This window comes from Bufo gargarizans, chromosome 9 (assembly GCF_014858855.1).
Source record: "Bufo gargarizans isolate SCDJY-AF-19 chromosome 9, ASM1485885v1, whole genome shotgun sequence".
NCBI classification, from domain to species: Eukaryota; Metazoa; Chordata; class Amphibia; order Anura; family Bufonidae; genus Bufo; species Bufo gargarizans.
Genome location: NC_058088.1, coordinates 15706040 through 15778128, shown reverse-complemented (window position 1 = coordinate 15778128; position 72089 = coordinate 15706040). Strand labels below are relative to the sequence as shown.

The window sequence follows — 72089 nt, the reverse complement described above, 5'->3', positions numbered from 1 at the left end:
CTGTTAATATCTGCGTGTTTAATGAGCAGGGAGATGGTTTGAATGGGATATAGGAGCTTTGGGATAGATATCATCTTTAAGAGTTGGCATCTTCCTCCCAGCGACAGGGGGAGATTCATTCATCTATCTATTTCCGACTGTATTTTCTTAAAAGTGGGGGGTAGTTTAACAAATAGAGAGATTCGGGATGTTTACCTATGTAAATACCCAGGTATTTTATGGATACATGTGTAATTTGGATAGGGACCACTAGATGTGGAATACCATTCCTAGCAGTGTTTCTGTTGAGGAACAATATCTCCGATTTAGTTTAATTAATCTTGAAACCCAACACCTTACCAAACTCCTCTAGGAGATCAAAGCTAGGTTTTAGGTCTCTTTGCGCAAAATCATCCGCAAAGAGAGCATGTTTGATTTGGGAGTTGCCTACTTTTATACCTTTAACTGCTTCATACGAGGCCAATTTGCGAGACAGGGGCTCTATAGCTAGATTAAATAGGAGTAGGGATAGAGGGCAACCCTACCTTGTCCCTTTTTGTAATTCAAAAGGAGCAGAGATATAGCCCGGTGTATTTATTCTAGCCTGCAGACATGTATACAATGCCTTGAGGTATTCCCTGAAGGAACCTGTCAATCGAACATTGTCTAAGACAGACTCCATCCATCCCCAGTCAACATTATCAAATGCTTTTTCAGCGTCAATGGTTTTTATGGCTGGGGATGGATGGATCGCAGGGCGCATCTTTACCTCATCCAGAACCGCCAGTACCTTACGAATATTTGTGACAGCCGTTCTTACCTGTACGAACCCTACCTGTGCTGGGGAGATCAATTTTGCTAGAATGCCTGCTAGCCTATTAGCCAGGATTTTTGAAGCGATTTTAAGGTCTATGTTAATAAGAGATATTGGCCGGTGCGAGAATGCGAAAATGAGGTCTCTATTTGTTTTTGGCAGCACTTTAATGTATGCAGTGTTGGTTTGTTGTGGTATACCCTGTCCCTGCATATAGCCATTATAAATCTGGGAAAGTGTTGGGGCTATGTCTTTCGTTAGCTTTCTAAAGATTTCTCCTGTAAACCCATCTGGGCCAGGGGCTTTTCCCAAGGGCATATTTTTTATGACATTATTTAGAAACCTCCTCTGGTGTAATTGGTGCATTTAGACGTTCCCTATCCATTTCTGTTAATTTTGGCATTGTATTATCACCCAATCATACTTGTCTCCCCGTAGAGGTGCATCTCGGATTTTCATACAATTTAGTGTAAAAGTCCATCAATATCTTATTGATGTCTTTTGGGTGAGTTTTTATATTTTCCGAGTTGTCTTTGAGGGCTGCTATCCTGGTTGCGGGTCGCTGCCTTCGCGCCAATCTAGCCAGCAGCTTTCCCGCCTTGTTTCCGAGGCGGTATAATTGAGCTTCCCATTTGGATTCTGATAGCTTTTCCCATGTTGAGAGACAATTTTTGTATGTTGCTTTAGCATTTTGCCATTGTTTTTGTAGGAGGGGTGAAGGAGCTGCTCGGAAAGCGATATAAGCCGCCCGCAGTGAGTCACTAATCTGGGCGAGTTTCTTTTTGGTCACCTGCTTTGCGGTATACATACGCGCTATGATTTTACCCCTGAGAACAGTTTTTGCCGCGTCCCACAAGAGTTGGGGGCCTACTGAATTTTCATTGTCTTGCTTATATTCTAGCCACCAGCCTCGCAGCAGGTCTCTAAAGGGAAGCACCAAAGAAAGTAATTTCCTTTTGGGATGTTGTACTGCAGTAATATTGAGATTGGTGCATGGTCGGAAATCACCATGTCTTCAATCAGGGGGTCTCTTAAACGACCCATACTATCTCTGTTGGCCAGGATATAATCAATCTGTGACCAAGAGTGGTGCGTGGGAGAAAAGTACATGAATTCTTTGCCTTCGGGATTGGCCACCCTCCATGTATCCATGAGATCTGTGTCTTTCATGAATAGTGATAATCTAGTATCTCTAGAACCTAGTTTATTGCGAATCAATCCTTCCTTTCTCCTATCTTCCTCCTGGTTAACTACCTCATTCAAGTCACTCCCTATGATTTTCAATTCGATGGGATCACGTATGATGCGTTGGCCTAGTGATGTGAAAAAATTTGCTTCGGGTTCATTCGGCCCATATACATTATACAAACTGATATCTCCTCCTTGGTGATGTTAGATGCAAGTGTGAGATACGCCCAAAATCATCCGCAGTATGAGCAACTACTGAGTACGGGAATCCCCTTTTGATCAGAGTAATGAGACCTGTTTTTTTCCCTATAGCCGATGATCCGTAAACCTCTCCCATCCATAGACGTTTCATGCGTGTAAAATCCTCTTGAGTTAGATAGGTTTCCTGTAGTAAAGCTACGTTAGCCCTCAACTGTCTCAGGTGTTTCAGCACTATCATGCGTTTGTTTGGGGATCGCAGCCCTTTTATATTCCAGAAAATAATTTTCGAGGAGTCAGCCATTAGTTCCTGGTCGATTTGTGTTCACATGCCATTTGGTGTTAACGAGGATAGCACTTGAACCCCCCCCTCCATAACCATTAACTGAACCTTAAACTGTAGCCTTGTTAATAAACAGCTGGGGGCAAACTTTTCCCCCATAACTGCCCGCCCCAAGGCAGAACTTACTAAGCTTTCTTTTTGGACTCCACTTTTTTCCATCAATCGGCTCATATACTGGTATACACCCAACAAGCAGCAAGCATAACATAAGTTAGAGAACATCTTAAGAGAAACACAACTTGATGGTGACCTGGAGCAACATGTACAATACATATAACCCAGAATATTCCTCCCACACTAGGGGCTTTGTCAAGGGTCACTGAGTCACAGCTCTAGCTTGACAGTCTTGATTCGTTACCAAAGTTGCCCCATGGGCAAAATATCAGCTCCCCGTTCCCTCCCATTGTGATGTGGTGAACGCCATTTTGTCCGCATGGCAATTAACTGGAGAGCGGTATAGAGAATTTGCAAAATCTGGATGGACACCCGAGTCTCCAAGTCATAAGTTCTAATAAAGGGGTACGTGTAAAGAAAAAGAAAAGAACTTAACAGTATGGGCTCATCGCACAAATTTACCCGGGTGTCCGGGGGTGGTGTATCATAATCGTTAGCCCGTCTGCAGAACTTTGCTGTCCGCCATCTTAGCCCCGCACCAGGCGGCCCGGAGGCAAGAAAGGACTCTTGCCAAGTTGTGATAAACACCCAGGACTCCAAGATAGCAAGACAGCAAAAGAACATGTGCAGATTAATGTTACTTATCTGTCCTGTGACATTTCGTCTTCTGCGTTCAGCCTGCTTTTTGGGCATCAGATGGTCTGGGCGATGAAGTGGCCTCAGGGAATGTTAGCGCTGGAAGTTGTTTATTTCGGCGCTCAGGATTCCGTAGGGCATGTTCGGCCTCCACCGGATCTGTGAACCATGTCATCATACAATCCGGGTAGAAGATTCTTAAGATGGCCGGGAACAGCAGCGAGAATCGAACTTGCTCTTTGAAGAGTGCAGTGCAGATGGGGGCAAACACTCTACTCCATCTGGTCACTTCTGCGGAGAAGTCTCCGAAGATTAGGATTCGGTGATTGGGCACTGACAGCTGGCTTCCCCCCTGCTTGTATGCCTTCAGTATGGAGGCCTTGTCTGAAAAGTCCAGGTACTTTACAATGACCTGCCTCGGCCTATTGCTCCGCGATGGGTTTTTATCTACATTTCCACTTCTGAGAGATGCTGTCAGTTATAAGTTTTGACCCACCCTGTGGGCTTGTTCCACTTTGCAGTAGGAGGTGATCCCCAGTGCCTCTGGGATTTCATGCTCAAAGATCTTGATCAGATCCTACAAGCTTTAAATACTGCAATTATATACTGGGTTAAAAAAAAAACACCCATTTTTGGCAAGACCCTACATCTGGGGCCTTTGCTGCATTTCTGACAAATAAATAAAAGCTTTAAATACTGCAATTATACACTGGGTTTAAAAAAACACCCATTTTGGGCAAAATAATACATTTGCGGCCTTTGTTGCATTTGTGACAGTCAAATACAAACTTTAAATACTGCTGTTATATTCTGGGTTTAAAAAAACACCAACTTTTTGCAAGACCCTACATCTGGGGCCTTTGCTGCATTTCTGACAGTCCAATGCAAGCATTAGATACTGCTGTTATATTCTGGTTTTAAAAAAACACCCATTTTGGACAAGATAATACATTTGCGGCCTTTGTTGCATTTGTGACAGTCAAATACAAACTTGAAATACTGCTGTTATATTCTGGGTTTAAAAAAAACACAAATTTTTGGCAAGACCGTACATCTGGCGCCTTTGCTGAATTTGTCACAGTCAAATACTAGCGTTAGATACTGCTGTTATATTCTGTTATTTTTTTTAAAACACCCATTTTGGGCAAGATAATACATTTGCGGCCTTTGTTGCATTTGTGACAGTCACATACAAACTTTAAATACTGCTGTTATATTCTGGGTTTAAAAAAACACAAATTTTTTTGAAAGACCCTACATTTGGGGCCTTTGCTGCATTTGTCACAGTCAAATACAACCAGTCAATACTGCAGTTACATTGTTGGTTGACAAATGAAAAATATTTGGGACCGTGAAGTAATTGTATAAAATTTGCCTGTCACACTGTTGTGTGACCTCAAGAAATTTTTCCTCTTTATGACACCGGCACTCCTATACTCTCAGTGAACTTAATTGTTGACTATTGGCGGTTACATTGTCTCCTGACATATACCATCTGTGGCCCCGGTCATGGTGCTGCTGGTGGAGCTCCTGTTGCAGGGAGAGGACGTGGTCGATCTGTGCCAGCTACACGCACAAGTGAAACACCTTCCTCAGGTGCGAGTAGGCGACAGAACCTTCAGTGTAATTTGGTAGGGTTGAATGCGGCTCTACGAATGGTGAGGCCAGAACAAGTACAAGCAATGGTAGATTGGGTGGCTGACAGTGCCTCCAGTTCCTTCACATTGTCTCCAATCCAGTCTCCTTCTGAAAGATCAGAGTTGGCACCTGCAGACGATGTCCATCAGCAAAACAAACCATGCATTATACATTATACAATGTATAATGCATGGTTTGTTTTGCTCCTTTTTTATTTTTATTTAATTCATTTGTTACTATTGATGTCACTTCCAGGACCGGAAGTGACACTGACGATCTTTTTGGCGCCAAAAACGCCCTCTGTTTTGAATTTTATTCGCTATATTTAGATGTGTGTTTGATATAACACTTTGTATAAGCCTAATACCTTCTCTGCTCCTGAGGAAGGGGTTTGTTAATCCCCGAAACCCGTTGAGCCCACCTTACTTACTTATTTATTAAAGGAATATACCAGAAGTTCTTAGTAGTCGACTGCCGTATCTTCCAGCCATTCTACAAGCGAGCCAGGCAAGGGAGGTGGTTGTTTTGGGTGTCTTGAGTTTTATCCCATTGGTAGGTGACATTAACCTATTTTTGCCGATGAATAACCCCTGCTCTGCATAGGTGACGGGGACTTCTGTCATCTGGATTTTAGTGATAGAGCTTTTAACATCATCACATCAGTCTGCTCATTTTGTATTAAAATATACTAGTATTGCTACCCTAAGTGTTGTCCTTAGTCTAGAAAATTGCTTTTATTACTATGGTAATTACCTGAGTAAGGAGCCCAAGGGGCTGTCCCTCCGGCCGTTGGAGCCCAGACGCGCCCCTTCTCCTGGAGCCCAGCACCGCCCCACTGCTAATTTATTCACTCCTCATTGCCGGCTGGCGCATGTGCAGTGCGTCCTGTGAGGCCGATTCCAGGCGCTGACATGTGTATCCATGGAATGCGTTCGCTGAGCCATAAGCTTGCAAAATCTTGCCCTAGCAAGATTGAAATGTTTGAAGAAAATGATGCGAAGAGATCCCAACCTCAAGAATTATTATTTTAAATTCATGGAAGGCATCCTTGAAGAAGGACATGCAGAGAAAGTTAATAAGCAACCTAGTGGTATTTGATTGCTTATCAAAGTACGATGGTGTTGCATTGAACAATCATCTATTAAAAGGACGAGATCTTACAAACACTCTGCCTGGAGTACTGTGTAGATTCAGAAAGTATCCCGTAGCAGTCATATGTGACATTAAAAGATGTTTTACCGGTTTCATGAGAAGAATAAAGATGGAGACTTCCTGAGGTTCCTATGGTGGGAGGACGGAAATACAGAAACAGAGCCAGCAGAATACAGAATGAAAGTACACTTGTTTGGAGCAGCATCTTCCCCAGGTTGCGGCAATTATGATATGAAGTACCTGGCTAATCAGAATGAAAACTTATTGCCCGTCAGCAGCAAATTTTCTAAATAAAAACTATTATGTAGACGATGGTCTTATAAGTCTAGAGTCCACAGAATCTGCAATCAAACTAGTGAAAGAAAGCCAAGAGTTATGAGCAAGAGGAAACCTGCGCCTTCATAAATTCATCTCAAACAACAGAGAGGTACTGTAATCTATCAGTGACTCCGATCGTGCATCAACAATGAAGAATGTAAATCTTAATTATGATCATATTGGGCAGACTAGAATGGCCAAATGGTTCTTATCTGCCGACACATTCTATGTTTCTATGTTTCTATCATCTTCCAGTTCAGAATGTACTTGGATTGGGATGGAATGTAGATTATGACGAGTTCTTCTTTGAAGTATCTATTGAAGAGAAAGTTGCAACTAGACGTACCATTCTTTCCGCAGTGGCTTCTATATATGATCCATTGGGATTCTTGGCCCCAGTAATCCTTAGAGCAAGAGAAATACTAGAAAAATAAGAATTGTGCAGACAGAAGTTAGGATGGGATGACCCCATATCTGAAAATTTGAGGCCAAGGTGGGAGAGTTGGAAAAGAGACCTGCAAAACTTGAGAGAGGTATGCAGATGTTTTGTACCTCATGATTTCGGAAAAACAAGAAAATAGAACTTCATCCCTTTTCAGATGCCAGTAGTCATGGTTATGGTCAGTACTCCTACATCAGAGTGATAGGAGAAGAAAAGATGCACTGTGCCCCGGTTATGGGAAAGGCCAGAGTTGCTCCTACCAGTATTCAGACAATACCAAGACTTGAACTCGTAGTTTCAGCATTAGTAAGCAAGTTTCTGAGAGAATTGGAATTGAAAATAGATGAAGAATATTTTGGACAGACTCACAAGTTGTCGTTGGATACATAAACAATGAAGCTCGAAGATTCCATATCTTTATCTCCAACAGAGTTCTGAAAATTCAGGAAATGACAAATCCAGAAAGTTGGCATCACATTGACACAAAGCATAACCCAGCAAATCATGCTTCAAAAGGCCTGAACAGAATTGAAAAATTCAAACTGGTTCACCGGTCCAGAGTTCCTTTGGGAAAAGGAAATCACGCCCAGTAAAGGTTACACAGAATTGTCTATCGGTGATCCAGAAGTAAAAGTTGTACAAACATTGAGCACTGCTGCCAAGTGTCAAGATGACATACTTGAAAGACTAGCCAGATGTTCAAAATGGAATATGGTCATAAACGTAGTAGCTCGAATTAAACGTTTGGCAAAGGGAATCAGAAAGAAGGAATTGTTGAATGTAGAAGAAAGAGTGAAAGCTGTAGAAACAGTCATAAGACTCATTCAACAGAGATTCTACAGTAAAGAGTTGAAGAGACTAAGAGTCAAGAACCTAAAAGGCTTCCCAAAACCCACCCATTGTACAAGCTTAATCTTGTTCTACAGGATGGTATGCTGAAGGTGGGAGGGAGACTGGAAAATGCATTGTTACCTAGTTGTCACGGAAGGTGTACAGGAAACAAGACAACACAAAATGAATATACGACTCACTGGATCCAAAACTAAGGAACAAAAAGGGAGACCCCTGCATCAGACCTGGCACTCTCCCTGACTGCTCAGCCTATGCGAAAATTCCAATGGTAGATGATCGCATATCCTCGTACCTCGACTGTATAACACCTGAACACCCTATAATAGTGAGGGGACACGACCACCGGCTCCCTACACTAGATACGGAGGGAGTCAGGGTCACCTGGGATCCAGCAAACAGAAAAACACAAATTAATGCACAACACTTATCTTGTAGAAGACTGGGAAGTAGGATCAGCATGCACACACACTCCAGGAAGTAATATAAACCGCACACTGATGCACTATGGGGAGGAATTTAAAGGGATGCAATCAGTACAACTACATGACAGCTAAGAGAGGCTAACTAGATAAGGAACTGAAAGCAAAACAAAGGAAGCTCAAGGAGGAGGTTCTGAAAGGCATCTGTCAGAGCTTCTCAGATGCCTGGTGGTGACAGTACCCCTCCTTCTACGAGTGGACTCCGGACACTCAGAGCCCACCTTCTAAGGATGGGACCTATGGAAAGCCCTGATGAGACGAGTGGCCTTAATGTCCGTCACTGGGACCCACATCCTCTCCTCAGGACCATAACCCTCCCAATGAACGAGGTACTGGAGAGAACCGCGGACAACACGAGAATCCACAATCCTAGAGACCTGAAATTCAAGATTACCATCAACCATAATCGGAGGAGGAGGCAAAGATGAGGGTACAATGGGTTGGACATAAGGTTTTAATAAGGACTTATGAAAAACATTATGGATCTTCCAAGTCTGAGGAAGATCAAGACGGTAGGCAACAGGATTGATGACAGACAAGATTTTGTAAGGCCCAATAAACTTAGGACCCAACTTCCAGGAGGGAACCTTCAATTTGATATTCTTAGTAGACAACCACACCAGATCACCAACATTCAGGTCCGGACCAGGCACACGTCTCTTATCCGCCACACGCTTATATCTCTCAGTCATGCTCTTTAGATTATCCTGAATCTTTTGCCAAATAGATGACAAAGACGAGGAGAATCTGTCCTCATCAGGTAAACCAGAAGACCCCTCTCCCGAGAATGTCCCAAACTGCGGATGAAACCCATATGCACCAAAAAATGGTGACTTATCAGAGGACTCCTGACGACGGTTATTTAAAGCAAACTCAGCAAGGGACAAAAAAGAACACCAATCCTCCTGATTCTCCGCCACAAAACAGCGCAGATATGTCTCCAGATTCTGATTGACGCGCTCTGTCTGGCCATTCGACTGCGGGTGGAAAGCAGAAGAGAATGACAACCGAACCCCCAAGCGACAACAGAAAGCCTTTCAGAATCTGGAAACAAACTGCGTGCCCCTATCAGAGACTATGTCTGAAGGAATACCATGCAATTTGACAATGTGATCAATAAATGCCTGCGCCAGCGTCTTAGCATTGGGCAAGCCAGGAAAAGGGATGAAATGCACCATTTTGCTAAAACGGTCCACCACCACCAGAATCACAGTCTTCCCCGAGGAACGAGGCAGGTCCGTTATGAAGTCCATGGACAGATGTGTCCAAGGTCGGGAAGGAATGGGTAAGGGAAGGAGAGGACCTGATGGCCGTGAATGAGGGACTTTGGCACGAGCGCAGGTCTCGCAGGCTGCCACAAAACCCTCAACCGACTTACGAAGCGCCGGCCACCAGAATCTCCGAGCGATGAGATCCACTGTGGCTCTTGCCCCCGGGTGCCCAGCAAGGACCGTATCGTGGTGTTCCTTAAAAATCTTGTGTCTTAAAGCGAGAGGCACAAACAACCTCCCAGGAGGACAAAGATCAGGAGCCTCTGACTGGGCTACCTGCACCTCTGCCTCCAATTCAGGATAAAGAGCAGAGACTACCACACCTTCAGCCAAAATGGGAACCGGGTCTTCAAAATTCCCACCTCCCGGAAAACAACGTGACAGGGCATCTGCCTTCACATTCTTAACCCCAGGGCGGAACGTGACAACAAAATTAAACCTTGAAAAGAACAAAGACCATCTGGCCTGTCTCGGGTTCAGACGCTTGGCTGACTCCAAGTAGGCTAGATTTTTATGGTCAGTAAATACGGTAATAGGGTGTCTGGCTCCCTCTAGCCAATGGCGCCATTCCTCAAAAGCCAACTTAATGGCCAACAACTCCCTATCTCCCACATCGTAATTTCTCTCTGCGGAGGAGAGTTTCTTCGAGAAAAAGGCACACGGTCGCCATTTGGCAGGAGAGGAACCCTGAGACAAGACCGCACCCACACCCACCTCAGAAGCATCACCCTCAACTATGAAGGGTAGAAAAATATCAGGTTGTACCAAGATGGGAGCGGAAGCAAAACTCTCCTTGATATTAGAAAAGGCCTTACGCGCCTCTACCGACCAGGAAGAAAAATCTACCCCCTTTCTGGTCATATCAGTGAGTGGTTTAACAACAGAGGAATAATTCAAAATAAACTTCCTGTAATAATTGGCAAAGCCCAAAAAACGCATCAGCGCCTTCTGATTCTCAGGAAGCTCCCACTCAAGCACAGCGCGGACCTTCTCGGGGTCCATGCAAAAACCAGAAGCGGAGAGAAGAAACCCCAGAAACTGAATTTCTGGAACCGCAAACACACATTTTTCCAGTTTCGCGTATAATTTATTCTCCCGCAGGATGAGCAAGACCTGACGTAAGTGTTCCTTATAAGTTTTGAAATCAGGAGAAAAATATCTAAATGTCATCCAAATACACTAATACAAATTTCCCCATTAAATGATAAAAAATGCTGTTCACAAAATGCTGAAAAACGGCTGGAGCATTCATTAAACCAAAAGGCATAACCAAATTCTCAAAATGGCCCTCAGGGGTATTGAAGGCCGTCTTCCATTCGTCTCCTTCTCTGACCCTGACCAGGTTGTATGCCCCTCTTAGATCTAATTTGGAAAAAACTTTAGCCCCAACAATCTGGTTAAACAGGTCCGGGATCAGAGGAAGCGGATAAGGGTCACGAATTGTGATACTGTTCAGCTCCCTGAAATCCAGACAAGGTCTTAAAGAACCATCTTTTTTCTTAACAAAGAAAAAACCAGCGGCAACAGGTGACTTCGAGGGTCGTATGTGTCCTTTTCTCAGACTCTCAGAGATATAAGCACGCATAGCGACCCTTTCAGGTTGGGAGAGATTGTATAAACGAGATTTAGGCAGCTTGGCGCCTGGGATGAGATTAATAGGGCAATCGTACTCCCTGTGCGGGGGCAAATCCTGAACTCCTCTCTCAGAGAAGACATCCGAAAATTCAGAGAGAAAAGATGGTACAGTCTTAGTAGAAACCTCAGAAACAGATGTCGTGAGGCAATTCTCTCTGCAAAAGTCACTCCAACCATTTATTTGCCTCGCTTGCCAATCAATGGTGGGGTTATGTTTAGTGAGCCAGGGTAGCTCCAACACTAGAGGAGTAGGCAATCCGCTAAGGACGAAACATGACACATCCTCAACATGAGCATCACTCACAATTAAACGGATATTGTGAACTATGCCCTTTAATGATTTCTGAGAAAGTGGAGCGGAATCAATAGCAAAAACAGGAATATCCTTTCCCAAAGTGCATACCTGGAAACCATGAGTTATCGCAAATTGATTATCAATGAGATTGACAGCTGCTCCACTATCTACAAAAATCTCACAAAAAATGTTATTGCTCTCTAGCGCCACCCTGCCAGGCAGGACAAAACGGGAACTACAAGCAAACGGAAAACCTTCAATTTCCGCCTCAACACTGCCAATGTTAACAGATGGAACATTTTTAAAGGATTTTTTCCTTTTTGTTTCTTTATTACTCCCAAAAAACTGCCTGAATCTCCTAGAGGGACAAACATTTGCCAAATGATTTATACCTCCACAACAAAAACAAACCTTCCCATGCAGATTAAATCTTCTATTGTCAGAGGCAATCAACCCCAGCTGCATGGGCTCCTGCTCAGAAGGGGTTGACAGCGACTGAGACCCCTGCGCACAGAATGAGACCGCTGCACTGTCCTTGGACTGAGTATGACAGGAAGGAGTGATCTCTCCTCTCTCTCTAAGACGCCTGTCAATACGAACGGCCCGAGACATGGCAGAGTCCAAGGAGGTAGGCCTCTAATGAAAGGCAAATGCATCTTTCAATCCCTCTGAAAGACCATGGCAAAATTGACTTCGGAGTGCAGCATCATTCCAGCCAGTATCAGCTGCCCATCTCCGAAATTCTGAACAGTATATCTCTGCGGATTGTTTACCCTGACATAAAAGACGTAGTCTAGACTCAGCCAAAGCAATACGATCCGGATCATCATATATCTGACCCAGGGCTAAAAAGAATTCATCCACTGAACGGAGGGGCCGTGCCCCCACCGGCAGCGAAAAGGCCCACGACTGAGCGTTACCCCTGAGCAGCGATATAATGATCCCCACCCTCCGCTCCTCATCACCAGAGGAATAGGGAAGTAGACGAAAATGGAGTTTGCAAGCCTCTCTAAAACGCACAAAATTCTCACTACCCCCGGAGAACGTATCCGGGAGCGAGATCTTAGGCTCAGAACAAACTCCATGAACGCAAGCTGAACCGGTCACTTGAAACTGAGAAAGAGTCTTACGGAGATCTGCTACCTCCAATGAAAGACCCTGAAAGTGTTCAGTCAAAAGTGAAACTGGATCCATGCTTGAGACGGTTTTGGTGGTTTATAATGTCACGGAAGGTGTACAGGAAACAAGACAACACAAAATGAATATACGACTCACTGGATCCAAAACTAAGGAACAAAAAGGGAGACCCCTGCATCAGACCTGGCACTCTCCCTGACTGCTCAGCCTATGCGAAAATCCCAATGGTAGATGATCGCATATCCTCGTACCTCGACTGTATAACACCTGAACACCCTATAATAGTGAGGGGACGCGACCACCAGCTCCCTACACTAGATACGGAGGGAGTCAGGGTCACCTGGGATCCAGCAAATAGAAAAACACAAATGAATGCACAACACTTATCTTGTAGAAGACTGGGAAGTAGGATCAGCATGCACACACACTCCAGAAAGTAATATAAACCGCACACTGATGCACTATGGGGAGGAATTTAAAGGGATGCAATCAGTACAACTACATGACAGCTGAGAGAGGCTAACGAGATGAGGAACTGAAAGCAAAACAAAGGAAGCTCAAGGAGGAGGTTCTGAAAGGCATCTGTCAGAGCTTCTCAGATGCCTGGTGGTGACACTAGTAGAGTGAAGCATCCAGCAATTTTACCCCAAAACTCTACCTTCACAAGATTGATTATTGTTCACTACCACAACAAATCCTTGCACCAGGGAAGAAGCTTTACCCAAAGCTGTTTGAGAGAAAGTGGTTACTGGATAGTAAAAGGAAGCAAAGTTATAGCAAAGTATATAAGTAAATGTGTAGTCTGCGGAAAGCCCACGTAGACCTACCGAAGAACAAAGAATAGCAGATTTACCAGCAGATCGTGTAAACCCATCACCACCATTTCTTTATAGTGGAATGGATTGTTGTGGCCCATTTATCACCAAGCAAAACCGCAAGGAGTACAAGAGATATGGACTAATATTTACATGTCTAAGCTCCAGAGAAATTCACCTGGAAATGTTAGAAGAACTGACGCATTCATCAATGCCTTGAGATGTTTCATAGCCATTAGAGGTACTGTCAGAGAGCTTAGATCTGACCAAAGATCTAATTTTGTCGGAGCAAAGAATTAATTGAAGTAAGCTCTAAATGAGATCAATAAAGAAAAAGTAACAGAAAATTTGTTAGAGAAACAGTGTGATTTTCACATCAATGCTCCACATGCAAGCCATACAGAAGGAGTTTGGGAAAGACAAATCAGAACTATAAGAAATGTGCTAAGTTCAGTGTTGAAAAAGAATGCTGGAAGAATAGATGATGCTTCACTTAGGACCCTGTTCTATGAAGTAATGTCTATTGTTAACAGTTGTTTACTTACAGTTGATAGCATCAACGATCCAACAAGTTTGGACCCTTTAACTCCCAACCATCTACTTCACCTTAAGTCTGATTACATACAGCCACCACCTGGCAAGTTCACCAAAGAGGATCTACCATATTCTTTGCTTTATAAGACGCACCCCAGAATTTAGAGTAGGAAAATAAGAATTTTTTTTTTTCATCAGACCTCATATCAGCCCACTCATAGCCTTATAAGACCTCAGATTAGCCCATCAGACCCTTATCAGACCTTAGATTAGCCCATCAGACCCCCATCAGGCCTCAGATTAGCCCATCAGACCCCCATCAGACCCCAGATAAACCCATCAGTACCCCCAATCAGACCTTAGATTAGCCCATCAGTACCCCCAGACCTCAGATTAGCCCATCAGTACCCCCGATCTCAGATTAGCCCATCAGTACCCCCAGACTGCAGATTAGCCCATCAGTACCCCCAGATCTCAGAATAGCCCATCAGAACCCCCAGACCTCAGATTAGCCCATCAGTACCCCAGACCTCAAATCAGCCCATCAGTACCCCCAGACCTCAGAATAGCTCATCAGGACCCCCAGACCTCAGAATAGCCCATCAGACCTCAGATCAGACTAAAATAAAAAATTATCTTACTTGTCCTGCACCGCGGCTCCTCTTCAGCTGTCGCGCTCCCATCTTCCTGGCCTGCGCTGCACTGTCACGTGACTGCTTGCAGCATCAGGTCACATAGTGTGTGCTGTACGGGGTCAGGACAGTGCAGCGCAGGCCGGAAAGATGGGAGTGCGACCGCTGAAGAGGAGCTGCGGCACAGACCAGGGAGGGTAACTATTACCTGCGCTTGCGACGCTTCGCTTGCCACTCCTAATACATACTAGTGAGCGCTTCCATAATGGAAGCGCTCACTAGTATTCGCTTTATAAGACGCACAGACATTTCCCCCCCACTTTTGGGGGTGAAAAGTGCATCTTATAAAGCGAAAAATACGGTATAAGCCAAAAGAAGATGGCGAAGAGTTCAATATCTATCAGAACAGTTTAGGAATATATGGAGGAAAGAGTACTTAGCCAATATTATGCTAAGAAGTAAATGGCAAACACCCAGAAGAAATGTCCAAGTTGGTCACATAGCGTTAGTAAAAGAAGAAAATTTACCTAGAAGTCAATGGAAATTGGCCAAAGTTCCAGAAGTTCAAAAGGATGAAGACAAACTAGTGAGAAGAGTGTTGTTACAAATGGGAAACTCAAAACTTGACAAAAAGGGAAAACGTCTCACTACTCCACTCAAGTTGGAACGTCCTATACAGAAGTTAGTTGTTCCACTTGAGAGTGATAAAAGACACTTGGAAGTTGAGAACCTGATGGAAAATTCCTCAAATTCATGTTTAAGTCCTACCACTGAGAACATAGAATTATAGGTAATTTTGGTGGGAGTGTAGCTGGCCAGCTAACACCTGTCCTAGGTTGCTAATATGGCTTATATGTGTATACAGCTAGACCTGGCAATAACCTTAATACAGTTCCTATGTTTATATGTTAAAGACAAAAGCAGAGTTTTTTACTGTGATGTTTTGGATGTCATATAACAGTTATATATTGTGTTCACAGAAGCAGAAAATATAATATGCCATTAAGATTCATTATATGAATATAAGGTAAGCTCAATGACACAGCAGACACAACAGAAAGCATAGAGCTAAACTATTGTTGCTGAGCAAAAGTCTTGACCAATCACAGCCAGCCTCACACTCAGTCTGTGTGGGAAATCCTCTAGCTGGAATCATTATTCACCAGAGAGAGGTATTTAGAACAGTTATATAATGTTCCTATTGTTAATGTAGTGATTAGAACTGTATACTGAACTAGTTATGTGTTTACTTACAGTTCCACCAAACTGCGAACTACTTAACTCATAAAAGCAATCTGCGAATAGTTCAAACAAACTACTCAAAGCAAATGTATAGAGTAAACTTGTAACGGGGCGCCGAAGGCGCACTCAGTCTCCCATCAGCCGCAGACCTGCTGCTTAGCTTCGGGGCGGCTTTGCTAGCTGGAAGGCTCCCTGCTTCTAGGACTGCCTTGAGCGCCAAGCTGATCACTCAGTGCTCGACTTGTCTGTCTGACGGTCATGTGACGCTGGCCACGTCACATGACCCTCACTCCCCACTATAAATACAGGCGGCCTGCTGGCTACAGGTTGCCTGTGATTTTAGTCTCTCTATTAGTTAGACCTCAGATATACCTCTCAGAGAGATCATAAAGTGCTTAAATAACTTAAAGTGAGAGTACAGATACTCAAGAGAGAAATACATCCACCATTTTATGTTAAATGACAAGATTGAACAGTTGAACCACCATTTTGTGATACTTTATTCAACATGTGTTTTGTACATAGACTATCTGCTAGAGATATCAAAATTCTTCTAATGCCATAGCGCAAAAGGCACTTCATAGTGCTGCGCCTGCCACAGCTACCACTTACTAGTCTACAATAATACTACCACTTACCAGTCTAGTACACTATTACCATTTATTAGTCTACCATAATACTACCACTTACTAGTTAAAATACTACCACTTACCAGTCTAGTGCACTAATTCCACATTCTAATCTACCATAGTACTACCACTTACACTTACACTACTACCACTTACTAGTCTACTACACTAGCTGGGCAGGGGTGAGAACGGATGGAAATGTATGCAGGCTGTGACTATAGGGGCATACTGGAAGTTGTAGTTTTACAACGGCTGCAAAGCACTGGGTCTGAAGTCATACCACTTTCCCGCAGGGTTGGATCTAAAAATTAGATAGCAGTGCCAATATGAAAATGGCCTATTTATCTGCATTACTCCACCGAACCATGCACAGTTATATGGCACTCCTCAGAGGAGGCACCAACACACTGTCAGCACCCTGCCTACCCACTGGGGCACTCAATGCAGCTCCATGCCCATTGCACTGCCATCTAGTGGCAACTAACATCATTGTAAGGGAGCTGGTGTAGATTTAAGGCTGTTAGTGTTAGGTGCCAGTGCCTGTACATAGCATCCAGCGCCAGTGCAGGGGTATTAAGACAAGTGTTATTTCATAAATGTTAGTGTTAACAAGCAGAATGGCGAATGCAGATCAGCTACGTGCAGCTGCAGGGTCACGTCTTTGCCAGGTACTTTGGTGGGTGTGCCACCTCAGCAATCCTACAGGCCTGGCATCATAAGTAACAGGACTGTGATTACATTGATAATAATGTAGGCTATCAGACCGGTTAAGCTAGGTACTGAAATTATGGCATAACTAGCTGACGCAACCTGCTGGAAGTTGTAGTCTTGCATCAGCCACAGATTGGGAATCACTGCATTATATGGCAACTAGTGTTGATCGAGCACCATAGTGCTTGGGTGCTCTGGCCGAACACATCGGGATGCTCAGGTGCTCTACCGAGCACCCGAGTACAATGGAAGTCAATGGGAGAACCCAAGCATTAAACCAGGCACCCCCTGCTCTGAAGAGGGGAGGGTGTCTGGTTCACAGGAAAAGGTCAGAAATTGATGGAAACACCACAGAAATGGTTCAGGAACAGCATGGGGAGGATGTCTGGATGCATCTTGGACTCCCAGGTCGCTGCTGGGAACGATGTTGTCCGAGTAGTACGTTACTTTTACAGACTGACAATAATACGCACAAAACCAAAGATAAAATCGATTTTAGAGGAAAAATTGTTAGGAAACATTCTTTCCTGTAAATTTACTTGTATGTAAAGTGCAAGTGCTGCCAAAAATTACAAGGAAGGGGCACTCCGATACAACCTGTATATCACATAAAGGAGGGCCTCATTCACATTGTGGTACAATTGTTCAGGTAGTGGGACTCCTACACTCATAAAGCCTATGCACTAAGTGAAAGGGCAGCCAAAAATTAGAAGGAACCGGCACTCCAATACGCATAAAGGAGGGCATCATACACAGCCTTGAAATATTATGATTGATGGCCTGCTGGTGATCCTCAAAAACATTATGGGCGAAGGCCTGCTGCCGCTTTGGTGACTCTAGATAACCTGGGCCTGAACGCACGTGTCCGTGACGGCGACGATCCATTCGGATGTCAGCCCTATCAACTTTCGATGTTATTTTCAGCGCCAACCATGGTGACCATGGGTAACGGGGAATCAGGGTTTGATTCCGGAGAAGGAGCCTGAGAAATAGCTACAGCTACCACTTCCAAGCAAGGCAGCATGCGCGCAAATTACCTATTAGGTATAATTAGGTGAGGGTCTGCAGGTGAGCTGACCCTCAAAAAGATTTTAGGTGAGGGCCTGCAGGTGAGCTGACCCTCTAATAGATTGTAGGTGAGGGCCTGCAGGTGAGCTGACCCTGTAAAAGGTTGTAGGCGAGGGCCTGCTGCAGAGCGAACAATCTAAAACATTATGGTTGAGTGCCTGCGGCTTAGCTGATCATTGAAAAAATTTACAGTGTTCATAGCAGGCCAGGTCGCCTGTATACTTCAGCTAAGAATAATGGAATAGGGCTCCGGTTCTATTTTGTAGGCTTTCGGAACTGAGGCCAGGATTAAGAGGGACGGCCGGGGGCATCTGTATTGCGCCGCTAGAGGTGAAATTCTTGGACCGGCGCAAGACGAACCAAAGCGAAAGCATTTGCTAAGAATATATTCATTAATCAAAACCGAAAGTCAGAGGTTCGAATACGATCAGATACCGTCGTAGTTCCGACCATAAATGATGACACCGTCTATGGAAAAAGTACACTGGATGTCACAGATAAATTTTAGAAGCGCACACGTTACACTGCAGATGTGGTGCTGGTCTACACTGGAGATGTGGCCAAGCACTGAGACAGAGATTCAAGGCTTCATGCTGATATTAATGGCTTTTATAGATGAAAATTTTGAGGCACCTGTATCCGGGGCTGAGGTCACATGGTGGATGTATATAGGATCTACGGCGCCGCCCTTCAGGGCTTTCTTATTAGGACAAGTCCATGTGTACTACAATATTGGGGCATACAGACAACATACAGGGGAGGGGAGGGGGGGGCATACAAACAACATACAGGTGAGGGGATGGAGGGGCATACAAACAACATACAGTGGAGGGGATGGGGGCATACAGACAACATACGGGGAGGGGATGGGGGGCATACAGGCAACATACAGGGGAAGGGATGGGGAGGGGGGATACAGACAACATACAGGGGAGGGGATGGGGGAGCATACAGACAACATACAGTGGAGGGGATGGGGGGCATACAGACAACATACGGGAAGGGGATGGGGGGCATACAGACAACCTACAGGGGAAGGGATGGGGAGGGGGGATACAGACAACATACAGGGGAGGGGATGGGGGCATACAGACATCATACAGGGGAGGGGATGGGGGAGCATACAGACAACATACAGTGGAAGGGATGGGGAGCATACAGACAACATACGGGGAGGGGATGGGGGGGCATACAGACAACCTACAGGGGAAGGGATGGGAAGGGGGGATACAGACATCATACAGGGGAGGGGGGATACAGACATCATACAGGGGAGGGGATGGGGGCATACAGACAACCTACAGGGGAAGGGATGGGGAGGGGGGATACAGACAACATACAGTGGAGGGGATGGGGGGCATACAGACAACATACGGGGAGGGGATGGGGGGCATACAGACAACCTACAGGGGAAGGGATGGGGAGGGGGGATACAGACAACATACAGGGGAGAGGATGGGGGCATACAGACATCATACAGGGGAGGGGATGGGGGAGCATACAGACAACATACAGTGGAAGGGATGGGGAGCATACAGACAACATACGGGGAGGGGATGGGGGGGGGGCATACAGACAACCTACAGGGGAAGGGATGGGAAGGGGGGATACAGACATCATACAGGGGAGGGGGGATACAGACATCATACAGGGGAGGGGATGGGGGGCATACAGACAACCTACAGGGGAAGGGATGGGGAGGGGGGATACAGACAACATACAGGGGAGGGGATGGGGGCATACAGACATCATACAGGGGAGGGGATGGGGGAGCATGCAGACAACATACAGTGGAAGGGATGGGGAGCATACAGACAACATACGGGGAGGGGATGGGGGGGCATACAGACAACCTACAGGGGAAGGGATGGGGAGGGGGGATACAGACATCATACAGGGGAGGGGGGATACAGACATCATACAGGGGAGGGGATGGGGGCATACAGACAACATACAGGGGAAGGCATGGGGAGGGGGGATACAGACAACATACAGGGGAGGGGATGGGGCATACAGACAACATACAGGGGAGGCGATGGGGGGGCATACAGACAACATACAGGGGAGGGGATATGGATGGGGGGCATACAGACAACATACAGGGGAGGGGATGGGGAGGGGGGATACAGACAACATACAGGGGAGGGGATGGGGAGGGGGGATACAGACAACATACAGGGGAAGGGATGGGGAGGGGGGATACAGACAACATACAGGGGAGGGGATGGGGTACACAGACAACATACAGGGGAGGGGATGGGGGGCATACAGACAACATACAGGGGAGGGGATGGGGGGCACACAGGCAACATACAGAGGAGGGGATGGGGGGCATACAGACAACATACAGGGGAGGGGGGCACACAGGCAACATACAGGGGAGGGGATGGGGGGCATACAGACAACATACAGGGGAGGGGAGTAGGGGGGGCACACAGGCAACATGCAGAGGAGGGGATGGGGGGCTACAGAACTAGGTAGTTCCTATTAGAAAAAATGGTGGTCTACGCACCCCTTTTAAGACATTACACTTTATACAGGGGTGTCTTTCTTATATCCCATTTGGAAAGAACATAAAATAAAGTTTTCTCACAATCCTAAAGGGGTCAAAGTTCTTGAGTGATTTTTAAACGAAAAACCATTAAACAATACTTTATTTCTGAAGTTTCTGAATGGTCTGGTTTCAATTGGAAGGTACCACACATCTGGATTTGGAACTTCCCTTTAAAGAACACTATCAGCAGGATCAACTCTATTGAACAGAGTATACTATATGTTAGGGTTGATCATGCTGATTAAAATGACATCTACCTTGTGAAAATCAATTGCTGTGTTCCCAAGAAAAAATACTTTTGTTCTTTAAGCAAATGAAAGTTTCAGTGCTCTGAGGGGCGGAGCCTAGAGCCTCAGCTCTCCAGCTTTCCAGTGCTGGCCACGCCTCTCTGTGCAAGCCCTCATTTACATAAAGAGTACAAGTCTTTTTTCTTCTTCTCAGGAACGCTGCAACCGATTTTCACAAGACAGGTATCATTTTAATCAGCAGGATCAACTCTGCCAGGCACTCGACCTGGGTTTATATGGTTGATCCTGCTGACAGCTGCTTGTGAATCTTTTGGTCTCTTTTATAAAACATGATACTTCTATCATATTTAACACCCCCCATGAATTCTGGGCTCCGCATACTGACCTGTTATTTATAGGCTGCGTCCATAGTTCAGCAGAGGCTCAGTGTCTGGTCACTAACAGATTGAGCAGAAACATTAGCAGTTAGTATACAAGCCGAAAATGTCTCCATACACGTAGTATAGTGCGCCTTATATTCTTGCATAGAACCTATGTTTAGTTCTCCTGTTGCCTCCCCCCTTAGTGCATTTTCCTGGGTTCTGGACTTTAGGTTGCTAAGCAACCACATGGCTTCCTGTCTGGGTGACCACAATTTGTGTCCATGTAACGTCATGTACTGAAGTAGTCACAGGGAATTCTATACAATGCGCGGCCTCTCCATACTACATAGATGTGTTTTTGCATTGTCTATCACACTCAGGCAACAAGCCAGAGGGATGCAGAGTCATACTCTGGACCTAGAGCTTCAGGAGACCCAAAAGGTCTTAGCCTTATATGACTCATGACTCAAATGAGAAGACCAGCATTATGAATGACTCATGATAGTTAGGGCCTTGTTATACATTTTTCATTGAGGACAAGGTTCTTCACCCTACACCATACACGTCTGCAAGAAGCTTGATAAAATATCACACAAAATTCTGCATCTTTAGGATAGAAACTTTGGGAAAGGGGGGGAGATCAAGAAAGATTGTCTTTGCACGATTTGGGGGAGATATTGCATAGAAACTAGATTGCTTTTCCTATACAGATACAAAGCATTCAGAAAGTCTTCAGACCCTTTCGCTTTTTTCACATTTTTTTATGTTCCTCCTTGTGCTAACATTAAAAAATCCAGTTTTTCTGCCTTCAATATCCTAAAATCTTGCATTGACATAAGTATTCACACTCTTCACTCAGGACTTAGTTGAAGCCCATTTGGCATCGATTACAGCCTCCAGTCTTCTTGAGGATGATACTACAAAGTTTGCACCTTGATTTGGGAATTTTCTGTCATTCTTCTCTGCAGATTCTCTCAAACTCTGTCAAGTTGAATGGGGACTGTCGGTGGACAGCCATTTCCAGGTCTCTCCATTGAGATGTTCCATTGGGTTCAAGTCGGGGCTCCGGCTGGGCCACTCACTGACCCGCGATGTACCCACTATGGGCCTGGCTCCGTTAGTCTGCTGGCAGTGTCAGGAGCCTGGCCATGTAAGGGCTGACTGTCCTTATCAGGTTGAGCCCATGAACACTAATTGTGGTTACAGTCAGTAGCTTTATGCCAGGAAACTGTGTGCCACAGGTACCCCGGAATCTCTAGACCACTTGTGCCAGGTGGAAGTGGGAGACACTCAAGCGGAGGCGCTGCTGAACTCAAGGAACCTGGTGACCTTAGTAAGGGCTACCCTAGTGCGGTCCACTGAGTATACTGGCCGGAAAATCGGAGTGATTTGCATCCATGGAGACTTAAAAGACTACCCCACCGAGCTTCTGTCTTTAACCACAGTAGCCGGCAAGTGGACCCAGGAGGTAGCAGTCGCCACAAATCTACACTACGAACTCATAATAGGGAGAGACTTTTTCGGGCTTCCCGGCCCTATGGCCGGTTGTGAGAGTTACGGATACCTGTGAGTCAGGGGTAAACCCAAGAGATTGGCCTTGTTCAGGAGGAATGGCAGAACCCTGGGAACCTGAGGCCGAAGGGCCAGCAGTAGAGGTGACTGCGACTTCGGTGGAAGATGGGGAGACAACCCCGCTGAGTGTAATGGTGGGAGACCTCAACGAAAATTTCAGTACAGCACAACACCGGGACCCAACCCTATCCCGAGCCTGGGAGAATGTGGTAATAATTGATGGTGAACCACAACAACCTGGGGCCGAGTTGATGTTTCCCTGTTTTGTGGTTCATTAGAATATGCTGTATCGGGTAAACCAGCTGCGGGGTGAACATATTAAACAGTTGGTGGTGCCCTAGGCTTATCACAAACTCGTGTTAGAGTTAGCCCACCAACATGTTCTCGGGGGTCATCTGGGAATGCAGAAAACACAGGACCAGATATTACAACGGTTTTACTGGCCCAGTGTGTTTAGAGAGGTGGATGAATTTTGCAGGGGACCCCTTTTATGTCCAAGGTCATGAGGGAACTCTGTAAGTTGCTGCACATTAAATAGCTACGGACATTCGTTTTTTGATCAGCAAACTGACGACTCCGTAGAAAGGTTTAACCAAACATTATAAAAAATGTTAAAAAGAGTGGTGTCTAAGGATGGGAAGGATTGGGACCTCCTTCTGCCCTATCTTATGTTCGCAGTGCGAGAGTTGCTCCAGGCCTCTACTAAGTTTTAGCCCTTCGAACTGCTATACGGCAGAAATCCTCATGGTCTGTTGGACATAGCCAAAGAGGCGTGGGAGCAACAACCCACCCTGAATAAAAGTATTATTGAATACATCACCCAGATGCAGGAACGTATGGAAACAGTGTTGCCTCTTGTAAGAGACCATATGGAGGCAGCTCAGCAAGCTCAAAGTTTATAATCGGCAGGCTTGGGTCTGGATCTTTAACCCGGGAGATCGGGTTTTGGTTCTGGTACCGACCATGGACAGTAAGTACCTGGCTAGGTGGCAGGGACCCTACGAAGTAATTGAAAAAGTTGGAGAGGTAAACTACAAGGTACACTAGCCAGGTGTCACGGAAGGTGTACAGGTAACAAGACAACACAAAATGAATATACGACTCACTGGATCCAAAACTGAGGAACAAAAAGGGAGACCCCTGGATCAGACCTGGCACTCTCCCTGACTGCTCAGCCTATGCGAAAATCCCAATGGTAGATGATCGCATATCCTCGTACCTCGACTGTATAACACCTGAACACCCTATAATAGTGAGGGGACACGACCACCGGCTCCCTACACTAGATACGGAGGGAGTCAGGGTCATCTGGGATCCAGCAAACAGAAAAACACAAATGAATGCACAACACTTATCTTGTAGAAGACTGGGAAGTAGGCTCAGCATGCACACACACTCCAGGAAGTAATATAAACCGCAAACTGATGCACTATGGGGAGGAATTTAAAGGGATGCAATCAGTACAACTACATGACAGCTGAGAGAGGCTAACTAGATGAGGAACTGAAAGCAAAACAAAGGAAGCTCAAGGAGGAGGTTCTGAAAGGCATCTGTCAGAGCTTCTCAGATGTCTGGTGGTGACAGTACCCCTCCTTCTACGAGTGGACTCCGGACACTCAGAGCCCACCTTCTCAGGATGGGACCTATGGAAAGCCCTGATGAGACGAGAGGCCTTAATGTCCGTCACTGGGACCCACATCCTCTCCTCAGGACCATAACCCTCCCAATGAACGAGGTACTGGAGAGAACCGCGGACAACACGAGAATCCACAATCCTAGAGACCTGAAATTCAAGATTACCATCAACCATAATCAGAGGAGGAGGCAAAGGCGAGGGTACAATGGGTTGGACATAAGGTTTTAATAAGGACTTATGAAAAACATTATGGATCTTCCAAGTCTGAGGAAGATCAAGACGGTAGGCAACAGGATTGATGACAGACAAGATTTTGTAAGGCCCAATAAACTTAGGACCCAACTTCCAGGAGGGAACCTTCAATTTGATATTCTTAGTAGACAACCACACCAAATCACCAACATTCAGGTCCGGACCAGGCACACGTCTCTTATCCGCCACACGCTTATATCTCTCACTCATGCTCTTTAGATTATCCTGAATCTTTTGCCAAATAGATGACAAAGACGAGGAGAATCTGTCCTCATCAGGTAAACCAGAAGACCCCTCTCCCGAGAATGTCCCAAACTGCGAATGAAACCCATATGCACCAAAAAATGGTGACTTATCAGAGGACTCCTGACGTTATTTAAAGCAAACTCAGCAAGGGACAAAAAAGAACACCAATCCTCTTGATTCTCCGCCACAAAACAGCGCAGATATGTCTCCAGATTCTGATTGACGCGCTCTGTCTGGCCATTCGACTGCGGGTGGAAAGCAGAAGAGAATGACAACCGAACCCCCAAGCGAAAACAGAAAGCCTTCCAGAATCTGGAAACAAACTGCGTGCCCCTATCAGAGACTATGTCTGAAGGAATACCATGCAATTTGACAATGTGATCAATAAATGCCTGCGCCAGCATCTTAGCATTGGGAAAGCCAGGAAAAGGGATGAAATGCACCATGCTAAAACGGTCCACCACCACCACCAGAATCACAGTCTTCCCCAAGGAACGAGGCAGGTCCGTTATGAAGTCCATGGACATATGTGTCCAAGGACGGGAAGGAATGGGTAAGGGAAGGAGAGGACCTGATGGCCGTGAATGAGGGACTTTGGCACGAGCGCAGGTCTCGCTGCCACAAAACCCTCAACCGACTTACGAAGCACCGGCCACCAGAATCTCTGAGCGATGAGATCCACTGTGGCTCTTGCCCCCGGGTGCCCAGCAAGGACCGTATCGTGGTGTTACTTAAAAATCTTGTGTCTTAAAGCGAGAGGCACAAACAACCTCCCAGGAGGACAAAGATCAGGAGCCTCTGACTGGGCTACCTGCACCTCTGCCTCCAATTCAGGATAAAGAGCAGAGACCACCACACCTTCAGCCAAAATGGGACCCGGGTCTTCAAAATTCCCACCTCCCGGAAAACAACGTGACAGGGCATCTGCCTTCACATTCTTAACCCCAGGGCGGAACGTGACAACAAAATTAAACCTTGAAAAGAACAAAGACCATCTGGCCTGTCTTGGGTTCAGACGCTTGGCTGACTCCAAGTAGGCTAGATTTTTATGGTCAGTAAACACGGTAATAGGGTGTCTGGCTCCCTCTAGCCAATGGCGCCTTTCCTCAAAAGCCAACTTGATGGCCAACAACTCCCTATCTCCCACATCGTAATTTCTCTCTGCGGAGGAGAGTTTCTTCGAGAAAAAGGCACACGGTCGCCATTTGGCAGGAGAGGAACCCTGAGACAAGACCGCACCCACACCCACCTCAGAAGCATCAACCTCAACTATGAAGGGTAGAGAAATATCAGGTTGTACCAAGATGGGAGCGGAAGCAAAACTCTCCTTGATATTAGAGAAGGCCTTACGCGCCTCTACCGTCCAGGAAGAAAAATCTACCCTCTTTCTGGTCATATCAGTGAGTGGTTTAACAACAGAGGAATAATTCAAAATAAACTTCCTGTAATAATTGGCAAAGCCCAAAAAACGCATCAGCGCCTTCTGATTCTCAGGAAGCTCCCACTCAAGCACAGCGCGGACCTTCTCGGGGTCCATGCGAAAACCAGAAGCGGAGAGAAGAAACCCGAGAAATTGAATTTCTGGAACCGCAAACACACATTTTTCCAGTTTCGCGTATAATTTATTCTCCCGCAGGATGAGCAAGACCTGACGTAAGTGTTCTTTATGAGTTTTGGAATCAGGAGAAAAAATCAAAATGTCATCCAAATACACTAATACAAATTTCCCCATTAAACGATAAAAATTGCTGTTCATGAAATGCTGAAAAACGGCTGGAGCATTCATCAAACCAAAAGGCATAACCAAATTCTCAAAATGGCCCTCAGGGGTATTGAAGGCCGTCTTCCATTTGTCTCCTTCTCTGACCCTGACCAGGTTGTATGCCCCTCTTAGATCTAATTTGGAAAAAACTTTAGCCCCAACAATCTGGTTAAACAGGTCCGGGATCAGAGGAAGCAGATATGGATCACGAATTGTGATACTGTTCAGCTCCCTGAAATCCAGACAAGGTCTTAAAGAACCATCTTTTTTCTTAACAAAGAAAAAACCAGCGGCAACAGGTGACTTTGAGGGTCGTATGTGTCCTTTTCTCAGACTCTCAGAGATATAAGCACGCATAGCGACCCTTTCAGGTTGGGAGAGATTGTATAAACGAGATTTAGGCAGCTTGGCGCCTGGGATGAGATAAATAGGGCAATCGTACTCCCTGTGCGGGGGCAAATCCTGAACTCCACTCTCAGAGAAGACATCCGAAAATTCTGAGAGAAAAGATGGTACAGTCTTAGTAGAAACCTCAGAAACAGATGTCGTGAGGCAATTCTCTCTGCAAAAGTCACTCCAACCATTTATTTGCCTCGCTTGCCAATCAATGGTGGGGTTATGTTTAGTGAGCCAGGGTAGCCCCAACACTAGAGGAGTAGGCAATCCGCTAAGGACGAAACATGACACATCCTCAACATGAGCATCACTCACAATTAAACGGATATTGTGAACTATGCCCTTTAATGATTTCTGAGAAAGTGGAGCGGAATCAATAGCAAAAACAGGAATATCCTTTCCCAAAGTGCATACCTGGAAACCATGAGTTATCGCAAATTGATTATCAATGAGATTGACAGCTGCTCCACTATCTACAAAAATCTCACAAAAAATGTTCTTGCTCTCTAGCGCCACCCTGGCAGGCAGGACAAAACGGGAACTACAAGCAAGCGGAAAACCTTCAATTTCCGCCTCAACCCTGCCAAGGTTAACAGATGGAATATTTTAAAGGATTTTTTCCTTTTTGTTTCTTTATTATTCTCAAAAGACTGCCTGAATCTCCTAGAGGGACAAACATTTGCCAAAGGATTTATACCTCCACAACAAAAACAAACCTTCCCATGCGGGCTGAATCTTCTATTGTCAGAGGCAATCAACCCCAGCTGCATGGGCTCCTGCTCAGAACGGGTTGACAGCGACTGAGACCCCTGCGCACTGAATGAGACCGCTGCACTGTCCCGGGATTGAGTATGACAGGAAGGAGTGATCTCTCCTCTCTCTCTAAGACGCCTGTCAATACGAACGGCCCGAGACATGGCAGAGTCCAAGGAGATAGGCCTCTCATGAAAGGCAAATGCATCTTTCAATCCCTCTTAAAGACCATGGCAAAATTGACTTCGGAGTGCAGCATCATTCCAACCAGTATCAGCTGCCTATCTCCGAAATTCTGAGCAGTATATCTCTGCGGATTGTTTACCCTGGCATAACAGACGTAGTCTAGACTCAGCCAGAGCAATACGATCCGGATCATCATATATCTGACCCAGTGCTAAAAAGAATTCATCCACTGAACGGAGGGGCCGTGCCCCCACCGGCAGCGAAAAGGGCCAGGACTGAGCGTTACCCCTGAGCAGCGATATAATGATCCCCACCCTCCGTTCCTCATCACCAGAGGAATGGGAAAGAAGGCGAAAATTGAGTTTGCAAGCCTCTCTAAAACGCACAAAATTCTCACTACCCCCGGAGAACGTATCCGGGAGCGAGATCTTAGGCTCAGAACAAACTCCATGAACACAAGCTGAACCGGTCACTTGAAACTGAGAAAGAGTCTTACGGAGATCTGCTACCTCCAATGAAAGACCCTGCAAGCGTTCAGTCAAAAGTGAAACTGGATCCATGCTTGAGACGGTTTTGGCGGTTTATAATGTCACGGAAGGTGTACAGGTAACAAGACAACACAAAATGAATATACGACTTACTGGATCCATAAATGAGGAACAAAAAGGGAGACCCCTGTATCAGACCTGGCACTCTCCCTGACTGCTCAGCCTATGCGAAAATCCCAATGGTAGATGATCGCATATCCTCGTACCTCGACTGTCTAACACCTGAACACCCTATAATAGTGAGGGGACACGACCACCAGCTCCCTACACTAGATACAGAGGGAGTCAGGGTCACCTGGCATCCAGCAAACAGAAAAACACAAATGAATGCACAACACTTATCTTGTAGAAGACTGGGAAGTAGGCTCAGCATGCACACACACTCCAGGAAGTAATATAAACCGCAAACTGATGCACTATGGGGAGGAATTTAAAGGGATGCAATCAGTACAACTACATGACAGCTGAGAGAGGCTAACGAGATGAGGAACTGAAAGCAAAACAAAGGAAGCTCAAGGAGGAGGTTCTGAAAGGCATCTGTCAGAGCTTCTCAGATGTCTGGTGGTGACACCAGGATGGCAAAAGCCAGAGCAGGTGTACCATGTGAATTTTCTCAAACCGTGGAAAGATAGGGAAACCTGTACAGAAGACAGCTCGCGGCTGGGTTTTTTAGGAGAAGAGGTACCGGCCCTTCTGTCTGATGCAAGAGAGGTGGCTGCTACAGTAAAAATTGCTGACAGCCTCTCCTCTAAACAGACTCAGGAGGCCAGGGAGTTCATTAGTCGGAACACTGATGTGTTCTCAGACCTCCCTGGATGCACTTCCATAATCCAGCATGACATTGTCACTGAGCCTCAGACAAAAGTCAGATTAAAACCATACTTGGTACCCAAGGCTCGGCGACAAGCCATATCGGAGAAGGTGCAGCTAATTTTGCAGCTAGACGTCATTGAGGAGTCAAAAAGAGAGTGGGCCAGTCCTATTGATACCCAAGCCGGACGGAACGTTGCGGTTTTGTAACGACTTTCGAAAACTTAACGAGGTTTCCAAATTCGATGCATATCTCATGCCCCGGGTGAATGAGCTCATCGAGAGGTTAGGACAAGCGCCGTATTTTTCTGTTTTGGACCTCACAAAAAGGTACTGGCAGGTGCCCTCAACAGAGGCTGCCAAAGAGAAAATTGTAATTTACATACAATAAAATGTTTAAAGATGATGTATAGGTCTAATTAAATCAAATAAAAAATTATTTATGTTCACAAAAATTCGACCCTTAAAATTATAATGTTTAATATAACTTTTTAAAACCTAATGCCCAAACTATGATTGGATTAGGATACCAATCTAACAGATACCACACTTAATAACATAGATGTCACAGAATATATATGTATGGTGAGGAATGGGTGGGAGTCTCAGGGGGAGGGGGATAAGCTTACCCTAGTTGTCACCCTGTAATACCCCTCAGCCCAGAAAAGAATTCTAATGGTGGAGACTCTCTGTCCTCGTTCCTCAGCTGTTATTCCCTAAATAACCCTAAAGGTGTTCAGGGGGAATGACCCCCCCGGAGATCCCGACGCGTTTCCCCCACTACAATGGTTTCGTATGAATGAATCAATAAGATGCTAGAAGTAGATGCAAACAGATGAATGCAGAAAAACAATATGGTAAGTAGGTGCCAATAAAAGATAGAGAAGACAGGTAGATGATATCAATTATAAATGTCTATCTCACGGTTAGAAGTCCATCAACACGGATAATGGCTGCCTGATACTTTGACTTCCAAATTCACGTGGCTCTTCACCCCTTACTGACGTCTGATGCTGTGGGCGTTTTTTTCGAAGAGAAAACTGCCTTTATCACACCTGAGGGGCTGTATCAATATAAGGTCTTATCCTTTGGTCTGCATGGCGCCCCCGCCCCTTTTTAATGACTTATGGACATTGTGCTTCGTCCAGATCGTTGGTACGCTATAGTCGGCCTTATAACAGGTGAAGACGATTCAGAGTACAGACAGGGGACACAAGATTTTGTGGACTGGTGTCAGCGGAACCAGCTCCAGATCAACGCGGGCAAAACCAAGGCGCTGGTGGTGGATTTCCACAGACACAGGTCCTCTGCTTTGGTTCCGGTGAACATACGGGGAACGGACATTGAGGTGGTGGACTCTTATAAGTACCTGGGTGTTTACCTGAACAACAAACCGGACTGGAGCCATAACACTGATGCTCTTTTCAAAAAGGGTCAGAGCAGACTCTATCTGTTGAGGAGACTGAGGTCCTTTGGAGTGCAGGGGATGCTCCTAAAGACCTTCTTTGACTCAGTGTTGGCATCAGCCATATTCTATGGTGTGGTTTATTGGGGGAGCAGCTTATCTGTGGCTGAGAGACAGAGAGTAGATAAGCTCATTAAGAAGGCCAGCTCTGTCCTAGATTGTCCCCTTGATCCAGGGCAGGAGGTGGGTGACAGAAGAACTCTAGTAAAATTAACATCACTGTTAGACAATGTCTCCCACCCCATGCACGAAGGTATTGTGGAGCTGGAGAACTCCTTCAGTGACAGACTGCTGCATCCTAGGTGCACGAAGGAACATTATCAGAGGTTCTTCCTCCCAGCAGTGGTTAGGATTTATAACCACCACTGTTCCCAGAAACCCAGTAGTGAATTTTTAAAGTGAATTCTGTGTTATGTTTTTCTTGTATTTTGCTCTTATTTTGCTCCTGTTGTGAATGATGTGATTGCTGCTGTTATGCCAAAATTTCCCCACTGAGGGACAATAAAGGGATTTTCTTCTTCTTCTTCTACCCAAAGTGCAGGCTGTAGTGGGCTCCCTTCGAAAGGCTGGACTAACTGCTAACCCCAAAAAATGTGCTATAGGGTTAGAGGAGAGTAAATGCCTGGGGTATGTCATTGGGCGTGGGGTCATCAAACCCCAAGTGAACAAAATAGAGGCGACACAGAATTGGCCCCGACCTGTCACTAATAGGCAATAAAGTCGTTCTTGGGAATGGTGGGCTATTACATGAGGTTTGCCCCCCACTTTGCTACAGTGGCCGCGCCATTGACAGGGCTCTTAATGGGACGCAAGTCAGTTATGGTTCACTGGGATGATCAGGCAGAAGAGACTTTTTTTTTTCGCTTTGAAGTGTTCCCTGTGCGGGTCCCCGGTTTTGGTGACGCCCGACTTCAAAAAGGAATTTATAGTACAGACCGATGCCTTCGAAGTAGGTCTTGATGCTGTACTGTCTCAGGAGGTCAACGGGGAGGAGCATCTCATTGTCTTCCTCAGCCGTAAGCTCACTCCAGCCGAGACCAGGTACAGTATAGTGGAGAGAGAGTGCCTGGCTATCAAGTGGGCCCTCGAGTCTCTCCGTTCTTATTTTTTGGGGAGAAAATTCCGCCTAGTGACAACCACTCCCCTCTCAAGTTGATGAGCCAGGCCAAAGACAGAAATTCCCGGGTCACCAGATGGTTCCTTTCCCTACAGAACTTTAAATTTGCATTGGAACACAGGGCAGACTGGTTCCAGGGAAACGTGGATGCCCTGTCCCGACTATATTGTCTGGCGAGTGTTCACCCCCTCAGGGTTAAACAAAGGGGTGGGGGGGGGGGTGTATATGACACAGTGAGGGGAATGGTCTGGCAAAACAGGTATTTTCCTCCCAACGTGTGCTGCTGGGCTGATTTACAGCCAGGTGGGGTCAAATACCAGACTGGATTTTAAGTGCCGGTCTGGGTTTTTGGCAGCACCTGGCTGTCCTTAAATAGGCAGCTGGGTTCAGCAGCAGGATCTCTGTGTTGGGATCTGAGGCTTGGGGCCAGGTTGGAGGGCTGAGACCCATGGGCCGAGGAAACAGGCCCCCTAAAGCCTGCCGTGGACTGCTGGAGGCAGAACTGATATCAAGGTGACTTGTCTTATATGAACTTTTCAATTTGTGTGAAGTAATACCAAGATGTACTTTCCATTGTGTGTGAAATAAACACCAAGACTACAAAGTAACGCATTGTTTTGTGCATTTGCATCAAGTGTGAATAAACACTGAAGTTTTGCGTTAAGAACTTGTCTTTTGCCTCTGTACTGCCTCCGCTTACCCTATCTACCAGAGCGAAACCCCACAGTGTTAACAAGCAGAATGGTGAATGCAGCTCTGGTCTACATAGATATTGACACACGGCATATATATGTGCAGATCAGCTATGTGCAGCTACAGGGTCACGTCTTTGCCAGGTACTTTGGTGGGTGTGCCACCTCAGCAATCCCACAGGCCTAGCATCATAAGTAACAGGACTGTGATTGATTATATCAATAATAATGTAGGCTATCAGACCGGTTCAGCTAGGTACTGGAAATATGGCATAAATAGCTGACACAACATGCTGTAAGTTGTAGTCTTGCATCAGCCACAGATTAGGAATCACTGCATCATAAAGCTGCCTTTATAACTTCCATAGGAATTGTCACCCAGCTTTCCCAGTGTCCTGAATGACATACATGGGAATACAGGACTACGGGGTGTATTACTGCATCACTGGGGAAATTTACTCCCTTAGAGCTTCAGGAAAATGCAGAACATTCATCTCCAAGCACTGAGACAGAGATTCAAGGCTTCATGCTGATAATAATGGTTTTTATTTATAAAAAGTTTGAGGCCCCTGTATCCGGGGCTGAGGTCACATGGTGGATGTATATAGGATCTACGGTGCCGCCCTTCTGGACATGTCCTGCAATACAAACACAAAGGGCAAATATAAGGATCATTGGAGCTCAAAAAACGTAAAGGTTTTCTTATTAGGACAAGTCCATATGTACTACAATATTAGGGCATACAGACAACATACAGGGGAGGGGATTGGGGGGCATACAGACAAGATACAGGGGAGGGGATGGGGGTGCATACAGACAACATACAGGGGAGGGGATGGGGGGCATACAGACAAAATACAGGGGAGGGGATGGGGGGCATACAGACAATATACAGTGGAGGAGATGGGGGCATACAGACAGCATACAGGGGAGGAGATGGGGGGCATACAGACAGCATACAGGGGAGGGGATGTGAGGAATACAGACAGCATACAGGGGGGGAGATGGGGGCATACAATGACTACAGACTAGGTAGTTCCTATTAAAAAAAATGGTGGACTACGCACCAAGAAAAGGAGATATCCAGATGGACCAACCCCTTTTAAGACATTACACTTTATACAGGGGTGTCTTTCTTATATCCCATTTGGAAAGAACATAAAAGAAAGTTTTCTCACAATCCTAAAAGGGTCAAAGTTCTTGAGTGGTTTTTAAATTAAAAATCATTAAACAATACTTTATTTCTGTAGTTTCTGAATGGTCTGGTTTCAATTGGAAGGTACCACACATCTGGAACTGGAACTCCCCTTTAAAGAACACTATCAGCAGGATCAACTCTATTGAACAGAGTATACTATCTGTTAGGGTTGATCCTGCTGATTAAAATGACATCTACCTTGTAAAAATCAATTGCTGTGTTCCCAAGAAAAAATACTTTTGTTCTTTAAGCAAATGAAAGTTTCAGTGCTCTGAGGGGCGGAGCCTAGAGCCTCAGCTCTCCAGCTTTCCAGTGCTGGCCCCGCCTCTCTGTGCAAGCCCTCATTTACATAAAGAGTAAAAGTCTTTTTTCTTCTTCTCAGGAACGCTGCAACCGATTTTCACAAGACAGGTATCATTTTAATCAGCAGGATCAACTCTGCCAGGCAGTATACCTGGGTTTATAGGGTTGATCTTGCTGACAGCTGCTCATGAATCTTTTGGTCTCTTTAATAAAACCAGATACTTCTATCATATTTAACACTCCCCATACTGACCTGTTCTTTATAGGCTGCGTCCATAGTTCACCAGAGGCTCAGTGTCTGGTCACTAACAGATTGAGCAGAAACATTAGCAGTTAGTATACAAGCTCAAAATGTCTCCATGCACGTAGTATAGTGCGCATTATATACCTGCATAGAACCTATGTTTAGTCCTCCTGTTGCCTCCCCCCTTAGAGCATTTTCCTGGGTTCTGGACTTTACCACTTGACTTCCTGTCTGGGTGACCACAATTTGTGTCCATGTAACGTCATGTACTGAAGTAGTCACAGGGAATTCTATACAATGCGCGGCCTCTCCATACTACATAGATGTGTTTTTGCATTGTCTATCACACTCAGACGATAAGCCAGAGGGATGGAGAGTCATACTCTGGATCTAGAGCTTCAGGAGACCCAAAAGGTCTCAGCCTTATATGACTCATGACTCAAATGAGAAGACCAGCATTATGAATGACTCATGATAGTTTGGGCCTTGTTATACATTTTTCATTGAGGACAAGGTTCTTCACCCTACACCATACACGTCTGCAAGAAGCTTGATAAAATATCACACAAAATTCTGCATCTTCAGGATAGAAACTTTGGGGAAGGGGGGGAGATGAAGAAAGATTGTCTTTGCACGATTTGGGGGAGATATTGCATAGAAACTGGATTGCTTTTCCTATACAGATACAAAGCATTCAGAAAGTCTTCAGACCCTTTCACTTTTTTCACATTTTCTTATGTTCCTCCTCGTGCTAACATAAAAAAAAAATCCAGTTTTTCTGCCTTCAATATCCCAAAATCTTGCATTGATATAAGTATTCACACTTTTCATTCAGGACTTAGTTGAAGCCCATTTGGCAACGATTACAGCCTCCAGTCTTCTTGGGGATGATACCACAAAGTTTGCACCCGGATTTAGGTTTTTCTGTCAGTCTTCTCTGCAGATCCTCTCAAACTCTGTCAAGTTGGATGGGGACCGTCGGTGGACAGCCATTTTCAGGTCTCTCTATTGAGATGTTCCATTGGGTTCAGGTCAGGGCTCTGGCTGGGCCACTCAAGGACATTTACAGAAAAATGTCCATCAGCCACTGCTGTGTTCCCTTGGCTGTGTGCTTTGGGTGATTGTCTTGTTGGAAGGTGAAGCTTTGGCCAAGTCTGAGGTCCAGAGCACTCTGAATTAGCGTTTTATTATAAGAATATCTCTGTACTTTGCTTCATTCAGCTTTTCCTCAACTCTGACCAGTCTCCCTTATTTTTCTCCAGATCTGAGCCTCCACACAATCCTGTCTCTGAGCGCTACAGGCAGTTCTTTCCTCCTCATGCCTCGGCTTTTCTCTGACATGCATAGATTTTTTTTTAGATTTTAGCACAAATAGCAACATAACAAAATGTGAAGGCGCTGTATAATATGGAATTTTTCACAGTTTTGGACTCCATTTGGTGGACTTCATTCTGAGATTTGCTATGGGTTCCTACGATATGTGTGTCCACCTCAGTATGTACCATCACCATGTGACACTGTGAAGCATTACCATGAAAACTAACTAACTGCAGTATTGACGACCCTGTTGTATTTGACGTTTCCATCAAATTGTACCCTTTTTCTTTATACTCACCCCCACAGACACAAGGAGGGTTTCCCAAAAGACCTGTGAAGCAAAAAACATTCATGTGTTAATTTCACATATTTGTCCTCTTCTTCTTAGGTATATCACAAGCTGGGTGATAACCAGTCTGACCACTATAACAGCTCCCATAATCACTTAGTGTTAAAGGCTCCAGAAATGGCTGGGTAAAATTCTCTTTAGAGACTGGTTTGTTGGTCAATTTTATTGGTTGTCATCCAGCTTTCCCAGAAACAGATATAAGTAAGCAGTAGCTGAGTGCAGAGAAATTAGAGAGTGCAGCAGATAAAAGGACACCAGTATTACAAATGGTAGGTGGGGGCTTTGTTACAGATGGTTGCACTGGGGCTCAGGGGCTTCCACCTAAACCTCTGGTTGTCACTCTTTTTATTCTATTCTATTTTACTGATCCTTAAAGTGGATCTGACAGGGTCCCATCTGAAGGCAGTAAATGATAGAGGGGGAAATTCTGAACTCGGGGATATATAATTTTCTATGATCTTGTTCTGTTTTTTTATGTAAAAAGGCAAAATCATGGCAAAAGCCTGTGAGTCCTGCTTTTCCCGCCCACACACTCTGAGAGCTGTCAATCACTGTGTGTGGGCGGAGAAGCAGGACTCACAGGCTTTTTCTATGATTCTACCTTTTTATATGAAAAACTGAACCGAATCATAGAAAACGATATATCCCCGAGCTCAGCTTCTCCTCCTCTATTCTATAGTCACATCAGACAGGGGAAAGTATGGATCAACCTCAGAACCATTTTTTTTTCCCATGCAAATTATTGTGGCAAATTTATGCTAACAATTTTAAAAAAATAACACAGCAGAGTAAATGATGCATGAGAGATCATGGCTCAGGGTGTAGTTACAGCTTCTGTGTTAGACTTGGCTTGTTTCGGCTTTTATCTGAGTCATTTAGTCTGTGATTTTATTTGATTCTCTGCCCTCTGGCATAGTAATCCATGTGAGAAATCTTCAAACGCCTAAATAGTTATGCTTCTTTAGTTTTGACTGCCAGGGCATGCTGGAAGTTGTAGTTTCACCTCAGCCAAAGGTTGGAGATCACAAAAGGGTTAAATAACATGGCTGCACACAGCGTCACTCCTGACCACAGACTGCGTGTGGTATTGCAGCTCATTCACTTCCATGGTGCTAGGCTGTAATACCAGAAGCAACCCATGGACAGGTGTGGCGCTGTTTCTGTAAGAAAGCAGCTATGTTTTTCTAATGCTGTACAGCCCATTTAGTAGGACCTTGACAGTCCTGGTGATGTGTGCTGGAGGTTATCTTGGGACCAGACTTACCATTGGGGCACTGGTCTGGGCAGGGGTTCACCAAGTTCCCATTGAGCACGGCAGGCCTGTTTCCAGATGGGACGGGTGCGTGAGGCTGAGTGTTTGTAAAGACTAAAGAGAAAGAATATCAGCATTTTATAAGTGCTGCAGGTAATGACATAAAATAATTATAGAAAACAAAAATAATCAGATATAGTCATCTTAGAAGACCACGTCTAACCCTGGGGCTGTTGTGTCTTGCCCTGTAATAGAATTCTTTGATTTTGGCCCAGTGTTTTTGTTTTTATTGGATACGCCTGTGCGGCTTACATGAGCTGAATTTGCTATAATGCTGCCACCTAGTGGACAGACTATTTGCTTTTGACATCTTAGGTTGCCGAGCAGCCACATGAGTTGACCTCCTTTCTGGGTGACCACAGTTTGTAGTCACAGAGAATTCTATACAATGTGCGGCTTCTCCCTACTACATAGATGTGTTTTTGCATTGTCTACCACGCTCAGACAATAATCCAGAGGGATCCAGTCATACTCTGGACCTAGAGCTTCAGTGGACCCAAAAGGTCTCAGCCTTATATGAGGAGACCAGTATTATAATAACTGGGCCCTTGTTATAAATTACAAAACACTGTGGAACATTACCATGAATTACCGTGAGATTTGGCAGCACAGTTCTACTGACTGTAGTATTGACGACCCTGTTTCTATCAAATTTTACCCTTTTTCTTTATACTCACTTCCACAGGCACAAGGAGGACTTCCAAAAAGACCTGTAAAGCAAAAACCATTCATGTGTTGATTTAACATATATATCACTCTCAGGGAAGGCTGGGTGATAACCAGTATGACTGCTACAGCTGCTCCCATAATTGATTGGTTTAATAGGCTCCAGAATGACTACTACTGGACTGGAATGCTGGCTATTTTTATTGGCTGTCACCCAGCTTTCCCAGAAACAGAAACAAGTAAGCAGTAGCCAAGTACAGGGAGTGTAGAGAATGCAGGAGATAAGCATTACAAATGAATGGCGCATGGTAGGTGGGGGGCTTTGTCACAGACAGTTGCACTGAGGCTCAGGATCTTCCACTTAAACCTCTGCTTGTCACTTACTGATTCTTAAAGTGGATCTGTCAGGTCTCTATCTGAAGGCAGCATGTTATAGAGGGGGAAATTCTGAGCTCGGGGATATATCATTTTCATTGGTTTCCTTCAGTTTTTTCACGTGAAAAGGCTGAATTGTTGCAAAAGCCTGTGAGTCCTGCTTTTCCCTTCCACACGCAGTGATTGACAGCTCTCAGAGTGTGTGGGCGGGGAAAAGCAGGACTCACAGGCTTTTTCTATAATTGTCCCTTTTTATATGAAAAACTGAACCAAATAATAGAAAACTATATATCCCCGAGCTCAGCTTCTCCTCCTCGTTACTATAGTGACTTCAAACAGGAAAAAATATAGATCTACTTTAAACAAGCTTTGCCCCTCAGAACCAATTTATTTTCTCCCATGCAAACTATTTAGGAAAATTTACACCAGAAATTTGAGAGAAATAATACAGCAGAGTAAATAATGGGTGAATGATCCGGCTCAGCGTGCAGAGACAGCTTCTGTGCTATGCTTGTCTTGTTTCAGCTGTTATCTGCCTCATTTAATCTGTAATTTTATTTGATCCTCTGCCCTCTGGCACAGTATTCCCTGTGAGAAATCTTCACCCCTAGTTTTTATACTTCTTTGGTTTTAGAAGGCAGGGCATGCTGGGAGCTGTAGTTTCACCGCAGCCAAAGTCTGCAGACCAAAACGAGGTTGAATAGGATTAGAAAAACATGGTTGCTTTCTTGCAAACAGCGCCACTCCTGCCTGCAGGTTGTGCATGCTATTGCAGCTCATTCACTTCCATGATGCTTAGCTGTAATACCAGATGCAGGGCCGGCCTTTGGGGTGTGCGGGCTGTGCGGCCGCACAGGGCGCCAAAGCAACAGAAGCGCAGAGCGGCCGACAGCTCGCAGTGTAATATGCGGCAGGAGAGGCGGCACTTGTGTTCTGCCTCGTGGCGGGCCCCCGCCCCCTCCCCCTCCCCTGTCTGACCTGATTCCCCCTCTCCTGTGTCTGACCTGTCTCCTGATGATTCTCCGTGCCGTGCGTCTGGCACGTCTGCACCATTTCACAGACAGTTCACACTGGCCAATCAGCTTTTCGCAGCGCAAAGATCCTGCTGCTGATTGGCCAGTGTGTAGGACTGGAGCAGCAGGCGCTCCGCTCGCATCCTGCTTGTTCCTGTGTCACTCACCGCGTCAAGGTCTGCCGACTACAGCCCGCCCTAGCCCAGAGAGACTGAAGGACTGCCCTGGAGACTGTCGAACCGGACAATAAGGTAAGTTACCTTATAGTAATTTACATGCATGCACTAGAAATCTGATCCATACCCTGCCCAATTTACCCTGCAAAACTGAGCAAAAAGTCACAATTGTTTTAGCAAAACAAAGCTTGTGCAAAAATGTGTGGCTTCTTAGTGCTACAATTCTGGTGCAGGGGGAATGATAAATCTTCCCATTGTGTTTTCTAGCACCTTCTGAACTATGTTATAGGCACAGGTGCTAACATTGTTGTGCCCATGGAGGGAAAATTAATGACGGCACACCAGGGCCGTTGTAACGTTACACTTCCCTACCTCGTGAGATTTCCCTACTCTCGTCACTTCTGGTCGCACCGGACATGACGTGAGGAGGTAATCAGCACCACGCAGGCGCACAACGATGGGTTAGGGAAATTTCACAGCAGAGTGCGCATGCGCCGGGAGCCTGCAGCGCCACGCAGGCGCACAATGACAGGTTAGGGAAATTTCACAGCAGAGTGCGCATGCGCTGGGAGCCTCGCCGGCGGTTAGGGTAGGGAAAAATTATGGGCCAGTGCGCAGGCGCGGTGATTAGATGGATGTTCTCAGCTGGACACCGGCCGACACTGCGCATGCGCTGGGAGCCTCACCAGCGGTTAGGGTAGGGAAAAAGCACTGGCCCGTACGTAATTTTTCCCTTCCCTAACCGCTGGTGAGGCTCCCGGTGCATGCGCAGTGTCGGACGGTGTTCAGCTGAGAACATCCATCCGATCACTGCGCCTGCGCACTGGCCCATAATTTTTTCCTATTCTAACCGCCAGCAAAACTCCTGGCGCATGCGCACTCTGCTGTGAAATTTCCCTAACTTGTCGTTGTGCGCCTGTGCGGCGCTGCACACCTCCTTACATCATGTCCGGTGCAACCGGAAGTGACGAGGGTAGGGAAATCTCACGAAGTAGGTAGGTATAACGTTACACCGGCCTTTGGGGTGTGCGGGCTGGTAACTACTTGGTTGGATAGCCAGCCAGCCTATGCCATGATGCCAGCAACAAGCAATGTTTTTTTTTCTCTTTTGGGGGGGGCGCCACAAGGTGTTCAGGCGCCCTCGCACAGGGTGCCTGAACACCTAAGGCCGGCCCTGACCAGATGCAACCCATGGACAGGTGTGGCGCTGTTTCTGGAATACAGAAGCTATGTTTTTCTAATCCTGTACAACCCTTTTAGTAGGACTTTGAGAGTCCTGGTGATGTGTGCTGGAGGTTATCTTGGGGCCAGACTTACCATTGGGGCACTGGTCTGGACAGGGGTTTAGCAAGGTCCCATTGAGAACTCCAGGCCTGTTTCCAGATGAGACGGGTGCGTGAGGTTGAGAGCTTGTGAAAGCTAAAGATAAAAACATATCAATCTTTTCTAAGTGCAGGTAATGACATAAAATAATTATAGAAAACAACAATAAACAGATACAATGAGTCACTGACTATCATAGGAGGCCACGTCTAACCCTGCGGTTGTTGTGTGCAATGCCTTGCCCTGTAATGGAATTTTGGATTCTTGCTCAGCGCCCTTGGATACCACTGCGCGGCTCAGATGAGCTGAGTTTGCTTGCTGAAATGTTGCCACCTAGTGGCCAGGCTATTTACTGTTGAGCTCTAAAAAGGACTAAATATTTCTGTAACTTTCTCATATACTTAAAGGGGTTTTCCAATTGTGAGAAGTTATCCCCTATCCACCTGATACGGGATGACTATTAGATTAGTGGGGGTCCTGCCACTGGGCCCCCCACAAATCACAAAAACGGGGTCCCACCTTGAAATGAATGGAGCAGCTGGTGGGGCATGCACACTACCGCTCCATCTCTATGGGGTTCCAGAGTCTAATACATCGCTCAGCTATTTACGGAGCTTCCATTTAAATGAATGGAGCAGCAGTTCGCATGTCTGACCTGCCATTCCTTTTTGGGGGTTTGGTTCTCGAATGATATGGGGGTCCCCGTACTCCTGATTGATCTAATAGTTATCCCTGTCCTTTGACTAAGGTTAGGGTCCTACAACAAGAATACCCCATTTATTGTTTCAATCCCTTAGTTTCTTCAGTTTATAAGATCTCTGTTTGCTGTCAGTGAAAAGATCTCTGTCCTGATTACCACAACTGCACTGCTCGTTGCAAGACAAACCACACGTTGCATTAATTTGAATGGGGTTTGCAGTAGTCCATGCACAGGCTAAAGGGGCATCTGTCAGCAGTTTTGTACCTATGACACTGGCCGACCTGTTACATGTGAGCTTGGCAGCTGAAAGCATCTGCGTTGGTCCCATGTTCATATGTGCCCGCATTGCTGAGAAAAATGATGTTTTATTGCATGCTAATGAGCCTCTAGGAGCAACGGGGGCGTTACTATTACACTTAAAGGCTCTGCTCTCTCTGCAACTGCTGTCTCCTCTGCACATTCATTGACAGGGCCCGGTGTGATGGCGTTTACACTGCCTGGTCTAGTGAAAGTGCAGAGGGCGCAGCAGTTGCAGAGAGAGCAGAGCCTCTAAGTGTAATGGTAACGCCCCCTTTGCTCCTAGAGGCTCATTTGCATATAATAAAACATCATTTTTCTCAGCAATGCGGGCACATATCAACATGGGACCAACACAGATGCCTTCAGTTGCCAAGTGCCCATGCAACAGGTCAGGCAGTGTCATAGGTACAAATCTGCTGACAGATGCCTTTTAAAAACAGAAAGAAACAAATGATATTTTCTTACCAGGAATCGGGGACGGGGTGATATTTCTAGTATTCACATTGACGTTTGCTAAAATATACAAAAATGCAATGTTTAGCTTCATCCTGATAATGTGATGAAAGTAATATGAAATGTTGTGCAGTTTCCCAATGTTGCTTGTGCTTCAATTCCGCTTGCTGTCAGTGGAGGAAAACGCCAGTGGTCTACCTTCTAGGCTGAAATGCGTTCTGATCATGTCCTGCCCACACGGGTGGACAACTCCAACTGTAGACTCTCCTGTGTGCAGTAAACACCCTAGACTCCAGCACTGACACATTTCACCTACGCTGATACATTGTAGCAAACCATCAGAACAAGAGTCAGAATTGTGCCGCTGATGGGTTTAGCTCACAGAAAATTGTCTAGACTGGATACAATTGCTAGGTCTGTAATGATTTATATGTCAACAAGAGTGGCCCCATTCACTGACAGCAAGCAGAGATGAGGAATTTAAACACAGTGCACCAGGAAGTTGTATCACAGAAAAGAAGTTGCTTCAATGTCTGTTACACTCACAGTGGACTCCAGTGACTGCACTTGAGTGATTGTCAGCTCTTGGGGTCGCGGTGGTGGCTGCTACAGTAACGTTGTGCCCATTGATTAATCCTATGAGGCAAAAATCACAACTTAGTTTGAGAATGAAACCTCTGGATTGTATTAAATCAGGACATGGTGACAAGGTGGACACCTTGTGGTACTGGGGTACCTTTGGCCCACATGAGGGTCCACACTCCAGCAGGGTACATCTACTGAAGATGCTCTTCTCACTACATACGCAGATCATGTCATCATTAATAAGTTTGTCCATGATTGCAAAAACATGGCTTCGTTCTTCGAAAAACAGCGCCACACCTGTCCACAGGTTGCGTGTGGCATTGCAGCTCAGCCCCGTTCACATCAATGGAGCTGTAATATCAGGCACAGCCTATGGACAGGTGTGGTGCTGTTTCTGGAAGGAAGGAACAATTTTTTTCCAATTCTGAATAAGCACAAGGGATGTGCTCCATGTGAAGCTTCAGGTGTGATTGTCCAATTCTGGGCTACCTGAGCATGGTGGTGGCTGAACCCAGAGGGTCCTCTGCACCTCTCGTAAGCCAGTACATCTTGAAACCATACAGGTTGTCTACAAGATCCATCCAAAACCTCTAAAGGTGCTGGAATATCTCAAACACTACTTAGGTCTCTGTACAATGGAATGTATAGGGGCTGAAGTCCCTAAGCAAGAACCAGAGCAGAGCTTGAGGAAAGGTCTAAGATGATTTCCAAGACTTAGTTATTTTGTCAGGGGACATGTCCTCTGTAGCTTAGAACCTGAGGGAAGTTCTGTAATAATCTCCAACATTGAGTTTTTTTTGGTAATGGAAATCCTCAATTCAAGGGACATGATGTCTTCTGGAGGTCTGTAGATCCTCCTTTCCAGAGGACATGGGGTCTTTGAACCTCCGACTTTATACGGAAGAGTACGACCCGTTACACGCTGTATTACAGAGGCATTCGCCTCAAGAACCATTGCTTTTAGGGGATAATACAGTGACACCATGCAGTGTACAAGGTGCCTAATGGTCTATAATTTAGACCCATAGGCACTCCATGGGCCACTGTACACCATGTAAGCGACTTTGGAGTCTAATATTAACACAGGTGGATTAATGGTTGATCATCATGTATACCTGCGCTGGTGTTAGATGAGCGGGGGGTTGGGATGGCAACTGGTCCACCTGGAAGGTAACAAAAATATATATTAGGCAACATGAACCGTAGAATTGGCTTCCATTTTAACCGGATCTATTATGAATATGACCGATCAGTTATGATCTGCCATGTTCCATTTCCCCCCATTGACTTACAATGGCTAGAGATTCCTAGCGTCAGGAGGCAGCATGTAAAGCCCTACTCTTCTATGGTAAACATGTGGGTGTTCCCATTAATAGCCCCGGAAAAATCTACTATTCTTTTTGCTATTCAAAACAATTTTTTTTAAATCAATATGGACTATTTGAGAATGAATCTGAGTAGATTGGGTGGAACCTCAAAGCTCTTTGGATGGATGGCTCTACATGTTTCCACAAATGCTGGATAACTATAAAGAACACATTTGCATTTGTAATTGAGGCGGATTAGAGACAGAGTGACTGATGTGCAAGTGCTGACTGGTGATCCTGTACCCTGATAGACGAGGCAAAACAAACTCATGGCTGTGATGCCGAGAGGAAGTTGGCACATGTGAACGTGGCACTGGTATCTGCCTGCACAGATAATATTCTATACATATCGCAGGATATAAGAATTACAGATACAGTAGCAACTATTTAGAGAATGAGATCTTCTGCCGGGCACACGTACCGTGTCCTCTTCCTCTAGGTTAAGCAGCTCTCTGTGGCCCCATGCGGCATTCACCTGGCCACCTGGTTCTGCATGTTTCGCATCAGCCAACAGTGCCACAGTCTTTTTCAGCTGTGTCACACAAGCTGTAATGCCGTAATTCCATTGGCAGGAAGGGGCAATGCTTTTTGTTATCCCGTAGCTTCATCCATGTAAGCAATGTCCTTACGCCGATGCATTCTAAAGGTAACAGCTGGACCAAATGGAAGGCATGTGTAGTGTCCTGGAGCAAGGGTACTTCGGACTATGGACATTTGCCCTTATTGAAGAGTTAACTTGCACTGTAATTTATGCTGTTGTGTCCACTTATATTAATTTCACATTGTTGAACTACATTTTATATATTTATTGTAATATATATGTTTCTGTTATTCACGCTATATTTGCACTGCAGTAAGGGTTAATGCACAGACAGCTAATACTGAGAGACTATGACTTTCTACCTATGCAAAGTTTTGTCGGCAGGGGAAAAAAATTGACAAACTGACCCTCTGACTGTCTGGTTTAGCTCTGTTGTTTATGTCTGTGAAAAACTGCTTAGTCATTCCCATAAACTTGCATTAAAACTCTAGACAAGTCTATGACAGACTAAAATTGTAACATGTTTCTACCAATTCGTTATATTTTCTCCTATGCTAGCACCTTTTTTGTGTATGTGGTGCATATATGTTGTTTTAAGGCTTTGTTTTGATTAATACAAATAATCTGATTGAAAATAAATTGTAACAGTGTTTCTGTTTAGGCTGTGCTTCTCCACTTCACCCCTCCTAGTTCAGCTACAAACTGTATATAACGAGAACAGATAAAGGCTACAGCTTACATATAGGGACTAGTGTTGAGCGAGCTCGGCTGAACTACTGTTCGGCTTGAGCATCGCTATGCTTGGCACATCGCAGTGTTTGGCCGTACACTGCGTGTCCCCAAGTACAATTTAATACAATAAAAGTCAATGGGAGACCTGAGCATGAAACCAGGCACCCCCTGCAATGAAGAAGAATGGGTGTCTGGTTCACAAAAAAAAAGGTTAGAAATTGATGGAAACCCCATCAAAATAGTTTGGAAACAGCATTAGGAGGATGGCTGGATACATCTTGGACTCCTATTATCTATGAAATACAATAGACAACCACACAAAGTGTATATGCCAAAAGCCAGGTATGTGCAAGCCAACAATCTATCCATGAGACAAATAACAGTCAGCATACCTTACAATGGCAGCCTTGTGCACTTGTGAACTATGAGACATTCCAAACCAGCTCTCATCTGACTGAGAACAAGTAAGCTTCAAAGTTGCTTAATATCTGTTGGATGGCTTGGGTGGACCTGCACACCTAGATCAATATCATTAGGGTGATAAAAAAAATCTGATTGTCCTAACATAATATTCAATAACGTTTCTATACAGTTTTGTCATGTGAACTAATTTGCATAAATATGGGCATATGGGAAAGACATGCAAATGAGCAGAATCTGCCTTTGTTTTTAGCTGAAAAACCATTTGCATGGAAAATTCATGAAAAAAATTGCGATTACAATACACTACTGTTTATCTTGTTGGGGCGCTAGTAAGTGGGGCACCCTGCTCAACAGAGTCCACACACCATGTAGCACTCAGCCTATAATAGCCTGCGCTAACACTGAGGTGTATATCGGATTGCTGCTATCATTCACACATCTTTTAGCACATTATTTGCGGTAATATAAGCTTGCTAGGATGTATCTGAGGACTATTGTCCTGCTTGTAATGACTCATGAACAGCTCCATCTATTGTTTTCATAGTCTTATGACAAGACTATGAATCCAATAGATGGTGCTGTTCATGAGTAGTGTAGATCGCGTATATTCTAATTGCTAATTTTTTATTGCTAATTTTCTACATAGCGCCCTAACAAGATGAACAGCGCCATCTATTGGTTTCATAGTCTTATGACAAGACTATGAATCCAATAGATGGAGCTGTTCATGAGTAGTGTAGATCGCAAATTTTCTTTCCCATATGCCCATGTTTATGCAAATGAGTTTATATGACAAAACTGTATAGAAAGGTTATTGAATATTATGTTAGGCCAATCAGAAAACTTTTTGTCACCCTAATGATATTGATCTAGGTGTGCAGGTCCACCCAAGCCATCCAACAGATATGAAGCAACTTTGAAGCTTACTGGCTCTCAGTCAGATGAGAGCTGGTTTGGAATGTCTCATAGTGCACAAGGCTGCCATTGTAAGGTATGCTGACTGTTATCTGTCTCATGGATAGATTGTTGGCTTGCACATACCCGACTTTTGGCATATAGCCTTTGTGTGGTTTTCTATTGTATGTCATAGTTGATGGGAGTCCAAGATACATCCAGAATACCTCCCAATGCTGTTTCCAAACTATTTTGGTGGGGTTTCCATCAATTTTTAACTTTTTTTTGTGTGAACCAGACACCCTCTTCTCTTCTGAGCAGGAGGTGCCTGGGGTTCTCCCATTGTGCTCGGTAGAGCACACGAGCATACCGATGTGTTCGGTATAGGGGGACCAACGCTTAGTGGGAGAGACCTTGCCACAATGCATGAGTGACCAGAATAAGACTTCGAGATGGGGATGCTTAGTCACAGATCCTTTGTTTCCAGCCCGTTGACCAGGGCTCCAGCCAGACATTGGGCCACTAGCCCTTTGGTCAGGGTACCAGCCTTCTGAGAGAGAGAAGGACAGCTAGCTCAGGCATTTCCTTAGCATGAAGTCTTCTTCTGCCAGGGAGGAGGCTAGAGAAGCAAGCTAAGTGCCTTGCCTGTATTGTTTTGCACCTTATTTTCTCCTGTAAAGAAGCACACTGGTTTATTGCAGACCCTGACTCTCTGGATTTATTTCCCATTGGGGTGCAGCACACTTTCCCATCCTTTCTGGAGAGCAGCAACATGTGGTAACACCTCACCAATGTCCGGGGGACCCAGCTAAGTATTGGGGCCACCCCAAAACTGACCCATTTTCCCCTGACCAGACATAGTGCCCAGGTCTGAACCTTCCCGTAACCATTCTGGTTTAGGCTAGGCATTGGGTCAACCAATGCCTATTCCTAGGAAAGTCACCTGATCAAGTGCCACAAATGATATGAACAATAATATAGATAGGTGAACTGAGAAAAACATCCTAGACATGGCTTGGAAAACTCATCAATTAGTCTGAGGCTGGACCAAGACATTGTGTACACTGTTCAACCATGATTATAATACAGATTAAGATTAAGTCTTTGTCCAAAATAAATGAACCAGTGGAAACTCAAACACTCTCGGAGGAGTCAACTCGACCACCCAACAGACTGAATTACTTTTCATCACTAGTAGTGCTGTTGCATAAGTGTTTATGGATAGAGTTGAGCGAACACCTGGATGTTCGGGTTCGAGAAGTTCGGCCGAACATCCCGGAAATGTTCGGGTTCGGGATCCGAACCCGATCCGAACTTCGTCCCGAACCCGAACCCCATTGAAGTCAATGGGGACCCGAACTTTTCGGCACTAAAAAGGCTGTAAAACAGCCCAGGAAAGAGCTAGAGGGCTGCAAAAGGCAGCAACATGTAGGTAAATCCCCTGCAAACAAATGTGGATAGGGAAATTAATTAAAATAAAAATTAAATAAATAAAAATTAACCAAAATCAATTGGAGAGAGGTTCCATAGCAGAGAATCTGGCTTCCCGTCACCCACCACTGGAACAGTCCATTCTCAGATATTTAGGCCCCGGCACCCAGGCAGAGGAGAGAGGTCCCGTAACAGAGAATCTGTCTTCATGTCAGCAGAGAATTAGTCTGCATGTCATAGCAGAGAATGAGGCTTCACGTCAGCCACCACTGCAACAGTCCATTGGCATATATTTAGGCCCAGCACCCAGGCAGAGGAGGGAGGTCCCGTAACAGAGAATCTGTCTTCATGTCAGCAGAGAATTAGTCTGCATGTCATAGCAGAGAATGAGGCTTCACGTCAGCCACCACTGCAACAGTCCATTGGCATATATTTAGGCCCAGCACACACACAGGCAGAGGAGAGAGGTCCCGTAACAGAGAATCTGGCTTCATGTCAGCAGAGAATCAGTCTGCATGTCATAGCAGAGAATGAGGCTTCACGTCAGCCACCACTGCAACAGTCCATTGGCATATATTTAGGCCCAGCACACACACAGGCAGAGGAGAGAGGTCCCGTAACAGAGAATCTGGCTTCATGTCAGCAGAGAATCAGTCTGCATGTCATAGCAGAGAATGAGGCTTCACGTCAGCCACCACTGCAACAGTCCATTGGCATATATTTAGGCCCAGCACCCAGTCAGAGGAGGGAGGTCCCGTAACAGAGAATCTGTCTTCATGTCAGCAGAGAATTAGTCTGCATGTCATAGCAGAGAATGAGGCTTCACGTCAGCCACCACTGCAACAGTCCATTGGCATATATTTAGGCCCAGCACACACACAGGCAGAGGAGAGAGGTCCCGTAACAGAGAATCTGGCTTCATGTCAGCAGAGAATCAGTCTGCATGTCATAGCAGAGAATGAGGCTTCACGTCAGCCACCACTGCAACAGTCCATTGGCATATATTTAGGCCCAGCACACACACAGGCAGAGGAGAGAGGTCCCGTAACAGAGAATCTGGCTTCATGTCAGCAGAGAATCAGTCTGCATGTCATAGCAGAGAATGAGGCTTCACGTCAGCCACCACTGCAACAGTCCATTGGCATATATTTAGGCCCAGCACCCAGGCAGAGGAGGGAGGTCCCGTAACAGAGAATCTGTCTTCATGTCAGCAGAGAATTAGTCTGCATGTCATAGCAGAGAATGAGGCTTCACGTCAGCCACCACTGCAACAGTCCATTGGCATATATTTAGGCCCAGCACACACACAGGCAGAGGAGAGAGGTCCCGTAACAGAGAATCTGGCTTCATGTCAGCAGAGAATCAGTCTGCATGTCATAGCAGAGAATGAGGCTTCACGTCACCCACCACTGCAACAGTCCATTGGCATATATTTAGGCCTAGCACACAGGCAGAGCAGAGAGGTCCCGTAACAGACAATCTGGCTTCATGTCAGCAGAGAATCAGTCTGCATGTCATAGCAGAGAATGAGGCTTCACGTCACCCACCACTGCAACAGTCCATTGGCATATATTTAGGCCTAGCACACAGGCAGAGCAGAGAGGTCCCGTAACAGACAATCTGGCTTCATGACAGCAGAGAATTAGTCTGCATGTCATAGCAGAGAATGAGGCTTCACGTCAGCCACCACTGCAACAGTCCATTGGCATATATTTAGGCCCAGCACCCAGGCAGAGGAGAGAGGTCCCGTAACAGACAATCTGGCTTCATGTCAGCAGAGAATTAGTCTGCATGTCATAGCAGAGAATCAGGCTTCACGTCAGCCACCACTGCAACAGTCCATTGTCATAAATTTAGGCCCAGCACCCAGGCAGAGGAGAGAGGTCCCGTAACAGACAATCTGGCTTCATGTCAGCAGAGAATTAGTCTGCATGTCATAGCAGAGAATGAGGCTTCACGTCAGCCACCACTGCAACAGTCCATTGGCATATATTTAGGCCTAGCACACAGGCAGAGCAGAGAGGTCCCGTAACAGACAATCTGGCTTCATGACAGCAGAGAATCAGTCTGCATGTCATAGCAGAGAATCAGGCTTCACGTCAGCCACCACTGCAACAGTCCATTGTCATAAATTTAGGCCCAGCACCCAGGCAGAGGAGAGAGGTCCCGTAACAGAGAATCTGGCTTCATGTCAGCAGAGAATCAGTCTTCATATCATAGCAGAGAATCAGGCTTCACGTCACCCACCACTGTAAGAGTCAATTTTCATAAATTTAGGCCCAGAACCCAGGCAGAGGAGAAAGGTCCCGTAACAGACAATCTGGCTTCATGTCAGCAGAGAATCAGTCTTCATATCATAGCCTAGAATCAGGCTTCACGTCACCCACCACTGTAAGAGTCAATTTTCATAAATTTAGGCCCAGAACCCAGGCAGAGGAGAAAGGTCCCGTAACAGACAATCTGGCTTCATGTCAGCAGAGAATCAGTCTTCATATCATAGCAGAGAATCAGGCTTCACGTCACCCACCACTGCAACAGTCAATTGTCATAAATTTAGGCCCAGCACCCAGGCAGAGGAGAGAGCTCCCGTAACAGAGGATCTGGCTTCATGTCAGCAGAGAATCAGTCTGCATGTCATAGCAGAGAATGAGGCTTCACGTCACCCACCACTGCAACAGTCCATTGGCATATATTTAGGCCTAGCACACAGGCAGAGCAGAGAGGTCCCGTAACAGACAATCTGGCTTCATGTCAGCAGAGAATCAGTCTGCATGTCATAGCAGAGAATGAGGCTTCACGTCACCCACCACTGCAACAGTCCATTGGCATATATTTAGGCCTAGCACACAGGCAGAGCAGAGAGGTCCCGTAACAGACAATCTGGCTTCATGACAGCAGAGAATCAGTCTGCATGTCATAGCAGAGAATGAGGCTTCACGTCACCCACCACTGCAACAGTCCATTGGCATATATTTAGGCCTAGCACACAGGCAGAGCAGAGAGGTCCCGTAACAGACAATCTGGCTTCATGTCAGCAGAGAATCAGTCTGCATGTCATAGCAGAGAATGAGGCTTCACGTCACCCACCACTGCAACAGTCCATTGGCATATATTTAGGCCTAGCACACAGGCAGAGCAGAGAGGTCCCGTAACAGACAATCTGGCTTCATGACAGCAGAGAATCAGTCTGCATGTCATAGCAGAGAATGAGGCTTCACGTCACCCACCACTGCAACAGTCCATTGGCATATATTTAGGCCTAGCACACAGGCAGAGCAGAGAGGTCCCGTAACAGACAATCTGGCTTCATGTCAGCAGAGAATCAGTCTGCATGTCATAGCAGAGAATGAGGCTTCACGTCACCCACCACTGCAACAGTCCATTGGCATATATTTAGGCCTAGCACACAGGCAGAGCAGAGAGGTCCCGTAACAGACAATCTGGCTTCATGACAGCAGAGAATCAGTCTGCATGTCATAGCAGAGAATGAGGCTTCACGTCACCCACCACTGCAACAGTCCATTGGCATATATTTAGGCCTAGCACACAGGCAGAGCAGAGAGGTCCCGTAACAGACAATCTGGCTTCATGTCAGCAGAGAATCAGTCTGCATGTCATAGCAGAGAATGAGGCTTCACGTCACCCACCACTGCAACAGTCCATTGGCATATATTTAGGCCTAGCACACAGGCAGAGCAGAGAGGTCCCGTAACAGACAATCTGGCTTCATGACAGCAGAGAATCAGTCTGCATGTCATAGCAGAGAATGAGGCTTCACGTCACCCACCACTGCAACAGTCCATTGGCATATATTTAGGCCTAGCACACAGGCAGAGCAGAGAGGTCCCGTAACAGACAATCTGGCTTCATGTCAGCAGAGAATCAGTCTGCATGTCATAGCAGAGAATGAGGCTTCACGTCACCCACCACTGCAACAGTCCATTGGCATATATTTAGGCCCAGCACCCAGGCAGAGGAGAGAGGTCCCGTAACAGACAATCTGGCTTCATGTCAGCAGAGAATTAGTCTGCATGTCATAGCAGAGAATCAGGCTTCACGTCAGCCACCACTGCAACAGTCCATTGTCATAAATTTAGGCCCAGCACCCAGGCAGAGGAGAGAGGTCCCGTAACAGACAATCTGGCTTCATGTCAGCAGAGAATTAGTCTGCATGTCATAGCAGAGAATGAGGCTTCACGTCAGCCACCACTGCAACAGTCCATTGGCATATATTTAGGCCTAGCACACAGGCAGAGCAGAGAGGTCCCGTAACAGACAATCTGGCTTCATGACAGCAGAGAATCAGTCTGCATGTCATAGCAGAGAATCAGGCTTCACGTCAGCCACCACTGCAACAGTCCATTGTCATAAATTTAGGCCCAGCACCCAGGCAGAGGAGAGAGGTCCCGTAACAGAGAATCTGGCTTCATGTCAGCAGAGAATCAGTCTTCATATCATAGCAGAGAATCAGGCTTCACGTCACCCACCACTGTAAGAGTCAATTTTCATAAATTTAGGCCCAGAACCCAGGCAGAGGAGAAAGGTCCCGTAACAGACAATCTGGCTTCATGTCAGCAGAGAATCAGTCTTCATATCATAGCCTAGAATCAGGCTTCACGTCACCCACCACTGTAAGAGTCAATTTTCATAAATTTAGGCCCAGAACCCAGGCAGAGGAGAAAGGTCCCGTAACAGACAATCTGGCTTCATGTCAGCAGAGAATCAGTCTTCATATCATAGCAGAGAATCAGGCTTCACGTCACCCACCACTGCAACAGTCAATTGTCATAAATTTAGGCCCAGCACCCAGGCAGAGGAGAGAGCTCCCGTAACAGAGGATCTGGCTTCATGTCAGCAGAGAATCAGTCTGCATGTCATAGCAGAGAATGAGGCTTCACGTCACCCACCACTGCAACAGTCCATTGGCATATATTTAGGCCTAGCACACAGGCAGAGCAGAGAGGTCCCGTAACAGACAATCTGGCTTCATGTCAGCAGAGAATCAGTCTGCATGTCATAGCAGAGAATGAGGCTTCACGTCACCCACCACTGCAACAGTCCATTGGCATATATTTAGGCCTAGCACACAGGCAGAGCAGAGAGGTCCCGTAACAGACAATCTGGCTTCATGACAGCAGAGAATCAGTCTGCATGTCATAGCAGAGAATGAGGCTTCACGTCACCCACCACTGCAACAGTCCATTGGCATATATTTAGGCCTAGCACACAGGCAGAGCAGAGAGGTCCCGTAACAGACAATCTGGCTTCATGTCAGCAGAGAATCAGTCTGCATGTCATAGCAGAGAATGAGGCTTCACGTCACCCACCACTGCAACAGTCCATTGGCATATATTTAGGCCTAGCACACAGGCAGAGCAGAGAGGTCCCGTAACAGACAATCTGGCTTCATGACAGCAGAGAATCAGTCTGCATGTCATAGCAGAGAATGAGGCTTCACGTCACCCACCACTGCAACAGTCCATTGGCATATATTTAGGCCTAGCACACAGGCAGAGCAGAGAGGTCCCGTAACAGACAATCTGGCTTCATGTCAGCAGAGAATCAGTCTGCATGTCATAGCAGAGAATGAGGCTTCACGTCACCCACCACTGCAACAGTCCATTGGCATATATTTAGGCCTAGCACACAGGCAGAGCAGAGAGGTCCCGTAACAGACGATCTGGCTTCATGTCAGCAGAGAATCAGTCTGCATGTCATAGCAGAGAATCAGGCTTCACGTCAGCCACCACTGCAACAGTCCATGGTCATAAATTTAGGCCCAGCACCCAGGCAGAGGAGAGAGGTCCCGTAACAGACAATCTGGCTTCATGTCAGCAGAGAATTAGTCTGCATGTCATAGCAGAGAATCAGGCTTCATGTCAGCCACCACTGCAACAGTCCATTGGCATATATTTAGGCCTAGCACACAGGCAGAGGAGAGGTTCATTCAACTTTGGGTAGCATCGCAATATAATGGTAAAATGAAAATAAAAATAGGATTGAATGAGGAAGTGCCCTGGAGTCCAATAATATATGGTTATGGGGAGGTAGTTAATGTCTAATCTGGACAAGGGACGGACAGGTCCTGTGGGATCCATGCCTGGTTCATTTTTATGAACGTCAGCTTGTCCACATTGGCTGTAGACAGGCGGCTGCGTTTGTCTGTAATGACGCCCCCTGCCGTGCTGAATACACGTTCAGACAAAACGCTGGCTGCCGGGCAGGCCAGCACCTCCAAGGCATAAAAGGCTAGCTCTGGCCACGTGGACAATTTAGAGACCCAGAAGTTGAATGGGGCCGAACCATCAGTCAGTACGTGGAGGGGTGTGCACACGTACTGTTCCACCATGTTAGTGAAATGTTGCCTCCTGCTAACACGTTGCGTATCAGGTGGTGGTGCAGTTAGCTGTGGCGTGTTGACAAAAGTTTTCCACATCTCTGCCATGCTAACCCTGCCCTCAGAGGAGCTGGCCGTGACACAGCTGCCTTGGCGACCTCTTGCTCCTCCTCTGCCTTGGCCTTGGGCTTCCACTTGTTCCCCTGTGACATTTGGGAATGCTCTCAGTAGCGCGTCTACCAACGTGCGCTTGTACTCGCGCATCTTCCTATCACGCTCCAGTGCAGGAAGTAAGGTGGGCACATTGTCTTTGTAGCGTGGATCCAGCAGGGTGGCAACCCAGTAGTCCGCACAGGTTAAAATGTGGGCAACTCTGCTGTCGTTGCGCAGGCACTGCAGCATGTAGTCGCTCATGTGTGCCAGGCTGCCCAGGGGTAAGGACAAGCTGTCCTCTGTGGGAGGCGTATCGTCATCGTCCTGCCTTTCCCCCCAGCCACGCACCAGTGATGGACCCGAGCTGCGTTGGGTGCCACCCCGCTGTGACCATGCTTCATCCTCATCCTCCTCCACCTCCTCCTCATCCTCGTCCTCCTCGTCCTCCAGTAGTGGGCCCTGGCTGGCCACATTTGTACCTGGCCTCTGCTGTTGCAAAAAACCTCCCTCTGAGTCACTTCGAAGAGACTGGCCTGAAAGTGCTAAAAATGACCCCTCTTCCTCATCCTCCTCCTCCTCCTCCTGGGCCACCTCCTGTTCCATCATCGCCCTAAGTGTTTTCTCAAGGAGACATAGAAGTGGTATTGTAACGCTGATAACGGTGTCATCGCCACTGGCCATGTTGGTGGAGTACTCGAAACAGCGCAACAGGGCACACAGGTCTCGCATGGAGGCCCAGTCATTGGTGGTGAAGTGGTGCTGTTCTGTAGTGCGACTGACCCGTGCGTGCTGCAGCTGAAACTCCACTATGGCCTGCTGCTGCTCGCACAGTCTGTCCAGCATGTGCAAGGTGGAGTTCCACCTGGTGGGCACGTCGCATATGAGGCGGTGAGCGGGAAGGCCGAAGTTACGCTGTAGCGCAGACAGGCGAGCAGCGGCAGGATGTGAACGCCGGAAGCGCGAACAGACGGCCCGCACTTTATGCAGCAGCTCTGACATGTCGGGGTAGTTGTGAATGAACTTCTGCACCACCAAATTCAGCACATGCGCCAAGCAAGGGATGTGCGTCAAATTGGCTAGTCCCAGAGCTGCAACGAGATTTCGCCCATTATCACACACCACCAGGCCGGGCTTGAGGCTCACCGGCAGCAACCACTCGTCGGTCTGTTGTTCAATACCCCGCCACAACTCCTGTGCGGTGTGGGGCCTGTCCCCCAAACATATGAGTTTCAGAATGGCCTGCTGACGTTTACCCCGGGCTGTGCTGAAGTTGGTGGTGAAGGTGTGTGGCTGACTGGATGAGCAGGTGGAAGAAGAGGAGGAGGAAGCCGAGAAGGAGGAGGTGGCAACAGGAGGCAAAGAATGTTGCCCTGCGATCCTTGGCGGCGGCAGGACGTGCGCCAAACAGCTCTCCGCCTGGGGCCCAGCTGCCACTACATTTACCCAGTGTGCAGTTAGGGAGATATAGCGTCCCTGGCCGTGCTTACTGGTCCACGTATCTGTGGTTAGGTGGACCTTGCTACAGATGGCGTTGCGCAGTGCACACTTGATTTTATCGGATACTTGGTTGTGCAGGGAAGGCACGGCTCTCTTGGAGAAGTAGTGCCGGCTGGGAACAACATACTGTGGGACAGCAAGCGACATGAGCTGTTTGAAGCTGTCTGTGTCCACCAGCCTAAATGACAGCATTTCATAGGCCAGTAGTTTAGAAATGCTGGCATTCAGGGCCAGGGATCGAGGGTGGCTAGGTGGGAATTTACGCTTTCTATCAAATGTTTGTGAGATGGAGAGCTGAACGCTGGCGTGTGACATGGTTGAGACGCTTGGTGACGGAGGTGGTGGTGGTGGTGTTGGTGGTACATCCCCTGTTTGCTGGGCGGCAGGTGCCAACGTTCCTCCAGAGGCGGAGGAAGAGGCCGAGGCGGCAGCAGCAGAATAGGCCGAGGCGGCAGCAGCAGAAGAGGTAGCAGGGGGAGCCTGAGTGACTTCCTTGGTTTTAAGGTGTTTACTCCACTGCAGTTCATGCTTTGCATGCAGGTGCCTGGTCATGCAGGTTGTGCTCAGGTTCAGAACGTTAATGCCTCGCTTCAGGCTCTGATGGCACAGCGTGCAAACCACTCGGGTCTTGTCGTCAGCACATTGTTTGAAGAAGTGCCATGCCAGGGAACTCCTTGAAGCTGCCTTTGGGGTGCTCGGTCCCAGATGGCGGCGGTCAGTAGCAGGCGGAGTCTCTTGGCGGCGGGTGTTCTGCTTTTGCCCACTGCTCCCTCTTTTGCTACGCTGTTGGCTCGGTCTCACCACTGCCTCTTCCTCCGAACTGTGAAAGTCAGTGGCACGACCTTCATTCCATGTGGGGTCTAGGACCTCATCGTCCCCTGCATCGTCTTCCACCCAGTCTTGATCCCTGACCTCCTGTTCAGTCTGCACACTGCAGAAAGACGCAGCAGTTGGCACCTGTGTTTCGTCATCATCAGAGACATGCTGAGGTGGTATTCCCATGTCCTCATCATCAGGAAACATAAGTGGTTGTGCGTCAGTGCATTCTATGTCTTTCACCGCTGGGGAAGGGCTAGGTGGATGCCCTTGGGAAACCCTGCCAGCGGAGTCTTCAAACAGCATAAGAGACTGCTGCATAACTTGAGGCTGAGACAGTTTCCCTGGTATGCATGGGGGTGATGTGACAGACTGATGGGGTTGGTTTTCAGGCGCCATCTGTGCGCTTTCTGCAGAAGACTGGGTGGGAGATAATGTGAACGTGCTGGATCCACTGTCGGCCACCCAATTGACTAATGCCTGTACCTGCTCAGGCCTTACCATCCTTAGAACGGCATTGGGCCCCACCATATATCGCTGTAAATTCTGGCGGCTACTGGGACCTGAGGTAGTTGGTACACTAGGACGTGTGGATGTGGCAGAACGGCCACGTCCTCTCCCAGCACCAGAGGGTCCACTAACACCACCACGACCATGTCCACGTCCGCGTCCCTTACTAGATGTTTTTCTCATTGTTATGGTTCACCACAACAACAAATATATTATTTGGCCCAATGTATTGTATTCAAATTCAGCGGGATATAAATTTGAGGCCTAGTATTTAGGCGCTGGGTGACCGGTATGGATTTAGTGACAGAATTAGACTTGGAAATGCACAGAAGCGTGTGTGTGAAGTTATTCTGAATGACCCTATGTGCACCTTGAATATTATATACCCTTTTAGGGATAGATTTCAAATAGCTCTGATATAGCAGAAACCACTAAATTATGAAATTGCTAAATTGGGAATTGTACTTCAACCCAGAACAAAAAATGTGCTTTGACGGACACTAAATATCTTGCCCAGCAACAACAGTACAGCGGTGGGTAACGAGAGATTTAGAGGGATTTAAATTTGAGGCCTAGTATTTAGGCGCTGGGTGACAGGTATGGGTTTAGTGACAGAATTAGACTTGAAAATACACAGTAGCGGGTGTGTGTGAAGTTATTCTGAATGACCCTATGTGCACCTTCAATATTATATACCCTTTTTGGGATAGATTTCAAATAGCTCTGATATAGCAGGAACCACTAAATTATGAAATTGCTAAATTGGGAATTGTACTTCAACCCAGAACAAAAAATGTGCTTTGACGGACACTAAATATCTTGCCCAGCAACAACAGTACAGCGGTGGGTAACGAGAGATTTAGAGGGATTTAAATTTGAGGCCTAGTATTTAGGCGCTGGGTCACCGGTATGGATTTAGTGACAGAATTAGACTTGGAAATGCACAGAAGCGTGTGTGTGAAGTTATTCTGAATGACCCTATGTGCACCTTCAATATTATATACCCTTTTAGGGATAGATTTCAAATAGCTCTGATATAGCAGAAACCACTAAATTATGAAATTGCTAAATTGGGAATTGTACTTCAACCCAGAACAAAAAATGTGCTTTGACGGACACTAAATATCTTGCCCAGCAACAACAGTACAGTGGTGGGTAACGAGAGATTTAGAGGGATTTAAATTTGAGGCCTAGTATTTAGGCGCTGGGTCACCGGTATGGATTTAGTGACAGAATTAGACTTGGAAATGCACAGAAGCGTGTGTGTGAAGTTATTCTGAATGACCCTATGTGCACCTTCAATATTATATACCCTTTTAGGGATAGATTTCAAATAGCTCTGATATAGCAGAAACCACTAAATTATGAAATTGCTAAATTGGGAATTGTACTTCAACCCAGAACAAAAAATGTGCTTTGACGGACACTAAATATCTTGCCCAGCAACAACAGTACAGTGGTGGGTAACGAGAGATTTAGAGGGATTTAAATTTGAGGCCTAGTATTTAGGCGCTGGGTCACCGGTATGGATTTAGTGACAGAATTAGACTTGGAAATGCACAGAAGCGTGTGTGTGAAGTTATTCTGAATGACCCTATGTGCACCTTCAATATTATATACCCTTTTAGGGATAGATTTCAAATAGCTCTGATATAGCAGAAACCACTAAATTATGAAATTGCTAAATTGGGAATTGTACTTCAACCCAGAACAAAAAATGTGCTTTGACGGACACTAAATATCTTGCCCAGCAACAACAGTACAGCGGTGGGTAACGAGAGATTTAGAGGGAATTAAATTTGAGGCCTAGTATTTAGGCGCTGGGTCACCGGTATGGATTTAGTGACAGAATTAGACTTGGAAATGCACAGAAGCGTGTGTGTGAAGTTATTCTGAATGACCCTATGTGCACCTTCAATATTATATACCCTTTTAGGGATAGATTTCAAATAGCTCTGATATAGCAGAAACCACTAAATTATGAAATTGCGAAATTGGGAATTGTACTTCAACCCAGAACAAAAAATGTGCTTTGACGGACACTAAATATCTTGCCCAGCAACAACAGTACAGCGGTGGGTAACGAGAGATTTAGAGGGATTTAAATTTGAGGCCTAGTATTTAGGCGCTGGGTCACCGGTATGGATTTAGTGACAGAATTAGACTTGGAAATGCACAGAAGCGTGTGTGTGAAGTTATTCTGAATGACCCTATGTGCACCTTCAATATTATATACCCTTTTAGGGATAGATTTCAAATAGCTCTGATATAGCAGAAACCACTAAATTATGAAATTGCTAAATTGGGAATTGTACTTCAACCCAGAACAAAAAATGTGCTTTGACGGACACTAAATATCTTGCCCAGCAACAACAGTACAGTGGTGGGTAACGAGAGATTTAGAGGGATTTAAATTTGAGGCCTAGTATTTAGGCGCTGGGTCACCGGTATGGATTTAGTGACAGAATTAGACTTGGAAATGCACAGAAGCGTGTGTGTGAAGTTATTCTGAATGACCCTATGTGCACCTTCAATATTATATACCCTTTTAGGGATAGATTTCAAATAGCTCTGATATAGCAGAAACCACTAAATTATGAAATTGCTAAATTGGGAATTGTACTTCAACCCAGAACAAAAAATGTGCTTTGACGGACACTAAATATCTTGCCCAGCAACAACAGTACACCGGTGGGTAACGAGAGATTTAGAGGGAATTAAATTTGAGGCCTAGTATTTAGGCGCTGGGTCACCGGTATGGATTTAGTGACAGAATTAGACTTGGAAATACACAGTAGCGGGTGTGTGTGAAGTTATTCTGAATGACCCTATGTGCACCTTCAATATTATATACCCTTTTAGGGATAGATTTCAAATAGCTCTGATATAGCAGAAACCACTAAATTATGAAATTGCTAAATTGGGAATTGTACTTCAACCCAGAACAAAAAATGTGCTTTGACGGACACTAAATATCTTGCCCAGCAACAACAGTACAGCGGTGGGTAACGAGAGATTTAGAGGGAATTAAATTTGAGGCCTAGTATTTAGGCGCTGGGTCACCGGTATGGATTTAGTGACAGAATTAGACTTGGAAATGCACAGAAGCGTGTGTGTGAAGTTATTCTGAATGACCCTATGTGCACCTTCAATATTATATACCCTTTTTGGGATAGATTTCAAATAGCTCTGATATAGCAGGAACCACTAAATTATGAAATTGCTAAATTGGGAATTGTACTTCAACCCAGAACAAAAAATGTGCTTTGACGGGCACTAAATAACTTTCCCAGCTACAACAGGACAACGGTAACGAGAGATTTAGAGGGATTTAAATTTGAGGCCTAGTATTTAGGCGCTGGGTGACAGGTATGGGTTTAGTGACAGAATTAGACTTGGAAATACACAGTAGCGGGTGTGTGTGAAGTTATTCTGAATGACCCTATGTGCACCTTCAATATTATATACCCTTTTAGGGATAGATTTCAAATAGCTCTGATATAGCAGAAACCACTAAATTATGAAATTGCTAAATTGGGAATTGTACTTCAACCCAGAACAAAAAATGTGCTTTGACGGACACTAAATATCTTGCCCAGCAACAACAGTACACCGGTGGGTAACGAGAGATTTAGAGGGAATTAAATTTGAGGCCTAGTATTTAGGCGCTGGGTCACCGGTATGGATTTAGTGACAGAATTAGACTTGGAAATACACAGTAGCGGGTGTGTGTGAAGTTATTCTGAATGACCCTATGTGCACCTTCAATATTATATACCCTTTTTGGGATAGATTTCAAATAGCTCTGATATAGCAGGAACCACTAAATTATGAAATTGCTAAATTGGGAATTGTACTTCAACCCAGAACAAAAAATGTGCTTTGACGGGCACTAAATAACTTTCCCAGCTACAACAGGACAACGGTAACGAGAGATTTAGAGGGATTTAAATTTGAGGCCTAGTATTTAGGCGCTGGGTGACAGGTATGGGTTTAGTGACAGAATTAGACTTGGAAATACACAGTAGCGGGTGTGTGTGAAGTTATTCTGAATGACCCTATGTGCACCTTCAATATTATATACCCTTTTTGGGATAGATTTCAAATAGCTCTGATATAGCAGAAACCACTAAATTATGAAATTGCTAAATTGGGAATTGTACTTCAACCCAGAACAAAAAATGTGCTTTGACGGACACTAAATATCTTGCCCAGCAACAACAGTACAGCGGTGGGTAACGAGAGATTTAGAGGGAATTAAATTTGAGGCCTAGTATTTAGGCGCTGGGTCACCGGTATGGATTTAGTGACAGAATTAGACTTGGAAATACACAGTAGCGGGTGTGTGTGAAGTTACTCTGAATGACCCTATGTGCACCTTCAATATTATATACCCTTTTTGGGATAGATTTCAAAGAGCTCTGATATAGCAGGAACCACTAAATTATGAAATTGCTAAATTGAGAATTGTATTTCAACCCAGAACAAGAAATGTGCTTGAACGGACACTAAATAACTCGCCCAGCTACAGCACTAGGGACAGATTTAGCTGGATATAAATTTGAGGCCTAGTATTTAGGCGCTGGGTGACCGGTATGGATTTAGTGACAGAATTAGACTGGGATATGGCCAAAAAATGAACAGACTATTGCTGGTTAAATGCACTTGGTGTGACAGCTTCACCCTGATGTAGGCTTTAGCCAAAAAACAACCACACCATTGAGGGTTAAATGCACTTGGTGACAGGCGCAGCTTGCCCCTGATTTTGTATATGGCCAAAAAATGAACAGACTATTGCTGGTTAAATGCACTTGGTGTGACAGCTTCACCCTGATGTAGGCTTTAGCCAAAAAACAACCACACCATTGAGGGTTAAATGCACTTGGTGACAGGCGCAGCTTGCCCCTGATTTTGTATATGGCCAAAAAATGAACAGACTATTGCTGGTTAAATGCACTTGGTGTGACAGCTTCACCCTGATGTAGGCTTTAGCCAAAAAACAACCACACCATTGAGGGTTAAATGCACTTGGTGACAGGCGCAGCTTGCCCCTGATTTTGTATATGGCCAAAAAATGAACAGACTATTGCTGGTTAAATGCACTTGGTGTGACAGCTTCACCCTGATGTAGGCTTTAGCCAAAAAACAACCACACCATTGAGGGTTAAATGCACTTGGTCGCAGCTTGTGCTGGCGCACCACAAGACACAAAATGGCCGCCGATCACCCCAGAAAAATGAGACTGACAAACGGTCTGTGCAGCCTAAAAACAGTGAGCAATTGAGGATCAGCAGCTCAATGATCCACAGCTGCAGATCGATCAGTTAATCAAGTCCTTTGGAGGAGTTAATCTGCCTAATCTCGCCCTACTGTCGCAGCCGCAACCTCTCCCTACGCTAATCAGAGCAGAGTGACGGGCGGCGCTATGTGACTCCAGCTTAAATAGAGGCTGGGTCACATGGTGCTCTGGCCAATCACAGCCATGCCAATAGTAGGCATGGCTGTGATGGCCTCTTGGGGCAAGTAGTATGACGCTTGTTGATTGGCTGCTTTGCAGCCTTTCAAAAAGCGCCAAGAAAGCGTCACAAAAGCGCGAAGAAAGCGACGAACACCGAACCCGAACCCGGACTTTTACGAAAATGTCCGGGTTCGGGTCCGTGTCACGGACACCCCAAAATTCGGTACGAACCCGAACTATACAGTTCGAGTTCGCTCATCCCTATTTATGGATAAAATTTGCTGCTGTCAGTGGTGGAAAAAGGTTTTGCAACATACTATTATATGAAGCAACTACTCACCGCTGCTGGTAGAAACTGGTTGACCTAAAATGTTTTCTGTCCGAGAGGTGACCACTACAGGTGATGCAGTGCTTTTCACTCCAGTCACAGTTACTGGAATAAAATTAAGCACCAAGTTACCAGATGTCTGATTTATTCAAAATCTATGCCATGTAATGATTAATGAAGTGCTTCAAGACACCTTACCAAGTCTTGGAGTTGTAGAAGACACAAGGTTGCCACCAGCACCACTAGGAGCATTGGAGGTACTGCCTGAGACAAAACAAACATATTCATTAATCCTGAACATTTCACTGTTACATTCTATAAAAATTAGCGCCACAGGGAAAAACAAGCTGTATGTTTCTATGTTAGGACATCCAGGCAATGGTGAATTATAATATGGGCAACCAGACTGCCCAAAAGCTTGATGCACATTTTGGTTTTATCATGGTTTATGCTGAGTTGCAGGACCTGTATATGTTCATGCATCTGAAGGTCCTCAAGCCAAAGGGGAAAACAGCATGGAGACGAGAGGAGCTGCTCTAAAAGTGTGTGGGGTCTGGTCTAGGCGTTCTAGACGAGTTCTGAATTTATTAAAGGGTTATTTTTTATTAGGTTTGGGGTCTTTATTTATTTAAGCTCTGGGTCTGCATATAGGTGTCTGGTTTTAGGGGCTGTGTCTATCTACCTATCTATCTATCTATCTATCTATCTATCTATCTATCTAACATTGCTAACTTCTGATATTCTGCAGAAACATGGGGAGGTCCAATATGGATTTCTGTGTGATTGCAAAATGCAGGATAATTTGGGGGAAGGGGGGATTGTGCATTCAATAATTGTAGCCTTGGAGTACGTCCACACGGGCCTGAAAGTGCAGTGGTAATATCTTCCAGATCCACAGCAGAATCTATCATGATTTTTCCTCTATGCAGTATATGGATAACAGTTAAAAAAATCTCATCCACATTACTGCTACTATAAACTCTTGAAATTGAGCAGTTGGAAATCTGTACAGTACACATCTAACGTGGCCCTTCCCTAATAGACTTAGGAACCCTGGAAGAAAAGTTAAAGAAGTTTCGGCCATACATACCTCTAGAGACTGGTGATGGCTGTGTCTGTGTGGGAATTGTTGCTAGAACTGGAGATAAATAATTCAGAAAATTGATAAAGTCAGGCCATAGACCATTCCACCAATATCTAATATCAAGAGAAGTGAGGATTCAAACAAGACTGAAGACAGACCTGGTTTAGAAATCCCATCTCTTAACAAATGTACTCACTTTCTAGGCTGGGTAAAACTGAGTTTATAGGAGGAACCTGGGGAGGGTTTGGAATATCAACCGGAGCAGAGTCTGCAAAAAATAGGATAGCAATAATAATTATACTATATGTAGGCAATAGTATACAAATACTGCCCACTACACCTTCCGGTGCCAAATCAATGCAAAATTGCTGAGAGGGATTGTATCACCCAAAATGTTGGCTTTTGTTGACAGTCAATCCTCCCTGGTAAAAAGGAAATGTAAATTCAGGAGAACGAAATCTGGCTTTCTAGTGCCCTCTAATGGATGACTGCCCTATAATGCTACTGGTAATCCAAAGCAGTCGCCTTGCTAGCACTGGGCATCAGGAAAACATGTCCTTAGTCTTTTTCTTGTCCAGCGATCACCAAATTCTATGGTATATTTACATTCTCCATTGTGCCAGTCCTCCTTGTTTCCCTGAGGTATCTTCAGAACACCCCTGATCCAAAGGCATCTGATAAATAAATGCACCATTGGTGTCTATGAACCACACTCATTACTAGAATGAAGAGCCCCATGTATTATAGTTCCACTGATTTCAACAGGAGGTCTATCAAACTAGCTTGGGTATGGGTGCACTCAACAGCTCAAAGACTCATTCTTCTTAGTCCAACATCATGGTCAGCACCAAATGTTACTTCATTGACGATGACTTAACCCTTGACCAAATCATGATTCTTACACTTAAAGCAAAGGGACCATAGCTAAGTAGGGATGAGCGAACTCGAACTGTATAGTTCGGGTTCGTACCGAATTTTGGGGTGTCCGTGACACGGACCCGAACCCGGACATTTTCGTAAAAGTCCGGGTTCGGGTTCGGTGTTCGTCGCTTTCTTGGCGCTTTTGTGACGCTTTCTTGGCGCTTTTTGAAAGGCTGCAAAGCAGCCAATCAACAAGCGTCATACTACTTGCCCCAAGAGGCCATCACAGCCATGCCTACTATTGGCATGGCTGTGATTGGCCAGAGCACCATGTGACCCAGCCTCTATTTAAGCTGGAGTCACATAGCGCCGCCCGTCACTCTGCTCTGATTAGCGTAGGGAGAGGTTGCGGCTGCGACAGTAGGGCGAGATTAGGCAGATTAACTCCTCCAAAGGACTTGATTAACTGATCGATCTGCAGCTGTGGATCATTGAGCTGCTGATCCTCAATTGCTCACTGTTTTTAGGCTGCACAGACCGTTTGTCAGTCTCATTTTTCTGGGGTGATCGGCGGCCATTTTGTGTCTTGTGGTGCGCCAGCACAAGCTGCGACCAAGTGCATTTAACCCTCAATGGTGTGGTTGTTTTTTGGCTAAAGCCTACATCAGGGTGAAGCTGTCACACCAAGTGCATTTAACCAGCAATAGTCTGTTCATTTTTTGGCCATATACAAAATCAGGGGCAAGCTGCGCCTGTCACCAAGTGCATTTAACCCTCAATGGTGTGGTTGTTTTTTGGCTAAAGCCTACATCAGGGTGAAGCTGTCACACCAAGTGCATTTAACCAGCAATAGTCTGTTCATTTTTTGGCCATATACAAAATCAGGGGCAAGCTGCGCCTGTCACCAAGTGCATTTAACCCTCAATGGTGTGGTTGTTATTTGGCTAAAGCCTACATCAGGGTGAAGCTGTCACACCAAGTGCATTTAACCAGCAATAGTCTGTTCATTTTTTGGCCATATCCCAGTCTAATTCTGTCACTAAATCCATACCGGTCACCCAGCGCCTAAATACTAGGCCTCAAATTTATATCCAGCTAAATCTGTCCCTAGTGCTGTAGCTGGGCGAGTTATTTAGTGTCCGTTCAAGCACATTTCTTGTTCTGGGTTGAAATACAATTCTCAATTTAGCAATTTCATAATTTAGTGGTTCCTGCTATATCAGAGCTCTTTGAAATCTATCCCAAAAAGGGTATATAATATTGAAGGTGCACATAGGGTCATTCAGAGTAACTTCACACACACCCGCTACTGTGTATTTCCAAGTCTAATTCTGTCACTAAATCCATACCGGTGACCCAGCGCCTAAATACTAGGCCTCAAATTTAATTCCCTCTAAATCTCTCGTTACCCACCGCTGTACTGTTGTTGCTGGGCAAGATATTTAGTGTCCGTCAAAGCACATTTTTTGTTCTGGGTTGAAGTACAATTCCCAATTTAGCAATTTCATAATTTAGTGGTTTCTGCTATATCAGAGCTATTTGAAATCTATCCCAAAAAGGGTATATAATATTGAAGGTGCACATAGGGTCATTCAGAATAACTTCACACACACCCGCTACTGTGTATTTCCAAGTCTAATTCTGTCACTAAACCCATACCTGTCACCCAGCGCCTAAATACTAGGCCTCAAATTTAAATCCCTCTAAATCTCTCGTTACCGTTGTCCTGTTGTAGCTGGGAAAGTTATTTAGTGCCCGTCAAAGCACATTTTTTGTTCTGGGTTGAAGTACAATTCCCAATTTAGCAATTTCATAATTTAGTGGTTCCTGCTATATCAGAGCTATTTGAAATCTATCCCAAAAAGGGTATATAATATTGAAGGTGCACATAGGGTCATTCAGAATAACTTCACACACACCCGCTACTGTGTATTTCCAAGTCTAATTCTGTCACTAAATCCATACCGGTGACCCAGCGCCTAAATACTAGGCCTCAAATTTAATTCCCTCTAAATCTCTCGTTACCCACCGCTGTACTGTTGTTGCTGGGCAAGATATTTAGTGTCCGTCAAAGCACATTTTTTGTTCTGGGTTGAAGTACAATTCCCAATTTAGCAATTTCATAATTTAGTGGTTTCTGCTATATCAGAGCTATTTGAAATCTATCCCTAAAAGGGTATATAATATTGAAGGTGCACATAGGGTCATTCAGAATAACTTCACACACACGCTTCTGTGCATTTCCAAGTCTAATTCTGTCACTAAATCCATACCGGTGACCCAGCGCCTAAATACTAGGCCTCAAATTTAAATCCCTCTAAATCTCTCGTTACCCACCGCTGTACTGTTGTTGCTGGGCAAGATATTTAGTGTCCGTCAAAGCACATTTTTTGTTCTGGGTTGAAGTACAATTCCCAATTTAGCAATTTCATAATTTAGTGGTTTCTGCTATATCAGAGCTATTTGAAATCTATCCCTAAAAGGGTATATAATATTGAAGGTGCACATAGGGTCATTCAGAATAACTTCACACACACGCTTCTGTGCATTTCCAAGTCTAATTCTGTCACTAAATCCATACCGGTGACCCAGCGCCTAAATACTAGGCCTCAAATTTAAATCCCTCTAAATCTCTCGTTACCCACCGCTGTACTGTTGTTGCTGGGCAAGATATTTAGTGTCCGTCAAAGCACATTTTTTGTTCTGGGTTGAAGTACAATTCCCAATTTAGCAATTTCATAATTTAGTGGTTTCTGCTATATCAGAGCTATTTGAAATCTATCCCTAAAAGGGTATATAATATTGAAGGTGCACATAGGGTCATTCAGAATAACTTCACACACACGCTTCTGTGCATTTCCAAGTCTAATTCTGTCACTAAATCCATACCGGTGACCCAGCGCCTAAATACTAGGCCTCAAATTTAATTCCCTCTAAATCTCTCGTTACCCACCGGTGTACTGTTGTTGCTGGGCAAGATATTTAGTGTCCGTCAAAGCACATTTTTTGTTCTGGGTTGAAGTACAATTCCCAATTTAGCAATTTCATAATTTAGTGGTTTCTGCTATATCAGAGCTATTTGAAATCTATCCCTAAAAGGGTATATAATATTGAAGGTGCACATAGGGTCATTCAGAATAACTTCACACACACGCTTCTGTGTATTTCCAAGTCTAATTCTGTCACTAAATCCATACCGGTGACCCAGCGCCTAAATACTAGGCCTCAAATTTAATTCCCTCTAAATCTCTCGTTACCCACCGGTGTACTGTTGTTGCTGGGCAAGATATTTAGTGTCCGTCAAAGCACATTTTTTGTTCTGGGTTGAAGTACAATTCCCAATTTAGCAATTTCATAATTTAGTGGTTTCTGCTATATCAGAGCTATTTGAAATCTATCCCTAAAAGGGTATATAATATTGAAGGTGCACATAGGGTCATTCAGAATAACTTCACACACACGCTTCTGTGCATTTCCAAGTCTAATTCTGTCACTAAATCCATACCGGTCACCCAGCGCCTAAATACTAGGCCTCAAATTTAATTCCCTCTAAATCTCTCGTTACCCACCGCTGTACTGTTGTTGCTGGGCAAGATATTTAGTGTCCGTCAAAGCACATTTTTTGTTCTGGGTTGAAGTACAATTCCCAATTTAGCAATTTCATAATTTAGTGGTTTCTGCTATATCAGAGCTATTTGAAATCTATCCCTAAAAGGGTATATAATATTGAAGGTGCACATAGGGTCATTCAGAATAACTTCACACACACGCTTCTGTGCATTTCCAAGTCTAATTCTGTCACTAAATCCATACCGGTCACCCAGCGCCTAAATACTAGGCCTCAAATTTATATCCCGCTGATTTTGAATACAATACATTGGGCCAAATAATATATTTGTTGTTGTGGTGAACCATAACAATGAGAAAAACATCTAGTAAGGGACGCGGACGTGGACATGGTCGTGGTGGTGTTAGTGGACCCTCTGGTGCTGGGAGAGGACGTGGCCGTTCTGCCACATCCACACGTCCTAGTGTACCAACTACCTCAGGTCCCAGTAGCCGCCAGAATTTACAGCGATATATGGTGGGGCCCAATGCCGTTCTAAGGATGGTAAGGCCTGAGCAGGTACAGGCATTAGTCAATTGGGTGGCCGACAGTGGATCCAGCACGTTCACATTATCTCCCACCCAGTCTTCTGCAGAAAGCGCACAGATGGCGCCTGAAAACCAACCCCATCAGTCTGTCACATCACCCCCATGCATACCAGGGAAACTGTCTCAGCCTCAAGTTATGCAGCAGTCTCTTATGCTGTTTGAAGACTCCGCTGGCAGGGTTTCCCAAGGGCATCCACCTAGCCCTTCCCCAGCGGTGAAAGACATAGAATGCACTGACGCACAACCACTTATGTTTCCTGATGATGAGGACATGGGAATACCACCTCAGCATGTCTCTGATGATGACGAAACACAGGTGCCAACTGCTGCGTCTTTCTGCAGTGTGCAGACTGAACAGGAGGTCAGGGATCAAGACTGGGTGGAAGACGATGCAGGGGACGATGAGGTCCTAGACCCCACATGGAATGAAGGTCGTGCCACTGACTTTCACAGTTCGGAGGAAGAGGCAGTGGTGAGACCGAGCCAACAGCGTAGCAAAAGAGGGAGCAGTGGGCAAAAGCAGAACACCCGCCGCCAAGAGACTCCGCCTGCTACTGACCGCCGCCATCTGGGACCGAGCACCCCAAAGGCAGCTTCAAGGAGTTCCCTGGCATGGCACTTCTTCAAACAATGTGCTGACGACAAGACCCGAGTGGTTTGCACGCTGTGCCATCAGAGCCTGAAGCGAGGCATTAACGTTCTGAACCTGAGCACAACCTGCATGACCAGGCACCTGCATGCAAAGCATGAACTGCAGTGGAGTAAACACCTTAAAACCAAGGAAGTCACTCAGGCTCCCCCTGCTACCTCTTCTGCTGCTGCCGCCTCGGCCTATTCTGCTGCTGCCGCCTCGGCCTCTTCCTCCGCCTCTGGAGGAACGTTGGCACCTGCCGCCCAGCAAACAGGGGATGTACCACCAACACCACCACCACCACCTCCGTCACCAAGCGTCTCAACCATGTCACACGCCAGCGTTCAGCTCTCCATCTCACAAACATTTGATAGAAAGCGTAAATTCCCACCTAGCCACCCTCGATCCCTGGCCCTGAATGCCAGCATTTCTAAACTACTGGCCTATGAAATGCTGTCATTTAGGCTGGTGGACACAGACAGCTTCAAACAGCTCATGTCGCTTGCTGTCCCACAGTATGTTGTTCCCAGCCGGCACTACTTCTCCAAGAGAGCCGTGCCTTCCCTGCACAACCAAGTATCCGATAAAATCAAGTGTGCACTGCGCAACGCCATCTGTAGCAAGGTCCACCTAACCACAGATACGTGGACCAGTAAGCACGGCCAGGGACGCTATATCTCCCTAACTGCACACTGGGTAAATGTAGTGGCAGCTGGGCCCCAGGCGGAGAGCTGTTTGGCGCACGTCCTGCCGCCGCCAAGGATCGCAGGGCAACATTCTTTGCCTCCTGTTGCCACCTCCTCCTTCTCGGCTTCCTCCTCCTCTTCTTCCACCTGCTCATCCAGTCAGCCACACACCTTCACCACCAACTTCAGCACAGCCCGGGGTAAACGTCAGCAGGCCATTCTGAAACTCATATGTTTGGGGGACAGGCCCCACACCGCACAGGAGTTGTGGCGGGGTATTGAACAACAGACCGACGAGTGGTTGCTGCCGGTGAGCCTCAAGCCCGGCCTGGTGGTGTGTGATAATGGGCGAAATCTCGTTGCAGCTCTGGGACTAGCCAATTTGACGCACATCCCTTGCTTGGCGCATGTGCTGAATTTGGTGGTGCAGAAGTTCATTCACAACTACCCCGACATGTCAGAGCTGCTGCATAAAGTGCGGGCCGTCTGTTCGCGCTTCCGGCGTTCACATCCTGCCGCTGCTCGCCTGTCTGCGCTACAGCGTAACTTCGGCCTTCCCGCTCACCGCCTCATATGCGACGTGCCCACCAGGTGGAACTCCACCTTGCACATGCTGGACAGACTGTGCGAGCAGCAGCAGGCCATAGTGGAGTTTCAGCTGCAGCACGCACGGGTCAGTCGCACTACAGAACAGCACCACTTCACCACCAATGACTGGGCCTCCATGCGAGACCTGTGTGCCCTGTTGCGCTGTTTCGAGTACTCCACCAACATGGCCAGTGGCGATGACACCGTTATCAGCGTTACAATACCACTTCTATGTCTCCTTGAGAAAACACTTAGGGCGATGATGGAACAGGAGGTGGCCCAGGAGGAGGAGGAGGAGGATGAGGAAGAGGGGTCATTTTTAGCACTTTCAGGCCAGTCTCTTCGAAGTGACTCAGAGGGAGGTTTTTTGCAACAGCAGAGGCCAGGTACAAATGTGGCCAGCCAGGGCCCACTACTGGAGGACGAGGAGGACGAGGATGAGGAGGAGGTGGAGGAGGATGAGGATGAAGCATGGTCACAGCGGGGTGGCACCCAACGCAGCTCGGGTCCATCACTGGTGCGTGGCTGGGGGGAAAGGCAGGACGATGACGATACGCCTCCC

At 45.8% G+C, this 72089-nt stretch overlaps 1 long non-coding RNA gene across 1 annotated transcript; it reads right to left on the bottom strand.

Annotated features, from left to right (window-relative positions):
* Nucleotides 1-33248: 33248 nt before the first annotated feature.
* Nucleotides 33249-41094, bottom strand: LOC122946014. Its single transcript, XR_006391199.1, has 6 exons — nucleotides 40992-41094; nucleotides 38122-38154; nucleotides 37397-37498; nucleotides 36082-36114; nucleotides 34476-34527; nucleotides 33249-33359 (listed from the first exon to the last, which is right to left on the bottom strand). It is a non-coding gene; the product is annotated as an uncharacterized LOC122946014 (long non-coding RNA).
* Nucleotides 41095-72089: the final 30995 nt, after the last annotated feature.